General features: G+C 32.1%; 3 protein-coding genes across 3 annotated transcripts in view; 1 reads left to right on the top strand and 2 right to left on the bottom strand.

Moving 5' to 3' along the window:
- Positions 1-14943: 14943 nt before the first annotated feature.
- LOC115881251 (zinc finger protein PLAG1-like) lies at positions 14944-20744 on the bottom strand. Its single transcript, XM_030898668.1, has 2 exons — positions 20435-20744; positions 14944-17054 (listed from the first exon to the last, which is right to left on the bottom strand). Exon 2 carries the CDS (start codon positions 17026-17028, stop codon positions 15388-15390), a length of 1641 nt encoding a protein of 546 aa, XP_030754528.1. The 5' UTR covers positions 17029-17054; positions 20435-20744; the 3' UTR covers positions 14944-15387.
- Positions 20745-21015: 271 nt separating this feature from the next.
- On the top strand, positions 21016-42569 carry LOC115881244 (glycosylphosphatidylinositol anchor attachment 1 protein). The gene is made up of 8 exons (XM_030898662.1): positions 21016-21518; positions 21828-21987; positions 25228-25419; positions 25479-25681; positions 27803-28019; positions 29348-29458; positions 35422-35803; positions 42220-42569. Exons 1-8 carry the CDS (start codon positions 21159-21161, stop codon positions 42521-42523), a joined length of 1929 nt encoding a protein of 642 aa, XP_030754522.1. The 5' UTR covers positions 21016-21158; the 3' UTR covers positions 42524-42569.
- Positions 42570-60972: 18403 nt separating this feature from the next.
- LOC115881261 (KH domain-containing, RNA-binding, signal transduction-associated protein 2-like) overlaps positions 60973-65473 on the bottom strand; it is a 175163-nt gene continuing 170662 nt past the window's right edge. Inside the window, 3 exon segments of the mRNA XM_030898678.1 lie at positions 60973-61045; positions 64859-64956; positions 64958-65118. Coding sequence (XP_030754538.1) covers positions 60973-61045; positions 64859-64956; positions 64958-65118 — 332 coding nt within the window.

Genomic DNA, 65473 nt, shown 5'->3' with positions numbered 1-65473 from the left:
GGACTCGGGTTCAGAATCAATAACTAATCCTCAAAGTTACCTAACATTTCTTAAGAAGGGGATTAAAGAACTAAAAAAAAGCATTGTATTTTAAATATTAATTATCCGGATTTAATTATTTTAACTAATTATTTTACCACATCCTTAAATCGCGCATTAAATTAATTTAAAAATACGCGCCTCGATAGCCGGTAAATAGGCCCGTCGCGCATTCGTGTTCGCTAAAAACCGATCTGAATCCTGATACCTGTTGCGGCGTTGTGAAATGGTTGTTCACGGCTTGTTAAGTAGAGTCGGGCTGTGATTATACCGAGTTACTGCGGAATCGCTGTAAGACGCTATTCCAGTGTCTTTTTTAATAAATTTAAACATTTAGTTCACAATCAGTTTCAGACTGTTCAGTAAAGTGTATGTATAAGAAATAACTGGATGATCTCAAAACCTGACAAAATATTGTCAAGGTGATATGTAGTGACGGGATAACTCGAGCGAAAATTCGCTCGAGTACTCGATTATTGAAATAACCGACATCGCTCGATTATGAATGAGCGATGGACGTGACGAGTTACGAGCGATAAATCCGATTTTAATGTGACATACTCGATAAAAAGCAGAGCGAATTTTCTACATACATTACAGGTAGCAAATTTATACGACGCCGTATATATATTTATCCGTTGCGTATCTGAGGGACAAAATTTTACGACCTACATCGACAATGCTTTGAAATAAACTAATTCAAGCGATCAAGCGAATCGCTCGTCGCTTGCTACTTGCCATTCATCACCGAAAGAATATGTGCCCTGCGCACGCTACTTACTGCTTGGCGCTTGGCGTTAAGGAGTACTTACAACAAGCGACGGGCGAAAACCCGTATTTTTAAATACGAGCGATATTTCGCTCGAGCAATCGCTCGGTTATTGCAATCGCTTGAGACTCGAGTACTCGATTATTGAAATTAATCGGTTTTCCCCATCACTAGTGATATGCTTCTAATTGTATATTTGATTGATAATTTTTCAAAAGACCCTTAGAGAACCCGATATAATTTCTGAAAAATATATCTGTAGAATACCTGGAATTTGTATCTACTAAATTTATCGGTATTTCGCTCCCACTGAGTGGCTATAAATCAAGCAGCCTGTAAAATTTCGACGTTATATTACTTTTTAGCAAATTGCTGAAATTAGTAAAACGGCAACAAATAGTTTACTTAATTTTTAGAATAAACGTCTTTCAGTTTATATTAGAAAATAATAACACTTTTATTAATGCAATAATTACAACAATAAATTAAACACAAACAGAACGAAAATTTAATGAATGCGTTCGCATATAAAATTCAGATCATTAATTATAAATCGTTTTTTCTAATGTAATTTTGAAATTTATTAAGCAAGTTTATGCAAGCTACAGTCGCTGGCACATATTTATTAAACTATTTTAAAGTTTAATATACAGAGTGTCCCAGAAATAAGTGCAAGTGTTTTAAGAGGTGGTAGATCTGGATAAAAGAAACAGATTTTCTCTTTATCGTTTTTCAAATAAGTCCAAAATAACGTTATTTTACTTTGAAAATTTCCTAAAAAATTATTTTTTGTTAAAATTTTGAGAACCACCGGATCTTTTCTGGATTTTCTTTCTTGTAAATTTAATCTAATACCTATGTTGCCATATTATCAAGAAATTATATTTTTTAACTAAAAAGTAAAATAAATTCCACAAAATTTCGAATTTTAATTTTTTTTTCGTGAAAAAAACCTCATAGGCGTATTTCTGGGGTTGAACTATACAACCAGTTAAAATACTTGCACTTATTTCTGGGATACCCTGTATTTTGTTCTGGTGGACCGATTTTGGTGATCTTTTAAGCAATTTGTAGCTGAATTATTTGACTTTTTGGTATCTCTTTCGAAATTAAAAATGAAACCTCCCATCGGTTTCCACCAATTATACAAAGAAAATCATAATGTTGATATTTTGGTGCAGTTTGAAACACCCTGTGAAATATTTTAACGAAACAAGGAATCTAAAAATAATTTTATTACATCTCCAATCAAAATTAAGCTCTTGAGATTAACCAAAAAAACAAACTATCGAGAAAAGATGTATCTAGATGATAAAATAATTTATATACTCCTTGTTTTGTTATTATTATTATACACGCTTGCATATAAACTTTCTATTTTAAATATACAGGGTGTTTCAAAAAACATGTGCCATCTCTCGTGAGGGGATTTCTCACGTAAAAATAAGATTTATTTTTTATATCAACATATGTCTGATTCTGCTAAGTTTCGTATTTACAGTGGATTAAATTCTTCATTTTTTTCAACTTATTATAAATTTCTTCCAAATGCTTTTAGTGATTCGATTGAAATTCTGAGGGTAAAAGTAACTATAAGTATCTTAATGCTAAAAAAGTATCGAGATTCACCAGGGACGTGCATATTATGGTTTATCACTGGAATATTTTTCTAAAAAAAACATGTGTGCCACTGATTATTTTTCTTCCACTGAAAATTCCACTGAAAAATTGTACAGAATGGCGCACCTCATTCGCCTCGGTTGATTATACGAAAACGGAAAGATGTAGAAACAAAATATTTTATGGGTATATGTGGGGAGACAATGTGCACAATTGAAAATTATTTTGAAATATACAGGGTGTTTCAGAACTAAGATCCATACCAAAGTTATATTTTTTCTTATGGAACACCCAGTATTTTATTTCATTTTTGGATTCTTGGGTCCAAAAAAAGGCATTTATTATAAGGGTTAAATATGTTTAAAATCTTTGGTTTTTGAGATAGTTAAAGATTTTTAAATTTGCATGCTACAATAGAACAGATTATTAACACCCTGTACATTACTTTTCAGAATTAATTTTTATGCTTAAAGAGAGAAAGTTTTTAAGGTAGACAAATAAACTTTACAGAAAAATGTTATTGCTTCCTTAAATTTATACAGGAGTATCAAAAATTGCTGATCTATTTTAAGAATTTATTTTACATAAAAACTTCGTTATTTCAAATACAGCACCCTGTATTTTTTAAAATAAATCAAAGCATATTCAAATTCTCTTTCAAACTATATTAGGGTGTCCTATACCTATCTAGCTCAGATTTTAAAAAAGAGCAATTTTTCAATAAAATGGCAACCAAGACAGTTTACTTTTAATTAATTTACCTACAATAGTTTAATAAATAATATTTATTAAATATGTATTTATTATTCTATCAATAAAACCGAAAAAGTAGTTCTTTGGTTCATTTTACGATGACTTGTAGATATATGGATTTTCAGTGATAACCCATCCATTTGTCATTAATGCGTCACTGCAACCTTTCAAATTAATCGTTCTCTAAATTTATCATCTGCAGACATTTTATAGACTGCCATGAAATGGTAAGAGTATGTCAGTCGGACTGAAAACGAATCAATTTTTGCTGACTGGTTTGATTTATTGATTTTCCTTTAGACACTACTAGTTTTTATACATGAGAATAAGCAATACTTGAAGCAAATAAACTGTTTTTCTTTATTTAGAAAAACAAGAAAAAATAAGACTACCTGGAATAAAATATAAATTCAAAACCCCTAAATTTGTCTGCCATTGTTCTGACAATTCATGAAACGCTATGAACCTGAAAGAAAAAGAACATATAAAAGCATTTTTATAACGACACGTAGAATTACTTAATTTTATTATAATTTATTAAATTTATTATTTTTTTTTTAATATGTTAATGAATGTTTCTTAATATCTATCTAGTGAACAAGTTTAATTTTTGTAAATGGTAATCCATATTTTTTCTTCAGGACTTCTCCAGAGCCACAACAAAATACACCTAAAATGACCAGACAACTGGCTCCATTTTTTGTGCGATCTCCATAGCGATGTGCTTCACTGATGTGCTTCCAAATAAATAACGTCTTTTTTTATATTCACAAAGGTAAAGGAAACATAAGTCTACCTGGAATATAAAATATAAGTCCACACCCCAGCAAATTGGTCTGCCATTATTCTGTGAATTCATGAAACGCTATGAACCCGAAAGAAAAAGATGGGGCAATTCAAATGGGCTACAGCATTTGGAGACCATTGAACCTCTTTGCCTAAGTAGTGTCTCCCGAAGCTATAGCAGCAAAGGACAAGGAATAGCGCATTTCTGAGTAATGACAGGAATTATTTAAGATTGTGTTATCGATAGTCAGCTCAAGACATTTTCGTCAATTGTGACACAATGTCCAAAACGAGGTATAACGATTCGACAGAAAGTCGACAATTAATGAACTTTGTTGGTACTGGATAACCATTTGTCATTTAATACGTCACTGTATATAAAATTAAATCTGTATTGTTATCTGTAAAGTTATCATTTTAAGACATTTTATGAATAGACTGCCATGAAATGGCAAGAATATGTCAGTCGGGCTAAAAACGAATCAATTTTTGCTGACTGGTTTGATTTATTGATTTCTTTAGATACTCACTAGTTTTCCTTACATGAGAATAAGCAAATAAGAGATTTCCCGACAAATAAACTGTTTTTTTTTCTTTATTTAGAAAAACAAAGAAAAAATAAAACTACCTGGAATAAAAATATAAGTCCAAAACCCCCTAAATTTGTCTGCCATTGTTCTGACAATTCATGCAACGCTTTGAACCTGAAAAAAAAAGAGGCGAATAAAATAGGCTACAGCACTTGCAGACCATTGAACCTCTTTACGCCCAGTGGTGTTTTCAAAATTAGCCTGTTTAATGATAAAAACAAGAAATAACTTATTTGGTAAATACTTGGTGTTACATGTGGTTATTTTTTATTGTTTTTTTTTTTTTTTTTTTTTTTAGAATATATTAAAATACACCTAAAATGACAAGACAAACTTCAGCTCCATTTTTTGGCCACGATCTCGCGACGATGCTTCCTTCACTGGATGTGCTCAACAAATAACGTCTTTTTTATATTTACAAAGGTAAAGGAAAAATAAGACTACCTGGAATAAAAAATATAAGTCCAAAACCCAGCAAATTGGTCTGCCATTATTCTGTGAATTAATGAAACGCTATGAACCTGAAAGAAAAAGATGGGGCAATTCAAATGGGTTACAGCATTTGGAGACCATTGAACCTCTTTGCCTAAGTAGTGTCTTCCGTAGCTATAGCAGCAAAAGACAAGGAATAGCGCATTTCTGAGTAATGACAGGAATTATTTAAGATTGTGTTATCGATAGTCAGCTTAAGACATTTTCGTCAATTGTGACACAATGTCCAAAACTAGGTATAACGATTCGACAGAAAGTCGACAATTAATGCACTACCTGGAATAAAAATATAAGTCCAAAACGCCGCAAATTTGTCTGCCATTGTTCTGACAATTCATGCAACGCTATGAACCTGAAAGAAAAAGAAGAGGCAAATAAAATAGGCTACAGCACTTGCAGACCACTGAACCTCTTTGCCTCAGTAGTGTTTTCAGTAGCTATAGCAGTAAAAAACAAGAAATAGCGCATTTCTGAGTAATAGTTGGAATTATTTACAAGTTTTGTAAATGGTATTCAATATTTTTTTCTTCAGGACTTCTCCAGAGCCACAACAAAATACGCCTAAAATGACAAAACAACTTTCGATTTTCCATTTTTTCTTCCCTTAAAAACCAAGTGCAACAGTAATTTTTTTCATGCGATGTGCTTCACTGATGTGCTTTCCAATAAATAACGTCTTTTTATATTTAGAAATGTAAAATTCTAAATTGCAGACCATTGAACCTCTTTGCCTAAGTAGTGTCTCTCGCAGCTATAGCAGCAAAGGAAAAGGAATAGCGCATTTCTTAGTAATGACAGGAATTATTTAAGATCAACAAGACAATTGATTTTGCAACTGTCCTTCACCATGTTCAACAGTAATTCTTCTAATGCGATGTACTTCCCTACAAATAAACTGTTTTTTTGTTCTTTATTTATAAAGATAAAGAAAAAATAAGACTACCTGGAATAAAAGTCCAAAACCCCGCATATTTGTCTGTCATTGTTCTGTGAATTCATGAAACAATATGAACCTGAAAGAAAAAGAAGAGACAATTCAAATGGGCTACAGCAATTGCATACCATTCAACTTCTTTGCCTCAGTAGTGTATTCAGGAGCTATAGCACCAGAAGCCAAGAAGTAGTGTATTTCTGAGTAATATTGGAATTATTTTTATTTAAGATTGTGTTATCGATACTCTGCTCAAGACATTTTCGTCAATTGTGACACAATGTGCAAAACAAGGTATAACGATTCGACAGAGAGTCCACAATTAATGCACTTTGTTGATAACAATTGCACAATATTGATAACAATTTGTCATTTCATACCCTCACTGTAAATATAATAATTAAATCTGTATATATGTTCCTTGAAACAATTGATGAAAAGATTGCCATAAAATGGCAATAATATGTCAGTTGAACTGAAAACACAGAACCATTTTTTGCTGACTGGTTTGATTTATTGATCCACAATCTTACAATCAGTCTTCAAACAATAGATGAAAACTAACGAAATTAGAATACAAATAGTAAATAGTACCTTGATTCTGAAACAACAAAAAAGTAAACCAGATATATTTTTAATTAAGCCTGGAATTTAATTTTCCAAATATTGTCTTCAAATGAGAAGCAAATGAGTGTCTTCCGTCCTGATGATCCGGATAACCAACAAAATATAGAAATAATCACCCAAACATCTGTTATAGTTATAATTGTGCAAATAATAAATAACATAATTTTTGAAGATTCAATTTCTATAAAAGATAATCCATATTTTTTTCTTTAGAATATCTCCAGAGCCACAACAAAATACACCTAAAATGACAAATTACTTTTTTTTCTTACTTAAAAACCATGTCATTAAACCAGCAATAAGTCTTCTCATATGATATGCTTCCAAACGAACGTCTTTTTCATATCTAGAAAGGAAAGGAAAAATAAAACTACCCGGCATAAAAATATAAATAATACTCTATTTATATTTGTACAAAAATATAATATGTATATATTTAAATAACTGTAATTTAACGTACGTAACATTATAGTATACTAAAATAATGTATATTACAAATATAAAAACTATCTCTCTTAATAACTATGACTAGCTGATTGAACAGCAATGAACTGTTTGTAAATGAGGTAGATTAGTATCAAGAATAAAAAGGAAGATTTTTGGAAACGACCTTCTCCAAATGTCTTCCTTTTTCATCTGGGTTTAATAAATATTTCAATATTAAAACAAGTAAAATGTCTGACAATTATTGATTTCGTATTTTAAAATTAAAGCTATTTTTTTGGAAAAATAATTAAATAATTATTCTCTCTCGTGAGCTCCGTGGTATAATACAAACATTATAAAAGAACTAACTAGTAACGTGATAATCATTTTTTCTGTAAGATAATTAATTTGTAGAAATATGATTCACCCTGTATATTAATCAAAACATACACAGGGTGGTCCGAAATGTATTCCGGAAACTTCGGCAGCATATTCTACATATAAAAATAAGTAAAAAAATTGTATAAATTATGTCCTAAAATGCTTAGTTTCGGAGATACCTACAGGGTGTAGATGTTTCATTTTTATTTAGGTTTTTTCCAAATGATTCTGAAGTAATGTTAATATTTGGATGAAAATTGGCATGTGGGACTTTTTTAACATGAGAAATTTGATTTTGATGTTAATATGACTCCTACTTCTAAACAGGCTTCTGGTTTGAAGACTAATAACTTTTCGTAGGAGTCATATTGACATCAAAATCAAATTTCTTATGTCAAAAAACTTCCAGACATCAACTATTTTCATCCAAATAGTGACGTTAATTCACAAATTATTTGGAAAAAAACCCGAAATAAAAATGAAACTTCTACACCCGAAACTAGGCATTTTAGACATACATGTATACGAACTTTTTTACTTATTTTTATCTGCAGAATATGCTGCTGAACCCTGTATAATAATTTATACTCATAAAACTATAACTCCTCAAAACATCACCGAAACCAATAATAATTAACCTTACTGCATAAATTACACTTCATTTTACTTGCAATATTGAGATAAAGAAACTAACTTCCTGAATTTTCTTCTTTTTTCCCTATTTTGCCCACGTCTTAGCCTAAATGAGGTATATTTTTGTAGTAAAAAGAAGAAATTGAGAAGATAGTTTTAACACAGTTGTTATATTTTTGTTTTCCCGCTATTGTAAGGCACTTAAACTTACTGCAGCTTGAAGAAAAAAAAAACAAAATATACAATATAGAAAATAATCCAACAAAAAAAAATCTGTGTGTGAAACTTATATAAAATTCTAGAAGCACACGAAATAAAATTGAGAATGTATCAAGAATTTTTTTAGTGTCATTAGAATTATACCACAGCCCGTCTCTACTTAACAAGCCATGAACAAGGAAATCTGGCAACCCTGGTTTCAGATCGATCGATACACGTTTAGCCATATGAACGTTCATTGACCTGTTGCTCTGTTATGTTTTTGTAATAAATCCGCTTTTTGAAAGAAAATATTGTTTAGGTAAAGACTAAAGTTGTGAAAAGTCTTACTGTGTGAGATTTGTAAGTTACCGGGACAATTTTTTTCGGTAGACATATACGTGGGTGAAAAATTTGCCGGTTTATAAGCGAGGTTAAGTGCTTTCTTCAAAGAATGGCGGCAAATTCGGCGGCGAACGAACATTTTGTGGTGCTTTTTAAAACAATTTATTGAAAGTTAGTTGTTGTAATCAAAAATTACCATGCCAAGTCCTTGCTGTGTGCCTGGGTGCAAATCCAATTATAAAACTTGTCTTGATGCAGGAGAACCAGCGGTATCTGTTTTTACCTTTCCAAAGGATGAAAACCTTAAAACCCAATGGCTTAGGTTGTCCTAGGGAGGCATGGTCACCCTCAAAATATTCTGTGATTTGTGCTAAGCATTTTGTAGAAAGTGACATTATTAGGGAGGAGGATTATCGCTTGCCAGATGGATCAATGCAAAAGGTACCTTCTAAAACTAGACTAAAGTTAAATACAGTGCCTAGTATTTTTCCAAATTTGCCACATTACTCGTCAAAAACAGTCCTTGTTCCCCGAAAAAGTCCTTCTGAAAGAACCAAAAAAATGCAAGGTCGAAGTGAGCACAGAGATTTTGAACGTTCTGATCTAATTATAAACTTGTGTAAGTGACGATTTGACTTCAAATTTTAGAAATAGGATTATTTTAAATGAATCATGGAATATTAGGATTGTAAAAGACACTAAAGTTCTTTTTTTTACTTTATAATTTCCTTTGGAAGATTCACAAATAAACTGTGTAAATATTGGTAATCAGATTTCAGTAGGTTCGGACATGCAATTAATGATAATAATGAATTCTCTTTTAATGACCTAAAATGGGTGGTCTCAACTGGAAAATGTAGTCTAATTAGACAAATATAGGTTCGGACTCGGGTTCAGAATCAATAACTAATCCTCAAAGTTACCTAACATTTCTTAAGAAGGGGATTAAAGAACTAAAAAAAAGCATTGTATTTTAAATATTAATTATCCGGATTTAATTATTTTAACTAATTATTTTACCACATCCTTAAATCGCGCCTTAAATTAATTTAAAAATACGCGCCTCGATAGCCGGTAAATAGGCCCGTCGTGCATTCGCGTTCGCTAGAAACTGATCTGAATCTCTTGCCTGTTGCGGCGTTGTCAAATGGTTGATGACGGCTTGTTAAGTAGAGTCGGGCTGTGATTATACCGAGTTACTGCGGAATCGCTGTAAGACGCTATTCCAGTGTCTTTTTTAATAAATTTAAACATTTAGTTCACAATCAGTTTCAGACTGTTCAGTAAAGTGTATGTATAAGAAATAACTAGATGATCTCAAAACCTGACAAAATATTGTCAAGGTGATATGTAGTGACGGGATAACTCGAGCGAAAATTCGCTCGAGTACTCGATTATTGAAATAACCGACATCGCTCGATTATGAATGAGCGATGGACGTGACGAGTTACGAGCGACAAACGCAAGCGATCCTAGAATGAAATAAATTGAAATCCGATTTCAATGTGACATACTCGATAAAAAGCAGAGCGAATTTTCTACATACATTACATATATATTTATCCGTTGCGTATCTGAGGGACAAAATTTTACGACCTACATCGACAATACTTTGAAATAAACTAATTCAAGCGATCAAACGAATCGCTCGACGCTTGCTACTTGCCATTCATCACCGAAAGAATATGTGCCCTGCGCACGCAACTTACTGCTTGGCGCTTGGCGTTAAGGAGTACTTACAACAAGCGACGGGCGAAAACCCGTATTTTTAAATATGAGCGATATTTCGCTCGAGCAATCGCTCGGTTATTGCAATCGCTTGAGACTCGAGTACTCGATTATTGAAATTAATCGGTTTTTCCCATCACTAGTGATATGCTTCTAATTGTATATTTGATTGATAATTTTTCAAAAGACCCTTAGAGAACCCGATATAATTTCTGAAAAATATATCTGTAGAATACCTGGAATTTGTATCTACTAAATTTATCGGTATTTCGCTCCCCTGAGTGGCTATAAATCAAGCAGCCTGTAAAATTTCGACGTTATATTACTTTTTAGCAAATTGCTGAAATTAGTAAAACGGTAACAAATAGTTTACTTAATTTTTAGAATAAACGTCTTTCAGTTTATATTAGAAAATAATAACACTTTTATTAATGCAATAATTACAACAATAAATTAAACACAAACAAAACGAAAATTTAATGAATGCGTTCGCATATAAAATTCAGATCATTAATTATAAATCGTTTTTTCTAATGTAATTTTGAAATTTATTAAGCAGGTTTATGCAGCTACAGTCGCTGACATTAATATATTAAACTATTTTAAAGTTTAATATACAGTGTCCCAGAAATAAGTGCAAGTATTTTAAGAGGTGGTAGATCTCGATAAAAGAAACATATTTTCTCTTTACCGTTTTTCAAATAAGTCCAAAATAACGTTATTTTACTTTGAAAATTTCCTAAAAAATGATTTTTTGTTAAAATTTTGAGAACCACCGGATCTTTTCTGGATTTTCTTTCTTGTAAATTTAATCTAATACCTATGTTGCCATATTATCAAGAAATTATGTTTTTTAACTAAAAAGTAAAACAAATTCCACAAAATTTCGAATTTTAAATTTTTTTTTCGTGAAAAAAACCTCATAGGCGTGTTTCTGGGGTTGAACTATACTACCAGTTAAAATACTTGCACTTATTTCTGGGACACCCTGTATTTTGTTCTGGTGGACCGATTTTGGTGATCTTTTAAGCAATTTGTAGCTGAATTATTTGACTTTTTGGTATCTCTTTCGAAATTAAAAATGAAACCTCCCATCGGTTTCCACCAATTATACAAAGAAAATCATAATGTTGATATTTTGGTGAAGTTTGAAACACCCTGTGAAATATGTTAACGAAACAAGGAATCTAAAAATAATTTTATTACGTCTCCAATCAAAATTAAGCTCTTGAGATTAAACAAAAACACAAACTATCGAGAAAAGATATATGATAAAATAATTTATATACTCCTTGTTTTGTTATTATTATTATACACGCTTGCATAAACTTTCTATTTTAATTATACAGGGTGTTTCAAAAAACATGTGCCATCTCTCGTGAGGGGATTTCTCACGTAAAAATAAGATTTATTTTTTATATCAACATAGGTCTGATTCTGCTTAGTTTCGTATTTACAATGGATTAAATTCTTCATTTTTTTCAACTTATTATAAATTTCTTCCAAATGCTTTTAGTGATTCGAATAAAATTCTGAGGGTAAAAGTAACTATAAGTATTTTAATGCTAAAAAAGTATCGAGATTCACCAGGGACGTGCATATTATGGTTTATCACTGGAATATTTTTCTAAAAAAAAAAACATGTACGCCACTGATTATTCTTCTTCCACTGAAAATTCCACTGAAAAATTGTACAGAATGGCGCACCTCATTCGCCTCGGTTGATTATACGAAAACGGAAAGATGTAGAAACAAAATATTTTATGGGTATATCTAGGGAGGCAATGTGCACAATTGAAAATTATTTTGAAATATACAGGGTGTTTCAGAACTAAGATCCATACCAGTTATATTTTTTCTTATGGAACACCAAGTATTTTATTTCATTTTTGGATTCTTGGGTCCAAAAAAGGCATTTATTATAAGGGTTAAATATGTTTAAAATCTTTGGTTTTTGAGATTGTTAAAGATTTTTAAATTTGCATGCTACAATAGAACAGATGATTAACACCCTGTACATTACTTTTCAGAATTAATTTTTATGCTGAGTTTAAAGGTAGACAAATAAACTTTACAGAAAAATGTTATTGCTTCCTTAAATTTATACAGGGGTACCAAAAATTGCTGATCTATTTTAAGAATTTATTTTACATACAAAACTTCGTTATTTCAAATACAGCACCCTGTATTTTTTTGTTTCTATTCTCTTTCAAACTATATTAGGGTGTCCTATACCTATCTAGCTCAGATTTTAAAAAAGAGCAATTTTTCAATAAAATGGCAACCAAGACAGTTTACTTTTAATTAATTTACCTACAATAGTTTAATAAATAATATTTATTAAATATGTATTTAAGTATTATTCTATCAATAAAACCGAAAAAGTAGTTCTTTGGTTCATTTTACGATGACTTGTAGATATATGGATTTTCAGTGATAACCCATATGCACGTCACTGGTAAATCTGTCGACACTTTTTTAGCATTAACATATGTAGCACTTATAATAACTTTTATCCTGAAAAATTCATTCGTATCACTAAAAGCACCCGAAAAAAATTTATAATAAATCGAAAAAAAATGAAGACTAACCTCCTGTAGCTACGAAACAAAGCAGAATCGGCCCTCGTGTTCTTTGAAACACCTTTATTTTTATTAAAACACCTCTGTTGCAAATATGATTAAACCAAAACTGCGAACAGAAAAAAAATTAACAGAAAAACGGCGAACAAAAAAATAATAAACAGAAGACCGGTAAGGTTAGTGACATAACCTTTATAAGCCTCTGAAAGTTGACGTGAGCCTGCACTCCTACTTCCAAAACGCAGTTAAGTAGTTAAATAAAATATTATATTTACTATAGACAACTTTGCGACGGAACGACACATACTCCGTATCTCCAGTTTCAATACATCTCAGTGAACTTATACAGACAAAATATTATAAAGTGTCATTACAATTAAGACATAACAATAATTTTAATAATTTAAAATTAACAAGAATATATTGCTTTACTTCATTGTTATTTTTTTTTACTTTAATTTTTATACTTATAAATTATTTTTTCTTGTTTTTTTTGTCAAAATTAATTTATTCTCTTAAAATAAGGATACATAATATAAGATTCTTTATATATTATATTTTGCCAAGAATCTTAACCAGTGATTGTAACACACTGTCTCATAGTTTAATTTATAGCACCATTTCCCAAAATACATTTCATACTCTAGGTATCCTAAATTATTTAACGAACAAGTATTTTATTTAATAACACCCTGTATATACTTTTTTAAAACCTAGGTGTTACTTCATTTTTATACATATTTCCTCTGCATAAATTCACAATTTTTTGTGCTGACATTAGTTTTTCATCCAGTTTCTTTTTATAACAGGATTTCATAAAATATATTGCAATATTCCCCTTTTTTTCATTTACTCCAAATTTCAGAGTATAATCATATAAAGAATCAATCTTTATAGATAAATTTTATTAGAAACGCCATGATAATTTCTCTAACTAAAGTGTATTCGGAACCGAGAGTCAGTAAGTGACAAAAATGATTAGTTACACAACAAAAGATTATTAGATTTTATGTCAGTAACAAATTTTCAATTATATCGGTAAACAGGGTGGTCCGAACTGTATTTCGGGAAGTTCGGCAGCATATTCTGCAGATAAAAATAAATGAAAAAGTTCGTATAAATGTATGTCCTAAAGTGGGCTTAGTTTCGGAGATACAGGGTGTAGAAGTTTCATTTTTATTTCGATTTTTTCCAAATAATTTCTGAAGTAACGTCAATATTTGGACGAAAATTGATGTCTGGGAGTTTTTAACATGAGAAATTTGATTTTGATGTCAATATCCTATTTGTAGGGGAGTGCCACCTACATGGGTTTCAACTGTTTTGAAAAGTAATAACTTTTCTTCCGTACCTGTATAAAACTACTGAGTAAAAAAATATACATTTTCATGATTTTTTACGTAAAATCTTGGTAAAAATCGATACGAGCAACCGTTCTCAAGATATTTAGAATGGAAATAGTCAATACGTGTCATTATTGAAAAAAAATAAACATGTTGTGTAGATAGTCATTTGACTGAAATGATAAATTTGAGAACTTTTTATTTTTTTAAATTAATCATAAATTTTTCTTCGAAAAAATGACGATAAAACAGTTGAACTTTTGGCACAAAAAATTATTTAGTCAACATGTTTAATTTATGTCAATGATGACAGGTATTGATAATTTCGATTCCAAATATTTCGAGAACCATTACTCGTAACGATGTTTATCAAGAGACCTTTTTTACGTAAAAAACGTCGTACATGTATGTTTTTTTACTCAGTAGTTTTATACAGGTTCGGACGAAAATTTATTACTCTTCAAACCAGTTAAAAATATATAGGTGGCGCCCTCTACAAGTAGGAGTCATATTGACATCAAAATCAAATTTCTCATGTCAAAAAACTCCCAGGCACCAATTTTTATCCAAATATTGACGTTAGTTCAGAAATTATTTGAAACAAATCGAAATAAAAATGAAACTTCTACACCCTGTATTTCCGAAACTAAGCATTTTAGGACACAAATTTATACGAACTTTTTTACTTATTTTTATCTGCAGAATATGCTGCCAAAGTTTTCGGAATACAGTTCGAACCCCCTGTATTTTAACTAGGGATGGGCGATAATGGCTTTTACCTATCGATAAGTACCGCCATTCACCTATCGACATATTTTACTTATTGATATGTATGCCGATAATTATCGATATATCGAGAACTATTGATACTTATCGATATATCGGAAAAAATCCATCTCTAATTTTAACTGTGCTGGAACACATTTTTATTTAAAATATACCTGTTAAAGAGTCTAAGCTTACCGCAATTTGTTACTATAGTTTAATGATTTGTATATTTATTACAAATCCAATCAAAAGCCTGAATTTATTGTTACCGACTCTCGGTTTTCAACAGACTAGAACCACTTACTTTTTCATATCCTCTCCTTTTTTAGACTTGTATTTCGGTGTGTAATACAGAAAAATCCAAGTCAGCAAACTACTAAGGTGGCGGTGGAGGTTGAAACGTTTGACTGAACCCCGGCAACGGTAACTTGTTATCGTCAGCCTGCTCCAAAATACTAAACATCTCGGGATCCAAAATTTCTTCCTCTGGAACTATAATAGCCTCGTGGGATTCCCCTGGTTCCGGTTCAGACGGTTCCAAAAGAACCTGCGAACTACTTGAAGGCGGTTCGTCTCCGATCTGCTTCAGCATATCCGTGCAAAACTGTTTCAGTTCGCTGGGCGTAGACTGGGACGAAAGAAATAACTCATCCTCGTTTAGAGGCCTCAAACTTTCCTCTTCAAATATCGTTTTGACGCCTTCCAGTCCCAGGTCTTCCTCTTTAAACGAAACGCCCGAGCCTAATATCGAACCTTCAACTTGTTCCAATTTAACCTCCGAAGGTTTGACCCAACCTCCGCTAGTGCTAGGCATATCTTGCAGTGAAGAAAACGAGGCTTCGGAGTAGACTGTTTCGCTTATCGGGATATCCTGCGGAACGTCTGTGGTTATAGTTTCCGGTTTCGATACTTCAAGTTTGATTTGCGTTAAAGCTTCCTCGGAGTATTGCCGGTGATGTGACTTTTTGATGTGCCTAACTAAGTGATCTTTCCTGCCGAACCTCTGTGGACAGAACTGACAAAGAAAATCCCGCATTCCCGTATGGACCACCAGATGTCTCCTCACGTCCTTCTTCGTGAAGAACCTTCGTTCGCAGTAATCACACAGGTACTTTTTTTCGTTGGGGTTCTTAATCGTCCGACTCCCGGCGTGTATTTTCAAGTGATACAAAATGCCATCTTTGTTCTCGAAGTTTGCGTAACATATTTGACAGGTGAGGTTGCCTTCGTCCGCCGCGTGAACCGCCAAATGCTTCTTGTAACTGAGCATGGAGGTGTACTGTTTGTTGCAGTCAGGTTTGTTGCACTCGTACAGCTTCTTCGTCGGACTGTGAACTTTGATGTGGTTCTTCAAGTGATCTTTCCTGTGAAACGTCCTGTCACATACAGTACAACTAAAAGGTTTCTTATCGGAATGGATCAAAGCGTGCCGGACGAGCTTAAACTTCGAACTGAACGATTTCTTGCATAGTTCACATTTGAATTGAGGCGTTGAGTGCGATGTCGTGTGAGTTTGGTAGTGCTTGTCGAAATTTTCACCCGTCGCAAAGCTCTTGTGACAGATTGGGCAAGGATGGTTCCTTTTATGCCCAGCGCGCTCCTGCTTTTTCTTTTTTGCTCTTTCCGAACCGGTGCGGTCTTTGACAGTTTGCACACCTGAGGGGCCGGGTTGATCTAATGCCTGGAATGTAGTTGGTGGTGCGACAGGGTACAGCGTCGCGAAACTCTCGCTCGTACCCGTGTAGTACTTGGTTTGGGTGAAGTAGTCTTCGATGGAAGCTTGTTCTAAAGTCTGCTGGAAACTTTCCGGCTTGTTACTGAGGTGTGGTACCGGTTCGGCTGGACCCGTTAGAAGGTGGAAGTCCGGCAAGCGACTTAGGACACCCATTTCGGAAGGTTCGAATGTGGCGGATGTCGAAGGTTGTTCGGTAGATGGTACTGTGTCTGTTTCCGGTTCTAGGTTGTGCTCGGTTCCGACTATCTTTTCCAGAGTTCTTTTATCGCCTGGTGTTCCCATGGCGATACCAATAGGGCCAACATGATCTGGAACAAAGAGTAATAAGTATAATATTAACGTTAAAGGAGTCCTCTTTAATTAAATTTAGTATAAATTCACTGCCTATGAATTTTTGAACGTTTGAGACATATACTTAGCCAGGGTTGGGTAGGTAGAAAATTTTACATATTCTACCATATTTTTAACACGTAAAATATTAATTTTCTAAACCAACTAATTGTCTACATTTTCTACATGCCCATATATAAAAAATTAGTTATTTATGTACACTCAGATGCAAAAAAAAAATTTCGTCAAATTTAAAGTGTTTTATTTTTGTATTTTAGTCCTATTTACATGATTTTTTTAGCAAACTGTATATAAATATATTAACTTTAATTCTTAAACTCATTATTTGAAATAACTCCATCATATCATTATAAATTTTGAATAAGGGGTAGGCGACCGTAATAATATTTTGAAGATATATAAATTCCTCATTGAACACCGAAAAAATATACAGGGTGTTCCATTTAAAATAAAGAAGTAACTTGCTTTTAAAAGTGACTAATGTTCCATATTAATTTTGTCTCACACTGTATAACTTTTCGGGTCAAATTTCAATTTGGTTTAACATACAATGGTTAACTAAAATTTAGTTAGCTGTTAACGAAATTTAAAATTTACCCTTTATTTTCACAAAATGTGAAATATGTTAAAAGGTATATGCTTTTTAATAAAACTTACCTTTATTTCTTTCCTAGAATCCGAAAATCAATTAATATATAGAGTGTTCCATTAGAAAAAACACAACTTTGATGTGTAACTTTTTTTGGGGACACCCTGAATAATTCCATATATTTATATAAAATGCTTTCAGTTAACTTACATATGCTGCCAAAATTAAATTTCGATATAAAACTACTGTTCTCCTTGGAGCTTCCGCAGCGTATGAGAGGCGCCACCCTGGGCTCTGGTGCACAATAGGTCCCCACGCATTTAACACTTTTTTGGGATTTTTTTGCAAGATTATCTTAAACTGAATATTTTTAAGCATAAAAATTGTTGGATGAATGTGTTTTATCTTTAAAAAGCGGCAAAAAAACGTATTTTAGGTACAGGCGACGGACAGTAAATATGTTAAATTTTCTACACGGATTCAGTAAAAACATCACATATTAGTACTTTATTACCTTATATAGACGTGGAATGATCTAATTTAAGCACAAAAATGTAACGAATCTTCTTTGTAAGCATAAAATTAAGAAAATATATTTATTTACATCAGCTCAAGCTAGCAATTTTATGACTTTTTTCGATTGACAGTTAATCGATCATCGGTATGTCATCTATGGCCTTCGCATAGAATTTGCGACGTTGTCAATAAAATTACTTTATATGATTTTCTTCTGAAATAAAGTTGTTGTGGAGGGACTTAAAACGGTAAGTTATCACTTTAGTGCAACAAAAATTGAACTGTCTAGTAGCTTATTCGTTAGTGTGGATTATTTTAAAGCAATTTCTGAAATAAAATTTGCGGATTTTTCAGGTTCTACGAAAATATAAGTTTTTTTAATATATACTGTTTTTCGACGCGTAATCAATGAAGTTTTGTCATTAGGCTCAATTAGGTTAGCCTGGTTATTTGGAAGGTGGTAATGCATTGGTTAGCCTGGTTATTTGGAGGGTGTTAATGCAATGGTTAGCCTGGTTATTTGGAGGGTGGTAATGCATTGGTTAGCCTGGTTATTTGGAGGGTGTTAATGCATTGGTTAGCCTGGTTATTTGGGGGTGTTAATGCATTGGTTAGCCTGGTTATTTGGAGGGTGGTAATGCATTGGTTAGCATGGTTATTTGGAGGGTGTTAATGCATTGGTTAGCCTGGTTATTTGGGGGTGTTAATGCATTGGTTAGGTTAGGTTAGATAGGCTGGTTATTTGGAGGGTGTTAATGCATTGGTTAGCCTGGTTATTTGGGGGTGTTAATGCATTGGTTAGGTTAGGTTAGATATTCTGGTTATTTGGAGGGTGGTAATGCATTGGTTAGTCTGGTTATTTGGAGGGTGTTAATGCATTGGTTAGCCTGGTTATTTGGGGGTGTTAATGCATTGGTTAGGTTAGGTTGGTGGGGAGTGTTTGGAAGTACGCAGATCACATCCATTTCGGAATCTTACTGAACAAATCCGGGAAAAATATATTTTTAAACAATTGTGCTAAATACTGTGTAATGATTTTATTGTCAATTTATTTTTATAGTGTTTTTGTTTTGCCTCGTTTATTATATTTTTAATTTTTCGTGTTCTTAAAGTGCGTACTAAATGTAAAAAAAACGAATATAAAGTAGAACGTTTTCGTCGATTTTACACAGGGTGAGTATGGCAACACTGTGCATAACCTTGTATTTTACTGTCTTTATGAAGGTTATAATAGGGAGTTTTCGCATTGAAATGTAGTGAAAATTTGGAATTTTCAATTATTTTTTTTCGTAGAAAAAGCGGTTCATCCAACAATTTTTTTCTTTTAAACCATTCCATTAACTATGGGATCCACATTAAAAATTAAAAAAACCACGATTTCGTGGGGACCTGTTCTGCACAAGACCCGCCACCCTGTACATCGATACTAGTTTTATACCTTTTGTTATCATTTTTATCAATATTTTTATCTTCGAGCAGCTAAGTTAAGAAAAATATATGGCACGGCACTGTTTGGAGGCAAGAAGCAAGGTAAAAATTTGGTGTTGGGTGTTATTGGTCCTTGTATTCTTTAGTTATTGGTGTGCTCAATGAGAAAAGTTTGACAGTGATAGATGTCTTGCTACTTTAAGATTATTTTAAATCAATGTAAGATTGTAGATATTTTTTCTGCTTATCAAGAAATAGAGAATACAAAATGTCCTTTGTGTTGATATAGATCAGGTGACAAAAATTATTTACCTATGCACAGCAAATATCCAATATCGAATGTAAACTTTGTTTATATCTAACTTTAATGCAATATAATATTTGACAGCTGTAATCTAAACTTAATATAAATATTGACTGCATGCCAATTTTTCACAAATTAAGCAGTTTATTCTTTAGAAATATGTCACACATTTTTTATTAGAAGTGATCTTGGAAAAAAATAATTCAAACATTTTAACAAGAATTATGACATGTAGTAAATGTGCTTGAAGTTATGAAAAATGAAAGTGGTTAGCATTTAGATTCATGAATGGCAGAGAAGTCAACTCATTTTCTTCAATGAACCTAAATTCCTTTGAAAAGTGAATAAGGCATTTATTATTTAGAACCATGTCTACTGCAATCTTTAAAATTTTAAACAATTATTGACATTTAGGTCACAAAACACTTTAAAGTAAAAGGAACAGGTTGAATTAAAACAAAGCCTTAAAATTAAATATTATAAGTTGATAAAATACTTACAACAAGATTTAGTTTATGCTGTTAGGCCCAAATTGTGTATTCATATGTAGAAAAATCCTTGGTATTTGTTGAACAAGGGTAAAAAAAATGAAGAAACGTATAACAAGCAGGAACTAACAGATTTGAAGGGCACGTTATCAAGTTGCGTAGCTTCGATACGTTTGGGCAGTGTTACGATACAATATTTGATTTTTAAATATATATTTTTCCACTACACTTATCAATAATACTTCGTTATGTTGGAATATTCTGCTCTTTAACACAAACATATCTTTTTTAATATCACACCTCCATCTTTAAACCTCCAAACTTCGTCATCTGGCTGTCATCAGTGTCATCTGTCACTTATGTCCCTTTTGTGGATGAAAATTTTCATCTATGGTACAAACTAGGGATGTTCAAAATTAATGCTTTGAAAACATCGATATTAATTGCGTCAGCGATGGCTATGAAATGAAGATCGGGTACCGAAGATCGCTGTGTTTTTGTAAAATTATATGGGAAATGTCATCGATTATCATTTCTATGATGAGAATCATATATATTTGTGCCAAGGTCAATATTTTTAAAAGAAGAGAGCTGTCAGAATGAGACCTAACCAACCTAACCTCTCTAGAGTTTTGTTTTTATTAGTGATTGTTATCGGGATTGTTAGAGATATTAACGTAAAATTCAGTGAAATAATAATGTTTTTATGAATTTTGTGAATTAAATTGTACCTAAAATGGGTCTTCTAACAGACCCCCGTAGTGGACAGGGCAAACTAACAAAACTACTGATCAGATTTTATAAGAAGTTCTGTGTCCTTTTGTATGTGGGAGGAATTTTTTGGTTTTGTGCATTAGCTTCGCCTTCCCTTAATGCTAACACGTATTTCTCTGAAAATGCCTTACTCCCCGGCTTAGTTAAATCCATGTTCCAAGAAGACAAAGCAGCTATGAGATATTACGAAGAGTTAGTCGATGAAACAGACAAGTATGATAATTCCATTCCTTATCCGTGGCTCTTGGCAAAGTTTTCTCAAATTGGTTTAGATGCTTATACGCATAATTTTACTTTAAAGTCTCCTCTGAACCCAAAAGAGGTAAGTCCAAACTGGCATATCTTGTATCAAATTTTTTTTGTTTTTATTTTGACTTGTTCATCAGTCATGACTTTAGGAAATAAATTTATTATTATAAATAACGATTATTTTAATATTAGTATCACAATTACACACATTTAATAATTAGTATCACAACATAATAATTAAAAATTATTATGTTGTGATACTTTTGAAGATGTCAGAGGAAAAGCCATAAATATATATTATAATATAGTTCATCGCTTGAAACCAAATATGTTTTATTTTGCATAAACACTCCCAAAGAAAAATTTAACAATCTTGTTGCAGAAATACGTAGGAAAAAATGTTTATGGTATATTGAGAGCCCCAAGAGCTTCGAGTACTGAAGCATTGGTTTTAAGTGTACCTTATAGACCACCATCCAGTATATATCCACCAACTCTACCATCTATTGCTATAGCCTTAGCTTTTGCCAAATTTGCAGTTAGTAAGTAAGAATGCCATTAAGTAAATAAAAAAGTCTTAAACAAAAATGGTGTAAACCATACTATTTATGTATGTTTCTAGTTGCATTTTGCTAAGTAGTATGATTTTGTTATTAAAAAGTGATAATATAATTTAAACATACATTATATTGCAGTAGTTAACAGAGACTGTAATAGGTATTTTTCATTTATTTGTTTATTAAATTACAGAAATAATATAAAAATGTATTTAAAAAACACTCAGTACAGAGTAAATAGACAAAAAGGAATTAACCTAATTTTCCACATTGAAGAAATATTTTATACAGGGTGGCCCAGTGTTCAAAAAATGCTCCATATTAGGTTTTAATTTGAGATTTTTACTCCAAACTATTTTGTTAACTATGCAGACAATCATAACGAATATATTCAATTTTTTTTAAGTGTACAGGAATTTAACTAATCAGTAAAAAAAATAATGTGCATGATCTCATTAATAGTCTCATATCTCTTAAAATATACAGGGGTGCCCATTAGTGCGAGGAAGTCCAATATCGCAAGATCATTGATATTTCTATTTGAATAATAAAAGTATTTTTACAGGTTTACCTTACATTTGCCCATTTTTTTAGTTTTGTCAGAGAATTACTGTTTTGAGTAAAATCTCAAACAAATTTGATAACCTAAAAATTCAATCAGCTGATCTGTTTAAATGTAGGTCAAATGTTGACTATTTAAATATCTGATAGAGGACGCTGATTTTGAACTGTTTTAATACGCTCCATTAGTGTGACGTCATGTAGTGGAAGGTCAGTGTCGCAAAATTCAAAGAAAGCAAGAATATAATGGGATAATCTAATTTTTCTTAATTTTTTATTATATTACTCTGTTCAAAGGATATTTGTGTCTTTCTGAGTAAGTATATACGCGTTTACTATACGTATAATTACATAAAAGAATACATATAGGGATAAGTAATATGAGGTTATGTTAAAACAATAAAGAACACGAATTTCCATAGTATTATAGAATTTATTAACTATAAAATGGCACTGATACGGTTCAAAATTAAATGTACTTTCTTGGAAAAATACAATTATCCTTAAGAAAACAGTAATATAATAATAAACGAGAAAAAAATGGATTAATAGTGGGTTAATTCACGCTTCAGGAGCCATGAGAACCTGTCCAACAGCAGCAATGGAGGTCATTCTAGATCTAACACCACTGCACATTGTCATTGGTAGATGTGCCAATGCGACAATGATTAGAATGGTCACTAACGGAATTAGTACTGGGAGAATTGTCAGATCAGGGGCTTGGAACACCCTCAAAAAGGAAATACCACTCCTGCAACACCCAGTGGACGATATGCCAAGAACGTACAACTTTGACAAACATGTCAATGTAGTATTGAGCAATAAGAAGGATTGGAAGAGCGAAACGCTTGCTCAGCATTTAAAAGACCATACCATAACTTGGTATACTGATGCTTCCAAAACCAATACGGGAACAGGGATTGGAGTGTTTGGGCCGAGAGCTAATTACTCCGAACCAATGGGCACTTACCCTAGTATCCTACAGGCAGAAATCTACGCTATCGAGAGATGCGTACAACTTATCTTAGATAGGAACTATCGGAAACAAGAAATAGCCATCTTATCTGATAGTCAAGCAGCATTAAAGGCGATCAACTCAGTATCAATCAATTCGAAATTGGTCAAAGAATGCATAGAGAAGCTGAATAAATTAGCCAAAGAAAACAAAGTCCTCCTACACTGGGTGCCTGCTCACCAAGGGATAGAAGGCAATAAAAAAGCAAATAATCTAGCTAGGAAAGGAGCGAACACTCCACTAACTGGACCAGAACCGTTCTGCTTTCCAAGTGGTAACCAACTCAAGGCGGAACTCAAGAACTTGGAAGATTCCATCCGCAACCTGGAATGGAAATCTTGCAATGGTCTAAGACACTCGAAGAAGTTTCTGAGGGCTTATGATCAAGAAAAATCACAGATCTTCCTGGGTCTGAGTAAGAACAATCTTCGGATTGTCACGGGGTTTTTAACAGGACACTGTCAAACCAAACTTTTTATTTTTTTAAATTAATCATAAATTTTTCTTCGAAAAAATGACGATAAAACAGTTGAACTTTTGGCACAAAAAATTATTTAGTTAACATGTTTAATTTATGTCAATGATGACAGGTATTGATAATTTCGATTCCAAATATTTCGAGAACCATTACTCGTAGCGATGTTTATCAAGAGACCTTTTTTACGTAAAAAACGTCGTACATGTATGTTTTTTTACTCAGTAGTTTTATACAGGTTCAAAGAAAAAATTATGATAAAACAGTTTCTGTTGAACTTTTGGCACAAAAACATTTCAAACTGATGATTTCAGTCTAGTAACTATTTAGTCAACATGTTTAATTTATGTCAATGATGACAGGTATTGATCATTTCTATTCAAAATATCTTGAAAACCATTACTCCTAGCGATTTTTACGAAGAAACCTTTTATATGTAAAAAATGTCGTAAATGTATATGCCGAGGGGTGTCTCACTGTTGGAATTACATGTACATTTTCTTGGCAGTCGCTGGCAGTCATTGGCAGTCTTATGGCAGTCGCCTATAATAATTACATGGCAGTCATAGGCAGTCTTCTTCATAGTCATTGGCAGTCGCTTAGCAGTGGAAGGATATTTTGGCAGTACCTGTACATTTTTTACCCGAGTGAGACACCCCTCGGTATATGCTGTTAGATCTCTCGATTGGAAGCTATCGCGCGTTAAACGACAGGCCTAACGCAAGCTCACCTAGCCTAAGCCAATGCAGGTTTTTGCAATATTTTCTCCGTTACAAAATGTCGTAAATGTATATTTTTACTCAGTAGTTTTATACAGGTACGGACGTAAAGTTATTAATGTTCAAACCAGTTAAAAAATATCTAGGTGGCGCCCTCTACAAGTAGGAGTCATATTGGCATCAAAATCAACTTTCTCGTGTCAAAAAACTGTCCAGACACCAATTTTTATTCAAATATTGACGTTACTTCAGAAATTATTTGGAGAAAATCGAAATAAAAATGAAACTTCTATACCCTGTATCTTTTTAACTTATTTTTATCTGCAGGAAATGCTGCCGAAGTTTTCGGAAAACAGTTCGGACCACCCTGTATAATTAACTTAAAGACCCATTGTTTTTTATCGTTTTTAACGTATTATATTATATTGTCATAAAATTTCTTATTTTGACTCTAGGAGGGAAGTATTGGGCCAAAGACATAATATTTCTTGTTACTGATCATGAACAGTTGGGTGTACAAGCCTGGTTAGAGGCTTACTATGGGGTAACTTGTGGCAACGAAGGAACTTTAATACATGGCGATTTAAAAGGCCGGGCTGGTGCTATTCAAGCCGCCATAAATTTGGAACTACATAGTACCAAAATTGGTATGAAATTATTACGGTACCTAAATATATTACAACAATATTTTAATTGGCTGTTGTAGGAAATATTGACATTAAAATCGAAAGTCTGAATGGTCAGTTGCCTAACTTGGACCTAGTCAATTTAGCCAGTAAAATATGTGCCAAAGAGGGTGTTTATTATACTTTTAAAGGGAAGGGGATAAAGTACATTCGTAATATGTACAAAGAGTGGAAATATTATTTTAAGAATATGCTGTCAATGATTAGCACTCAGTCGACTGGGGTAAGTATCTTTATACAGGGTCCGGCAATAGTGCGTCGGGCATCTGTAGCTGCTAGAATTTAAAACATGTTTTTTTAAGTTCAAACCTAAAGCGTGTACTAGGACGTATTTCAGGAAAGTATCTTAACTTTTACAGGGTGGCTCAAAAAAGTGTTAGTTTATCAGGATGATTTTTTTTACTAGAACACCCTGTATATTATTGCATTTTTGGCTTCATTCCAGATATCTCCTAAGATATGAGTAAATATATTTCGATAGTTTCAGAAATATTAATAAATAAGTAAACAAAAATATATTTTTCAGCCTCTCTTAAAAAAAACATCCTGTATGATTTAAGATTACGATATTTACAGCAAAGTAAGTACAGACCATCTAAAGTAAACCCCTAATATTGTTTTGATTTCAAGACAGTTCTTGTATTTTTAATAATTTTTTATTAAAGGCTGGAAATTATATATATGTTTTATTTATTTATCAATATCTCTGAAACTATCAAAATATATTTACTCATATCTTAGGATTATATAAAGTGATCTGAAAGGAAGCCAAAAAATGCAATAATATACAGGGGGTTCCAGTTAAAAAAAATCATCTGGATCCGCTCACACGTTTTTGAGCCATCCTGTAGAAGTTAAAATATTTTTCTGAAATACATTCTAATAAATACTTTAGGTTCGCACTTAAAAAAAAATCCTAAATTTTTTATTCTAGTACCTACAGATGCCCGACTCACTTTTGCCGAACCCTGTATATTTTTCGAGATCCTATTGATGGGGGTTCAATTTGAATTACCTTGTATCTACATATCTTGAATTATATTTTCAAAAAGACCGACTTTTTTACATTTCATAGATAAAATATTTTTTTTTATCTTCTTTATATTTTTAATCAGTTTATTCTGTTTTACATTTTATCTACAGGGTGTTTCAAAAAACATGTGCCATCTCTCGTGGAAAGATTCTCCACGTAAAAATAAGATTTATTTTTCATATCAACGTAGGTCCGATTCTGCTTTGTTTCCTAGCTACAGGGTGTTAAAGTTTTAATATTTTTTCGATTTATTATAATAATTCGTGCAAGTACTTTTTTAGCGTTTCCAATGAAATTTTGAGGTTATAAATGAAGTGTTAAAAAAGTGTCGACATATTCACCAGGGACGTGCATATGGGTTATCACTGGAATATTTTTCGAAAAAAAAAAACACGTACGCCACTGACTTTTTTCTTTTGATAGCAACATTGTGTAGGCCGTTTAATGCCAGTTAAAAGTTGTATCTTGATATCCGTTTAATGCCAATTAAAAGTTTGTCGATTTCGGCCTCCTTTATGAGATAAACGCAATTTTATTAATTTGCCTTGATCCAAGTCTAATAGTAACTTAAAAAAAAATGGCGCCGGGAGGCACGTATAGTCGCCCATACTAAAATATGTTAATAAAAAGTTAGGCAGTTTTTTTAGTTTCAAAGTAAAGGAATTTTTCCAATTTTTTTTATCTCAAAAACTGCGACTTTGACTGATTTTGATGTTATTACAAATTTTGTTGCAAATATTATTCCTAATCTTAAATTGAAAACCGCGTTTCGCTAGCTACTGTAATTTTGCAGTTACGATTTTTTTAAATTTTAACCCACTCCCCCCTCCCATTTATTTTTATTTTAATTATATTAATTGTGATTAATAAAGTTGCGTTTATCTCATCAAGGGGGCCGAATTCGACAAAATACCTAGAAATAATTTTTAATTGGCATTAAACAGCCTACACAATTTTGATATTGAAAGAAAATAAGTCAGTGGCGCACGTTTTTTTTTTAGATATATTGCAGTGATAACTCATATGCACGTCGCTGATGAATTTATCGACACTTTGTTAGCATTAAAATATGTACCACTTATAGTAACTTTCACTCTCAAAATTTCATTTGAATCACTAAAAGTACTTGGAAGAAAATTATAATCAAAAGATTATTTAGATTTGAACACCCTATAGCTACGAAACAAAACAGAATCGGGCCTATGTTGATATGAAAAATAAATCTTATTTTTACGTGAGGAATCTCCCCACGATAGATGGCACATGTTTTTCGAAACACCCTGTATAATTGTTGAATCATTAATATAACAGATTCCAAATGGTAACCACGGCCTGTTCTTACGTTTTGGCATACAAGCCTTAACCTTGGAAGGATTTGAACAGTCAAAAAATGGAGCTAGAGTTGGATTCTTGACTATCGGCAGAGTAATTGAAGGGATATTTCGGAGCATGAATAATCTACTGGAAAGATTTCATCAGAGTTTCTTCTTTTATCTGTTACCGTCGCCGGATAGATATATTTCTATAGGTACAATTTATTTCGTTTTTCTGTTCAGATAAATCTTTTCCCCAAGTTCGATACGAACTGTATTCTGGAAACTTCGGCAGCATGTTCTGCGGATAAAATTAAGTTCGTATAAATGTATGTCCTAAAATGCTTAGTTTCGGAGATACAAGGTGAAGTTTCATTTTTAGTTCGATTTTTTTCAACTAATTTCTGAAGCAACGTCAATATTTGGATGAAAATTAGCGTATGAGAGTTTTTTGACATGAGAAATTTGATTTAGATGTCAAATTTTCATTGAAATATTGACGTTATAAAAATGAAACATCTACAACCTGTATCTCCGAAACTTTTAGATTTATACGAACTCTTTTACTTATTTTTATCTGCAGAATATGCTGCCGAAGTTTCCGGAATACGTTCGGACCACCCTGTATACAGGGTGGCGCCACTCATACCATGCGGGGTCTCCAAGGCGAACAACAATTTGTATTCAAATGAAATTTTGTGTTCATATGTAGGTTAATTAAAGCATCTTTTAAGAATATATTATAGAGTTCTATAGAGTGTCCCTAAAAAAGTCATACTTCACAGCTATGATGAAGGAGCGTCAGACGTATTACAGCCAGCTAGATTTTATCAAATAATAAATATCTACTTACACTGACATCATAAAAATGAAAATATCTAGGAAAGTCTTTGTCCTAGAGGTAGGCAACCCTAATAATATTTTGAATGGACATGAATTATTCACTGAATATCGGAGTAATATACTGGGTGTTCAATTTAAAAAAGTAACTTGCTTTTAAAAGTGACCAATGTTCAATATTAATTTTGTCCCGCTCTGTATAACTTTTCGGGTCAAGTTTTAATTTGATTAATGTACAATGGTTATTTTAACTACATATTAGGCTATACCGGGTAAATTGCAATTTAGGCAGCTTTTATTGAAATTTCAAAATTTTTTAGAAAATGTTAATTATGTCAAAAATCTTACATTTTACTAATATGCTTCTCTAACAAAACTCACCTTTATTTTGTTCCTAGAATCCGAAAATCGATTAATATATAGGATGTTTCATTACAAAAAATTCAACTAACTTTTTTTGGGGGCACTGTAAAATTATATAAATTAAAAAATAAATGGTCTAAATTAACCTACATCTACTCCGCCATTACGCCACCCTGTATATAATTTCCACTAGGAATTATTTATTTGTCATAATACAAAGAAGCCTTAATTTAACGCATTTTTTAAACATATCTGGTAAACTCTTAAAAAATTATTGAACTTGGTGATTTATCTAGTTTAAATATTTAGATTTATTTATTTTTTTAACTGGCAATTTTAGGATTGTACATGCCTGCAATATGTCTTATTGCGGCCGCTTTGATAATAAAAGCTTGTGCAAAATGGTGTCAGTTACATGAAACTAATCAGAAAGAAACTCAGCAGTCGGAAGGTAAGCTAACTTAAATTGATTATAACGAACTTAGGATAATAATTGGTTAAATTATAAAGTTTTTTTATCTCCAAAAAAGTCCTATGCGTATATCGCCACTGTAAGAAAATCTACAAAATAAAATAGTTATTTTTTGTAAACACTGCTGGCGTTAATTCAACGGAGACTAATTGTCAGCAGTGGTTTACCAATACACAAATTTGCCTACCGGACAAAAAAATCGTATTAATCAATAATAAATATGTAAAAAGTAAAAATAAATGTGTAAAAATATGTAAAAATTAAAAAAAAACGATTAAAAAAAAGTCACCATGACTAGGATTCGAACCTACCTTACTACGGTTCCAACGCTCCAACATAGCAGTGTAAAGTCCTAACGCTTTAACCACGCGGCCACCGAGGACTTGAAAGATTCTATGTAAAATTCTTACTTAAAAGATAATGTTTAGTGACAGTACTTTTTTATTTATAAACATTTATTTAATTCTGTTTTTAGTATTTGTTCTTATAGCGGCAACATAGATACATTATCTGTGAAAATTTCAACTGTCTAGCTATAAGGGTTCATAAGATAGACCTTCGTGACAGACGGGCGGACGGACGGACAGCGAAGTCTTAGTAATAGGGTTCCCGTTTTAACCCTTTGGGTACAGAACCCTAAAAACTATTTAAAATATCTAAATTCAACTATTCGAGAACACTTTAGTTTTTTAAAACAGATAACGTCTACAAAAACCGTTGACGTTGTTATCCCCAGATTACAGTGGCGAAATACCCATAAAACTTTTTTGGAGAGATGAATCTGCCAGAGGTATAGGCATTTTTAAACTATTTTATATTCACCACATTATTTGAGATTTAAGTGGAAATATTAGGTACTTGAGCACAAAACATTCCCCTTTAGAACTTCGTCTGTCATGTTAAGAAATGAAAGTAAATAATAAAGCGCCTCTCGTGTTTGTTCGCACACTAAAAATTCAATTAATGCCTGTATATACTTTTAATATATCTTTTAAATTTAAATTTTTTTAATTGTAGTAATATATTACATTTAAAAGGAATATATTACATAACAATTATGTCAATTACAGGATTACAAGCTTGTTTTCTAACATTTTTTAATAAAACAAATTATAAAATTTCAATATATGTATATTTGTCGTAGGTATGAAAAAAGTAAATTATAAAATGGACAAACGCTTACTTACATTGCAATAAAACTTCCACTTTTAGTTTTGCAATCCAAACGCAATATTTCTATTTCACAAATAAAAATATCCGACAACACTAAAATAACTGAAACTTCCGCGGCTGACAACGAAAACTGAAAAATATAACGGCACTTTTTGTTTTGGACCTTTGCATATCAACATTACGCGGTACCATTATGTTTTTGTTTTTGAAATAATATAAAATACCTAATTATAACTTGTAAATTTTAATATTTTAACATGATTTTAACTATTTCTGACAATAACTAACTTTTTGATATCAAGATGACATTTTAGACGGCAACTGACCTATGTCATAATATTTGAATTTTAAATGTGTATATAATATAATTTAAATTAATATAATGCAACTTTATACTAAGAAAACATTTATACATTCACAAAATACAACAAAATCTAATAATATAGTTTGAAAACAATGAATATTGAATTAAAATTAAAATTAAAAAAGTTAAGCGCGACCCCTTGTGTCAAAATTGGATGATTAAATTTTCACAATTTTTACACCATTTGTTGACCGATGGTGCCTCTAGTGTTTGTTCGGGCGGTTGGTCTTTTACTCCCGCTTATGACCATTAAAGAAAAAGTTCTAAAGGGGGATGTTTTGTGTACTTGAATAGAGAAATAGCATTTTTTTAGCGGACATTTTGCGAACTTGAAAATAATTTTCAGCGATTTCTCTTGGCCACCACGATTTCTCTTGGATTTACTTATTAGCATTTTTATCCTACTATTGAACGATGTGTAGTCTCTAAGATACAGCCGGCGTCCATTCTTTGTTGGACACCAGGTCCACACAAAAAGCCCTGAGACGTTTATTATTTTAAAATGATTTATTAATTATTAAATTCTAAATCCAGTAGCATTTAAAAAAATTGTTTTTTTTAGTTTTCTGTTTTTCCTAGATTTTTTCTGTAATGGAACCTTCACAAAAAACTTGTTGATTCTTGTGTAGTATAATCTTTGAATAAGCAGGTTAAGGAAGGAGTATAATACTATCCGTGTATTATTCATACATGGTAGACGGAGGTAGGGCCTAAGGATTTTTTTTTAGAGATAAGGATAGTTCGATTCCTATCTTCCTGCACTGTCAGTTTTTTTACGTCATCTACTGACCGAGTTGAAGTTGGCGCTAAAGATTTTAGACAGTGACAGTTATTTTTGCATTTGACGGACGAGCGCACAGTGCGCTGAAAGATAAATTTAGCGGGACATAAGCGTTTGGTTAGAAATAAGCCAAAAAATGTGTACTGATAAGAATAAATAGTAGACATTCCAATTGATACAAAAATGCATGAATATTCTTTGTATTTCGATACATTTTTATCAACCAAATTTGGTCGTTTTCTGCTCAGCAAGGCAGAGATCATACAAAAACAAAATATTTACAAGTGCTTATACATTTTATTAGAAAGCCAAATTATGTTGAAGATTGCCAAAGGTATGTACTTTTCTACTATACATATGTTATTTGTTAAAATCCTTCGTGCCTTTGTTCTACAGATATCAAACTTTCACTTTTTTTTTTCAAATATCGATATATTGAATGATGTAGATCTTTTGAGTTACCAATAGGTACCAACACAGGTAGTCACAGTCACAGGGAGTTCAAGCTTAACAGGTGAATGCCCAAAAGATTCATTTCAATCGGATAGTATAAAAATAAAACAACTCCATCAAAAGGCACTGAGTTTAAAAATTGTCTTAGATACTTACTATATATGAATTTACAATTACCGAGTGTTAAAATTAAAATTAAAATATCTATCTTATTTATTATTTTCAAAATAAAATATATTTTTTTAAAATAAATTATAGAGGGTGTCACAAGATTACAAATTAATTAAAAAAAACTGCTAAAGAGTTTTTTGATATCATAATTTTATGTATTTGGCAATAGTTTACAATACGGTTTTTGTGTGTCATGTACAAATAATATCATAGTTTTATTATCTTGTATTTATTTATTAATAAATTAAGTTGTTAATAAATAAATAAATTTAACCATATAGTTGCTATATATTAGACCATTTGCTACGTTCTTAGATTTTAAGTCCCAAACATTGCTCTTGAGATTTTGTCCCGCTAGAATAACCATCCGCCGCACTGTGGAGCGCTGGTCAGCGCGTGACGTAACATTTCACGGCGACTACGACATGCGACAGCGGCGATTTGACGCGATCGAACAGTCCTTTAGAATATATACAGTCCTTGGGTAGGGCCCTAGGGTTGACAATTTCTTGACAGTTCTGTTTGACGATTCATTTGACATATTTCAATTTGATTTGAGATTTCGTGGATTTGTCAGTCTTTACTGAGCTTATTTTATGTTATTTATTATTTATTCTACTACTGATAGTTGACTTTACTTTACTACTACTGACTTTCAAGCCAAAGAAACAAACTTTACTGAAAAATGTTATTGCTTCCTAAAATTTATACATGCTGATCTATTTTAAGGATTTATTTTATATAAAAACTTCGTTATTTCAAACGAAACATCCTATATTTTTTCAAAAAAAAAATCAAGGCAGATTCAAATGCTCTTTCGAACTATATTAGGGTTTACTACACCTATCTGGCTCAGATTTTGAATAAAAAGCGATTTTTCGATAAAATTGTAATCAAGATGGCTGGTGTCGCCATGGCAAATTTCTAGTGACACTTAGTAGCTATTTTCAAAATTGACATTAGTTTATGTACTTTATTTAAATTTATAACAGGTTATATTTGTTTAATGTGCTTACAATAAGGTTAATAAGTAAGTATTTATTATTTTATCAAGAAAAATAAAGTAGTATCTACTGGCGGAAGGAATGGATATGTTCCTAGTGATTTTATTTTGTGAGGACAATTGCTTGTTGGCTTGAAGGGTTTATGCACAAAGATATCCAAATAGGAATTTTCTTGACATTTCCTTTGAAAAACTCATTTTCCTATTTTGCAGAGCAAATAGTGTGGTATATGAAAAACCTATTAGGCAAAAACCTGTCGTTGGAAGTGAAGAAAATGAATTTGCCTTAATTGGCATCATTGTAATATAAATCAAAGAACTACTTCTTTATTTTTTTTTGGTAAAATAATAAATACTTACTTATTAAACTATTGTAGGTAAATTAAATAAAAATAAACTGTTATAAATTTAAATAAAGTCCATAAACTAATGTCGATTTTGAAAATAGCTACTAACTGTCACTAGCAAATTGCCATGACGACACCAGCCATCTTGATAGCCATTTTATTGAAAAATCGCTTTTTATTCAAAATCTGAGCCAGATAGGTATAGGAAACCTTAATATAGTTTGAAAGGGCATTTAAATCTGCTTCGACTTTTAGTCGTTAGAAGTTTATTTCTCTGGCTTCAAAGTAAGCATAAAGCCGGAGTCTCATGCATCCGAAATCCGATGACACGACGATCCGACGGTGCTTCTATTGGTCGAAATATTTTGACACCAATTTTTATCCGATATTTTTAACTAATCGTCCAACGTCGTAAGTAAGTAAGTAAGTAAAGTTAAATTTCGTTTAACTTTTGTACGATATCGTGTTTTTTAACCTCACTTTTTTTGAAAACATTGGTTTTTAAAATCAAGTTTAGTGGGAAGTGGGCAATTTCGGATATTGGCGGGGAAGTTATTTTTATAAGTATTTCTCCAATAATACATGGAATAATACATAATAATAATACATAGGAATGACAGGTCTAAATGTCAAAACTGTCAAATTTCGGAACGAACTTTCGGATGTATGTGACAGGCTATTTTTATTTTACACGATAACTTCAAATTTCGGATGTCGTACCATCGGATTTCGGATGCATGAGACTCCGGCTTAAGTATTAACTCTGAAAAGTAATGTACAGGGTGTTGACAAACTATTTTTATTATAGCATGCATATTTAAATATCTTTAAATATCTCAAGAACCAAAGCATTTAAATATATTAAACCCTTATAATAAATGCCTTATTTTATGTCCAACAATCCAAAAATGAAATAAAATACCGGGTGTTCCATAAGAAAAAATATAACTTTGTTATGGATCTTAGTCTTGACACACTCTGTACATTTCAAACTAATTTTAAATTATGCACATTGCCTCTCTACATATACCCATAAAAAAATTGTTTCTACATCTTTCCGTTTTCGTATAATCAACCGAGGCGAATGAGGTGCGTCACCCTGTATATTTTATAACAATTTTAATAACTACCAACATTTATTGACAACGTAAAATAAAACATTATTGTTCAAAATCGATTTGAACCGCACATGTTTTAGAACTCTCTATTTGGGGCCATCTGTTTTACACAAAACTACAAAAATTGTCGGGTCATATAAATGCCCTTTTTGGTTCAACTTTCTAGGGGCTTCAGGGCGACAAAAACACAGTCCTCTCTGAACATCGGCCTAAGTTGCCACGCATTAATTTTTGTATAATTAAGATCGCGCTAGAGACGCGTCTCTCTCTCTCTCTCTCTCTTCTCTTTCGTTCGTAGTAAAGTTTCGTAGAAAACTGCTACAATTATGTTTTTACACGTTTTGAATAAAATTAGAACAGCACTGATAAACCAGAATTTAAGTCGGCCATTTTTGATCCCCATCGCGTTTGAGTTTTTTGATATACTCCTTTCCTAATCTTTTTATTCAAAGAGTTTAATTTTAAATTGTGTTTAAAATAACCAGAGATTGAAATTTCTAGAATCATCCTAATTTAACATTTTTTTTTTCAGCTGTAGGTACCATAGTGGGCAATACAGTCCCAAACATAAACTACCTAGGAGTCATAATATTAAGTGTAACTATGCATTTAACTGGAGCTTTTCTAACTGCTTTGCCTGAGCTGGTTATACCACTAGCCAGCAATTTTGAGGTTAACGTAAGCCATACAGTGGTACTTTGTTTATTGGGAGTTATTTTGAGTACGTTATTTATACCGTTTGTATTGGGACGTTTGAGAAGATGCTCTGCGAGCATGGACTTCTTGTGCATCATTTCCTTGTTGGAGTTGGGAACAGCATTAATATGTCTAGCTATGAATAATTTCTCGTTAGGGATAATTTGTGGAATACTCAGTGTCCCGTTTGCTCTCTTAATCCGGCCTACCACTTGCAAGTAAGAAATTATTTTTTATCCTGTAATTTTTTTGAGATGATCTTTAGTGTTTTTTTTTCTGTAAATTGTTCTTTTAAAAGTGGAGATTGACTAGAACCTAGCACTGTAATGTAACGTTTGTCCGCTAGCTGCTACAAGTCAGTTTGAAAAAGACATAAATCTTAAGTCTTAACCCTAGATCATAATATATACTTACGTGGATAAGTAAGTCACTATGGAAACTGTCGCAAACATATCAACGACTTCCATTTATCTTCTTTTTTTGTTGCACACGCGGTACTTCTACTCTATCTATCCTTGTCGAGGACCTATCGTCCGCGCGCCAAATTTGAACATTCATTTTAAAAATTTAATTTGTAAAATGCTTATATTTGAACAATAAATTGAATGTTTACTGTCGCAAAAATTAAATTATATAAAAAATACATTTAGTCGCTCCGTACGAATATCAATATTCTCAGGAAATCTAACCAGAAAGTATGCGTGTGGCTTAATATAAATAAAAGAACAACTGAATACTTTACTTGCCTATGAAAAGATAATTCGGGAACCTTTATATTAGAACTTTCACACACTAAACACTTTCTAGTCATTTTTCCGAGCATTTAGAAAGTCCAACGAAAAAAATAGAAATATAGTTGCACAAACTTAAAATTAATTTCTCACTGAACACACTTGCATCCTTGGCTATATAAAAGCGATCGATAAAAGAGTAATTAATACAATTTTTAAAATAAAAAAAGCAAAAAACAAGCGTCGTTATACAATGGAAATAAGATTATGACAATATGATGACAATGAAAAGTTGGTTTCCATAACAATGTATAATTTGTACTTTCTAAACCGTATAAAATTGTGATTATTTTGGAAATATGTGCAACTTTTAATGCGCATGGGGGGGGCTAAAGTAAGGTCCTCGAGCAAGACAAACCTATTGAACGTTTTATAAGTGCAATAAAGAAGGTTTGAAAATGGCATGTCGTGATGTTGGCGACATATTTTTTAATGCTAAACTTATGGCGTTGATATATCCACGTAATAGTACGAGAGCTAGTAACGTCGGAAAAACAAGTATTTTAAGATGTCTGGCTCTTTGATATATCTTTTACTATGCTCTCTAGAACAGCATGCGGCCCGTCTGGCTGGCGGTAAACGTTGCGTTCCCTACTGCGCATTGAAAGAAGATCCTATATTTTTATTAGTCCTTTAAATTCTAGTATTGAATATAAATCGAACATGTCTCCATAGCGCAGTGCGTAGAGTTTCCGACCACGAACCGATGATTCAAAGTTCGAATCCAGGTCGGGGCAAACACTTTTTTATTTTATTTTCGTTTATATTCTGGTAGTAAAGTATTAAATATTTGTTTTTATTTAATTCACAGAATTATTTAATACTTTACTATCAGAATATAAACTAAAATAAAATAAAAAAGTTTTTGACCTGACCAGGATTCGAACTCTGAATCATCGGTTCGTGGTCGGAAACTCTACGCACTGCGCTATGGAGACATGTTCGATTTATATTCAATACTAGAATTTATAGGACTAAATAAAAAAATATAGGATCTTCTTCCGATGCGCAGTAGTGAACGCAACGGGTATCGGCAGCCAGACCGCATGCTGTTCCAGAGAGCATAGTAAAAGATATATCAAAGAGCCGGACGTCTTAAGATACTTTCTCGAAAACGTTGCTAGCTCTTAGATTATAAGTATATATGGCCTAGGATAACAACCAACACCAAATTGTTAAAATTAATTTAAATTTTTCTTAAACTAAATGCTCTTTAGTGCCCTTAACGCTACTAATGGTACCTACTTCTTTTGGTAAATGTTGCAGCACAAATAAAAGGCAGTATTTTTTCATTTTTTTTATACAAAAACGATTGGAATTTTTGATGGAAACATTTAACATTTTTTTTTAATATGGGGATTTTAAAACCAACTGATCTAGGGTCTTATCATTTCTAAAATCAAAATGAAATAAAAATCTTATGCCAATTTCAACATAAAGTCTAAATGAATTAAATCTTAAGTCTTTGACTTAAATAATTTTCTTTTGTGTTAAATAATTTTAAAAAGACTTAAATCAAAATAATTGTCGTTTTTATGTCTTAACTCTATATTTTTTATTGGCTGTACTTAAACTGCCGTTAAACGGTAGCTTAATAAAATGCCGTTAATAGGTATGACGTCGTTGATGTGACGCACTTGACGGCTTTATGAAATATAGGAATTTTATAAGGACTAACCAACGCTATCCACCCCACCAAATAACCAACTTAACCAACGCAACTAACCTCGACACTGATAAAAAAAATATAAAAAACAAATATAAATTAGTAAAAACCAACCAGCGTCACGAAATAACCAACTAACCAATGAATTAACACCCTCCAAATAACCACGCTAACCAACCCGCCAAATAACTAAACCAATCCAACCAAAAAAAGTGAAACCAATGCAATAAGATCACGCTATAAGTAAAAAAAAATATAAAAAAGTCATGGTCGGCGTGAGATTTGAACCACGGGCCATTCGCTCACGAAGCGATAGCCTCAGCCACGGAGCCACAGGTGCTCTTGCAAAATGCTTATAGCTAGGCATTACTTTCCGCCGACATGAACGACGTCACAATACCTATTAACGGCATTTTAGTGGGCTACCGTTTAACGGCTGTTTAAGTACATCGTTTTTTATTTAAATCATGATGACCTGCTAGTTTATTCAGCAAAATGATTACCGTCAAGACAGCCAAAATTCAATTGAAGTACCTATTTTTTAATGTTAATTTAAATTTTTTTATGTTACTGATTGATTTTTATATTCTTGATACCCCCCAATTAAACTTTTAGTTACGTACTCGAGGGTGCGATTTATAAATTCATTGTTGGCAACCATGGACATATTCAGCGCCGGTTTGACTAACTGGAATTTAAATTTCCCACTAGGGATTCAGGTGGTAGTTCTGCTGTAAAAAATGTCATGTTGCCACATTTATTTATTTATTTCCTGACATTGTCATTCGTTTTGACACATTGTCATTAGTTTTGTATTACGAGTTTTTGGTTTAAATATACAGGGTGTTTCAAAACAAATGCGAAAAACTTCAGGGGGTGATCCCTTGTTCAAAATAAAGGGTAGTTTGCTTCATATACGTTGGGTCAAAAGTCAACCATTAGGGAGATATCGCGGTACAAAGATGGTGGAAAAATAATGTTTTTATTTTTTATCTTGAAAACGGAAAGAGATAGACTAATGAAATTTTATGGAAGCATTACTGTTATGAAAACACACTTTCTGGTAAATTTTTCACTTTTTTAAAATGAGTGGAAGGGGTTGAAATAAACTACCCCTATCATTCTTGTTAACGAAATTTAAAGAAAAATCTTATCAAACACATGCAAAAAAAATAATTTGGATAGTTTAGTTTGTTTAGAAACTTTTTTATCTCTTGTATTTTTATGATAAAACTCACCGATTTGAAATTAAAAAATAAAATGTAAAGCATTACATGTCAGGACAAAAAACATTTTCTGATCAAGAATCTAGTGGGCTGCTGTAATTTTTTTAGGAAAAAATCTTGTCGGCCGCTGTTACTTTTTAGGATGTTCCTAATATTATTTTATTTGACATTACTCTACTGCAATACGTTATTATCTAGATGATTATTATTATCGTTATTATCACTAGATTCTTAATCTAAAAATGTTTTTTGTCCTGACATGTAATGCTTTACATTTTATTTTTTAATTTCAAATTGGTGAGTTTTATCAAAAAAATACAAGAGATAAAAAAGTTTCTAAACAAACTAAACTATCCAAATTAATTTTTTTGCATGTGTTTCAGAAGATTTTTCTTTAAATTTCGTTAACAAGAATGATAGGGGCAGTTTATTTCAACCCCTTCCACTCATTTTAAAAAAATGAAAAAATTACCAGAAAGTGTGTTTTCATAACAGTAATGGTTCCATAAAATTTCATTAGTCTATCTCTTTTCGTTTTCAAGATAAAAATAAAAACATTATTTTTCCGTCATCTTTGTACCGCGATATCTCCCTAATGGTTGACTTTTGACCCAACGTTTAAACTGCAAACTACCCTTTATTTTGAATAAGGAATAACCCCCTGAAGTTTTTCGCATTTGTTTTGAAACACCCTGTATAGTGTTGTGATACTTTAAGCTTAAAAATTTTTACTAGCAGACCTTGCTGGCGAGCATTGTTCTTTTTAGAACCTCTTTTAGTCCGAAGTGTATAAGATAGCCGTAAAAAATTCATCGCAAGTTTATTAGAATATTTTAAACGAAAAAGCAGCAGTAATGGCCCTCTATGTCCTTTAAGTGCTGTTAAGGAGATGTGTTTTGTTGATGTAAATAATAACTGTTTATATATTTATAATTAAATAATAACTGTTTATATATTTATAATTAATTTATTTTTGTTTTTTGAAATATTTTGATTAAAAGAAAATATGTAAAAGTGGGCAACGCTGTGCCGGTTCAGCTTAATCACGTGACAAAAAGTTTAATTGGTATAAACCTTTGAATAAGAAGATTAAGGAAGGAGCATAATGCTATCCATGTATTCATGCATGGTGGGCGGAAAAAGGACTCCTTGACAATTCTGTTTGACGATTCATTTGACACATTTAAATTTGATTTGAAATTTTGTGGATTTGTCAGTCTTTACTGAGCTTATTTTATGTTATTTATTAGTTATTCTACTACTGATAATTGTATAAAGGTAGTAAATCAAGAAGGAAATTGTGGCAGAACTTAAATTAACAGTAACACTATTGCGACTGTAACAATGACACTATTGTGACACTAATCTCGGTCAAAAAAAGAGTGAAATAATGGAATAACTTTTCGCTAGTGTACAGTAACAGTACAGAGAAGACCAGGCTACTAGTAACATAGCAAGTTGCCGGACGAATTTGCGTTTACCTGACTGCGTTCGTACTCGAGATTCACTGCCGGCTAGTCGGCTTGTCAGGCAGTAGGCAGTTGAAGTTGTACTTGGACGGGTCGGTCGTGACAGACTAGGAATACGACACGAGGAGTGCCGAGTATTTATTATTTTCATTTTAAGTGTTTACCTTTACTTAAGGAAACATTTAAAATAAAAATACTTAAATATTTATTATTTGAGTGTGTTTACAAGCCAAAACTAAAAATAAATAAATTCTCTAAACCCAAAACTCATTTCCAAAATTAAAAAATACATCAATAAAATTAAAAAAAATAAAATATTACTCAAGTAAAAAAAAGTTATAACAAGTGTTCAAAAAGACCACCTTCTTGTGCTAGACAGAAGTCTAGGCGGTCGTAAAATCCCCGTCTGACATTGGCTAACATATTAGGGCTAATAGTTTGGAAAGCCTCTCGTATTTTTACTTGAAGCTCATCCAGATTATTAGCCCTATTATGACCATACACTTTGTATTTTACCTCAGCAACTTGATTATTTGAAAATGGGGGATTTTGATCCGCGATAGCACAAATGAACACTTAAAGCAAGTGTTCATTTGTGCTATCGCGGATCTCCTGTTCTTCATTAATCAACACAATCAGGCTTTTTGTGTTTTTGTGGGGACACGCACCCTTGTGTTTCAAAATTAATAATAACTCTTGATATAGTAGGTAAAGATGGAATTGGCCTGTTTACAAAAGTTTGTGGAAAAATTGTTTGTATATATCTATTTTGGTAATACCATTTTACAATTGAATTTTCTCACGAACTTCGTAAACATCCATTATTTTACTTAAAAAATAAATTTTACACGAGAGCTGTCGCGAGAATTTATGTATTCGTTTTGGCTATTAAAACACGAATAAATACAAATTCTGAAACATGCTTATCACATATCTACCTATTTTTATTTTATCGCATTTTTTCGCCTGCTTTTTATCCGGCGGACGGGTATACGCTAATTCGTCCGGTTCTGCCTATGTTACTACTACGGTGGTCCGGTCTGTATAATATACATACGTGTAGTAAACCGATCATTTATGAAATTCACTTAAATTAACTAATTATATATTTTTTCTTGCATTTTTGCTTTTATTTACTACTTGTCAAAGATTAAATAAAACAATATTATAACTTATCTATTTTTATTAAAATTATATATTTTTATAACAATTTTAATTAACTACCAAAATTTATTCACAACGTCAAATGAAACAACAAATTATTGAGTCTACCCCACGTCATAGTTTTACACTTTTTAAATAAAATTACAACGGCACTAATAAACCGGAATTTAAGTCGGCCATATTTGAGTCCCATCGCGGTGGATCTAAGATTTTTGATATACTCCTTCCTTAGTCTTTTTATTCAAAGGTATACACTATAGCTTTATAGGAGACTTTAAAAAATTAATTCTGATTAACTAATGATGTAATTAATTGCAGGTATTACAGTGCTATCCAAAAATTATTTTGGTTAATTGTCCATCCGGCAACTATTCTTTTTATCGTCGTTCTCGTTAACACTAAATTGATGTTCAAGCAGGAGGATGCAAAAGAGGTGCTGTTCAGAGCCGTCGATGCTACCGAGCAATCGATTCTATACAGTATTACAGATTCTATGATTTATGGCAACTGGTTATACACCGTAGTAACCTCAATCTTTATTTCTAATTGGTTGTGTTTCTGGTGTGTAGCGTGTAGCAGTATACCAAAGCCTGTAGTGTCCAGTGAGAAGAAGAATGATTAGTTTGTAATACTTTTTAAGATTTATAAATATATGTTTTCTTTCTTTATATTTTGTGTTTTTTATTATGTATTATTGTACCAAACAAAGTGCAAAGTTCCCGATGTCGCTGATGTTGACGCAATGACGAATTCAGTGGCGCACATGTTTTTTTTGAAAAATATTCCACTGATAGCCCATATGCACGTCACTGATAAATATGTCGACACTTTTTTAGCATTAAAATATGTAGCACATATAGTAACTTTTACTTCAAAATTTCATTCAAATCACTAAATGTACTTGGAAGAAAATTATAATAAATCGAAAGATTATTAAGACTTTAATACCATGTAGTTACGAAACAAAGCAGAATCGAACCCATGTTGATATGAAAAATAAATCTTATTTTTACGTGAGGAATCTCCCCACGAGAGATGTCACATGTTTTTTGAAACACCCTGTATACTTGCTTTCTAGAACCGGCTCTTAAAAGAGGATAACAAGTTTATTTCCGTTAGTGATAACAATTCCTTATCACAGAAAAAGTTATCTAAAATTCCTATTTTGACACTTATACTTTATTTAAAAGAACGTTCATTAAAAACGGGAAAAAGTTTTATTCTTTCTAATTATTTTTCTTTGCTATATATGTTTATCTTACTTTAGCAAGTTAATTTACAATAGATGAGTATTTATGACGAGAATTAGCTTTAATGTTTTTGCCTTATATAATAATTCTAATAAACTATATAAAATCTAAGACGAATTTTTGTGACATCTCGAATAATTTGTTTTAAGTTTTACTTCGAAGCTACCTTTTAGAAAATTATACATCATAATATACATCACAAATATTCAAATATTACAAGATTTTGTAATACAGGGTGAGTCTTGAATAAGTGCAAATATTTACCATGGTTACGGCACTGAAAGGGATGCCAATACAGAACAAATCCCGTGGCTCTCAAAATTTTTTAAAAATACATTTCTTTAAAACTTTTCGAACTTGAATTACTCTGTTATTTAGGACTTATTTATAAAACGGTAGAGGGTAATATATGATCACCAGCCCTGAAAATATTTGCGCTTATTTAAAATTCACCCTGTATGTCAACTTATTTCGTTTTACTTGTATGACGATCATAATTTATCATGGTATGATCTACATGTTTTACATACATTTGTTAATTTTGATTTGCGGGCTGTTTTAAGAACTTTATTCAAATAAATGGTGTCTCGAACAAGGTCTACAGTCTACAGGGTGTTACACCAGTGCATGGGTTATCTATAGCTGATGTAATAAAACTTAAGAATTTCGTTTAAGTGCAGACTATTAATTAGACAGCCTTATGATCATTTACATGCAACTGGTTATACACCGTAGTAACCTCAATCTTTATTTCTAATTGGTTGGGTTTCTGGTGTGTAGCGTGTAGCAGTATACCAAAGCCTGTAGTGTCCAGTGAGAAGAAGAATGATTAGTTTGTAATGCTTTTTAAGATTTATAAATATATGTTTTCTTTTTTTTGTGTTTTTAATTATGTATTATTGTACCAAACCTTCCTCTCATCTTTTTTTTGCGTTAAAGCACTTCCAGTTCTTTGCAAAGTTCCCGATGTCGCTGATGTTGGCTTCCGCTGCTTACTCTAGTCCCTCCAAAAAACCTTGCCTTAAATTTTAAAACGTCGGTATTCCAGTGCCGGACAGTGACACGGCAGGTGCTCTATGGTTTCTTCTTTCTCTCCGCATTCTCTGCAGTAGTCGTCGTTGGAAATGTTCCATCTCACGAGGTTTGCCCCCGTGGGACAGCTTCCAGTGATGACACCTACAATTATGCGTACTAGGTTCTTTTTGTGCTCTAATAGGTTAGTATTTTTGCTATCTATCACTGGCCACAGTCTTCGAGCTGTAGCATAGTCCTCACGGTGTTAATTATGTACTTATATTTTCAATGATTTTAATATAATTCGAGTTTCAATTTAATGTAAACCTTTATGGGGTTGTTGATTTATACAGGGTGAGTCTTATATTTTTAGGGGTGTTTTTTTTGACCCTAGTAACACGTCTATGAGGTTTTTTTCGTAAAAAAATGTGGAATATCGTGCATTGTATTGTATTGTGTATATGTGGCAACAGTTACAGACAGTTATAACAGCTGGGGAAGCAATGCAAAGTATAAGAGTGTTTTTTACAAGGTTTTTATTTGTTTGTAGACTTAGTTATTACAGTTATTTTTTTAATATCCTTAGTTCTGTCAGTGTTACTAAGATTTATTAAAACCAAGGCTGTATCGTTACTTTTTAACGCTTTTTTAAATTTTAATATAGATTTCTAATTAGTGTCGATATAACATTACGACAATAGTCACCTAAGTCACTTCGTGATATTAAAAAACAACATCACAAAGAAATGATAGTTGAAAAAATTCGTAAAAAAAATGTGGAATATCGTGAATTGTATTGTATTGTGTATATGTTACGGTTAAAGTCCGGTGTCCGGTTAATGTCGACATTAACAGGTTAATGTTTGGGTTTGGTTATGTTTTTGGTTGTTTTGTTGTGTGTTGTTCTCGAGATTGACCGGGTAATGTCGACATTGAACTATAGCTTACATCGGACCTTAACCGTAACATATACAGGTTGTTAATTTGTTTATTACTCGCGGCAAGCGCTTTATGGTTGAAATATGGCAACCTCGGCCTGCTCGTCGATAGACGACGCCAAAGGGCGAGTCGGCAGAAAACCTTATAAGTGCATGCGTTCTCAATAGGCAGTGATGCCCATTCTTTTCCCCAATAAGTAACTATCCAGTTAACAATGTGTATATGTGCAAAAATTGCCTGTTCACCACAAAATTTCCTACAGTATAATATCTTAATCCCTGATTATTACTATGGTTACGGCTTTACTCTATAGTTACGAGACTAAAGGGTATGCAAATATATCTGATACCAATTTTTAGCTACATAATCGGGGGCGCGATTTTTAAATTCTTAGCTTAACTTATCAACCTCTAGAATAGCCTATTATGCCCTTTTTGAGTCACATCTTCGTTATGCCCTTCCATTCAGGGGTACTTGCTGCGCAACAAAATTTGATCGTATTTTCAGACTTCAAAAGAGAGCAGTTCGATATTTATTGGGACTGAACAGTAGAACTCACTGCCAGAATTTCTTTAAAAATTTCAAAATACTGACTCTTCCTTCTTTATTCATTTTTGAATTCGTTTGCTTAATCCGCAAGCACATATCTGCTATTCCCGAAAGGCCATCCCATAACTATCCACTTAGGAATGCGGAGCACGATCTTTATCTGCCAACCCCGAGCTCAGAACTAGTTAAAGGCTCAATACTGTACAATGCCAAAAAACTATACAATCATCTGCCTTTGAATATCAAGTCGGTTTCATTCTTTCCCGCATTTCGCAAAACTCTGAAATCATACTTACTGGAGGAGATTTAAAATTTTGATCATCTCACACACTGGTCAAAGGTCAAGTATTTAAAAAATTTAAAATTTTATAACTCTTGAAATTATATCTATTTACTGCTTACTATTCTGCAATTGTATTGTCCATATGTACTTTTTGTAATTATAATGACTTAAATTTTTTTGAATTGTATGATTTGTATTGTGTATTTTTTGTTGTGTGTATATATCTTTTTTTGTGCTTTTGTTTGTTTTGTGATTGCTTTGTCGATGAAGCTGTTTTGGCTTTTTGCAGAATAAAGCGTTGTTTGTTTCTTTTGTTGTCATTGTTGCCAACCACAGACATGTTCGGCCCCGGGCTGGGAATTCAGGTGGTAGCTGCTGTAAAAATATCAAGTTACCACATTTATTTATTTTCTAACATTGTCATTCGTTTTGACACTTCAGTTTTCTATTACGATTTTTTTGGTTTAAATGAATTGTGTTGTGATACTTTAAGCTTAAAAATATTTACTAGCTGACCTTGCAGTCGAACATTGTTCTTTTTAGCACCTCTTTTAGTGCGAAGTGTACAAGATAGCTTAATAGCGGTAAAAAAACTAATAGTAACTCTATTAGAATATTTTGAACCGGAAAGCGGTAGTAATGGCCCTTTATGTCCTTTATGTGCGACTAAGAAGGTGAGTTTTGTTGATGTAAATAATAATTGTTTATATATTTATAATTAATTTATTTTTGTTTCCTGAAATATTTTGATTACAAGAAAATATGTAAAAGTGGGCAACACTGTGCCGGTTAATCACGTGATATGAACTATACAGAAAAAATCCGGTGGCTCTTAAAATTTTTTAAGAATGAAACTTGAATTACTCGGTTATTTAGGACTTTAGGAAAGTAAGTGCTTCTTTTATCGAGATCTACTGTCTCTGAAAATATTTGCACTTTTTTAAGACTCACTCTGTATTAGAGGTAAAATAAAAAAAGTCGTTCAAAATTTTTTTTAAATATATTTATTTAACATTAAAAATGTATCATTATAACGATTTCTTACCACAGAAAAAAAAACATCTAAAATTCCTATTTTACACCATTATTTAAAAGAAAATGGGAATATATTATTTATTACTTAAAAGAGGATAAGAAGTTTAATTCCTTTAGTTATAACGATTTCTTGTCACAGAAAAAGTCATCTAAAATTCCTATTTTTACACTTACACTTTATTTAAAAGAAACTTAAAGAGATTTATTCATTAAAAAGGGGAAATAGTTTTATTCTTTCTACTTATTTTTCTAACAGTAGTTTACTGTTTTTAATATACACTTAGATGCAAAAAAACGCAACGGAAAATTTCTTGGTCTAGTATAAAATGTTTTATTTTTTTTATTTTTAGCTCTATTTCCGTGATTTTTTCGCAAACTGTATATAAATATATAAACTTTAATTCGTAAACTCAGTTTATTATAAGCTTTAGTATTGGACTTATTATACAGGGTTAATCGAAGAGTTATTTTTACCCTATCTTTAAAACACCCTGTGCGATAATCTCGTGAGCAAACTTTCCTAAAACATTGTTTTTCGGTCAAAACCATGTCTCCTTAATATTTTGTTTTTTGACTCATGACAACACATGCCTTGATTAATTTTTAAGAGCAAAATGAACTTGCAACAAACATTTTGAAATTTTTTCAATTACCCTTACTTTTTGATGTTATTCTTCATAATGACGAGGTGGCTTTAGTGATTATTGTTGTGTACGATTGAATATGGTTCTTAGTGTCGAAGAATGGGCAAAAGTCATTGATCTTGTTGAAAATGGCGAAAATTATGAATGTTCGCTTGGTTTGGTTTGCCGGGGAAGCAATGCAAAGTATAAGAGTGTTATTACAAGTTTTTTATTTGTTTGTAGACTTAGTTAGACAGTTATTTTTTTAATATCCTTAGTTCTGTCAGTGTTACTAATATTTATTAAAACCAAGGCTGTACCGTCACTTTTTAACGCTTTTTTAAATATTAATATAGAATTCTAATTAGTGTCGATATGACATTACGACAATAGTCACCTAAGTCACTTCGTGATATTAAGAAATAACATCATAAAGAAATGATAGTTGAAAAAATTGCAAATTGTTGGTGGCAAGTTCATTTGGCTCTTAAAAATTAACCAAGGCATGTGTTGCTATGAGTCAAAAAAGAAAACATGGAAACACAGTTCTGATCGAAGTTTAAAAAAAACTAAGTCTATGAATTGAATGATGAAAAAAAAATCATGAATATGGGACTAAAATTAAAAAAGTATAACATTTTAAACTTGAAAAAATTCTCCGTTGCGTTTTTTTTGTATCTGAGTGTATTTATCTTACTTAAGCAAATTAATTTACAATGGATGAGTATTTATGACGAGAATTAGCTTTAATATTTTTGCCTTATAATATAATATTTCTAATAAACTATATTTATAATCTTAACAGCTAAAATCTAAGACGAAATTTTTGTGACATCTTGAATACTTTGTTTTAGACTTTATTTGAAAGCTACCTATTAGAAAATTGTACATAATTTTTAAATATTACAAGATTTTGTAATATATAAATAAATAATAAATAAATAAATAAATGCCTTGTCAAAACATTTTTCAATTTGTAGACAAAGGTAAACTAACAAACAAAGTAAAAAAACAAGGTACACAAACAAACAAACAAAAGATAATACAAAACATTATAGATATAATGTCAACCTATTTAGACAATCATAATTCAGCGTGGTAGGATCTACACTTTTTAAATAAAGTTCTAAACTTTACTTGCAGGTTAAGTTGCAGTCATTTCTGGTGAAACAGGAAGTGGCCGATAGTAATTTAATCAATTTAGTCAATTATTATCATTATTATACAGGGTGGCGCACCTCATTCGTCTCGGTTGATTATACGAAAACAGAAAGATGTAGAAACAAAATATTTTATGGGCTTATGTGGGAAGGCAATGTGCATAATTTAAAATTGTTTTGAAATGTACAGGGTGTATCAGAACTAAGATCCATACCAAAGTTATATTTTTTCTTATGCAACACCGGGTATTTTATTTCATTTTTCAATTCTTGGACATAAAATAAATTATTATAAGAGTTTAATATGTTTAAAAGCTTTGGTTTTTGAGATATTTAAAGATATTTAAATATGCAGGCTGTAATAAAAAAATTTGTCAATACCTTGTACATTACTTTTCAGAATTAAGTCTCGTGCTGACTTTCAAGCCAGAGAAATAAATATTACTAAAAAAAATTATTGCTTCCTTAAATGTATACAGGCGTATCAAAAATTGCTGATCTTTTTTAAATATTTATTTTACATAAAAACTTCGTTATTTTAAATGCAACACTATGTATTTTTTTAAATAAGTCGAAGCAGAGTTAAATGCTCTTTCAAACTATATTAGGGTTTCCTATACCTATCTGGCTCAGATTTTGAATAAAAAACGATTTTTCAATAAAATTGTAATCAAGATGGCTGGTGTCGCCATGGCAATTTTCTAGTGACAGTATCTATTTTCAAAATCGACATTAGTTTATGGACTTTATTTAAATTTATATAACAGGTTATTTTTGTTTAATTTACCTACAATAGGATTAATTGCTATGTATTTATTATTTTATCAAGAAAAATGAAGCGGTATTTGCTGGCGGAAGTAATTTAATTAGTTACTAGTGATTTTATTTTGCGAGAACAATGACTTGGAGGGTTGGCCTGAGGGGTTTATGCTCAAAGATATCCAAATAGGAATTGTTTTGACAAGCGTTCCTTTGAAAAATTACTTTTCCTATTTCGCAGAGCTGATTGTGATATATGAAAAATCTATTAAGCAGAAACCTGTCGTTGGAAGTGAAGAAAATGAATTTGCCTTAATTAGTTCTTTTATAGAAAATTCAATATACAAGTCATCGTAATATAAATCAAAAAACTACTTCGTTATTTTTTCTTGGTAAAATAATAAATACTTACTTGGTAGGTACTACTGTAGGTAAATTAAATAAAAGTGAACTATTATAAATTTAAATAAAGTTTATAAACTATTGTCGATTTTGGAAATAGCTACTAACTGTCGCTAGCAAATCGCCATGGCGACACCATCGACACCATCGCCATTTAATTGAAAAGTCGTTTTTAATTCAAAATCTGGGCCAGATAGGTATAGGAAACCCCAGTATAGTTTAAAAGAGCATTTAAATCTGCGTCGACTTATTTAAAAAAAAATACATAGACATAGACTTATTTAAAAAAAATACACGGGTCGGAGATATGTTGATTTGGTGCTAGAACCAATCGTTAGTCTGTGGAGAGCTGCAATTGGGGATAATTTTAATTTCATGCGCGATAGTGCACCTCCCCATACCAGCAGAGTGACTAGAGAACGTATTGAAATGGAAGGCGTCATAGTTTTGGACTGGCCTGCCTATTTACCAGATCTAAACCCTATCGAACACTTGTGGGACTAGCTCAAAAGAAGGGTTAGGGCTCGTCGAAACAATCCAGGAAATCTCGCACAGCTTATTGACGCAGCATTAGCATAATGGGAAAACATACCCCAAGACAACGTGGATAATTTAACAAGAAACATGCCAGCGCGGATAGAAGCTTGCATAAGGGCTAGAGGTGGCAACAAAGAATATTAAACTTACCAATTTTCTTTTTGTTTAAGCTTTTTGGCCATTAAAAATTTAAATCTTAATTTCGTTTCAGAAACCAAAAAAATACCATTTTGTTTATTTTGGGAACTGATTATTTCTTTTATTGCTATATGGATTATTTTTCATTAAAGGTCATTGGTAAGGACTGAGTTTTATTCATAAACAGAAAATTTTCATACATTTCAAAAATTATGGGAAATAATAGGTGATTCCATATAAGTTTGGTTGTGTACATTTAAAATAACGAAGTTTTTGTGTAAAATAAATAATTAAGAGACCAGCAATTTTTGATACCCCTGTATACATTTAAGGAAGCAGTATTTTTTTATGTAATGTTTATTTATCTGGCTTCATAGTCAGCACAAGAATTAGCTCTGAAAATTAATGTACATGGTGTTGACAAATTTTTTTATTATAGCACGCATATTTAAATATCTTTAAATATCTCAAAAACCAAAGCATTTAAACATATTAAATCCTTATAATAAATGTCCTATTTTATGCGCAATAATCCATAAATGAAATAAAATACCGGGTATTCCATAAGAAAAAATATAACTTTGGTATTGATCTTAGTTCTAACACACCCTGTACATTAGAAAATAATTTCAAATTATGCACATTGCCTCTGTACATATTCCCGTAAAAAAAATTGTTTCTACATCTTTTCGTTTTCGTATAATCAGCCGAGGGGAATGAGCTGTGCCACCCTCTATACTAACACACCAAACTTTGTTTTTTATCTCATAAAATGAAAAAGTTTTAAACAAACATATTTTAATACAAATAGAGCAGAAAAATATTGATATGAATGACGGGCTAATAAGTAGCTCCCAATTTTAATCTTCAAATTAATTTTCCAATTGGTAATTATATTTGTTTTTTGCGTAGTAATCCAGTAATATTACGATTTAAACCCGACAAAATTCAGAAAGTTTTGAAAATTGGTAGGTATGTTGGGGATAGCATAAGGATTAAACCAAAAAGTTCCCACCCCTAAAGAGTGTGCGTCATCCCGCAGAACATCGTTTCTACCACCATTTTGAGTTTTTTTAGATAATCTCGGCAACGATGCAATTCTCGACAAAAATACCTATATAGAAAATTGTTCTTCATAAAATTCTCTATCAAAAAGATAATTACACTCTTTTTCTAAAGTTAATAATCAAGTGGCAAATAGGGCGCAAATATAAGGGTTGGTTATGACTAGCACTATCTGCAGTTCAATCTAATTTAAAGTTTAATGTTTAACGCTAACAAAAAGCAGTAACCACAAATTATACTTAGAATTTTAAAATACGTTCTTCTCTCACACTCCATGCATCGACATGCATCGAGCGTTGCGTCCGAGCACAGGGACGGATTGACAAAAAACGAGTGCCTTACTGTGCGCTGCTATTAATTGTGGAAATAATTAAAAAATTGTTCTTTGAGTCTTTTTAGATTTCCATCGGATGTAAATCGGCAAGCTGATAGTAATTATCAATTAACATTGAATTATATTTGTTTATTTTAGAAGCTGAGATATTATGTAATTAATTAAATGTTATTATTTTTTTTAGCATGTGGGCAGATTTTAAAAATAGTTTTTTAGATATACAGGTTGTCTCAAATATGCGCATGAAAATATTTTTTGGTCAGGGGATTTTCCATAAAATTTTCATTCCAATAATAATTTACGAGATAATTTATATAAATTGGTTTTTGAAACAATTTTAGAGTAAATATTTTGTACATCTAAAGTCTCCGCAAATTATTCATATTTTTTAATTGAAAGAATTTTATAAAATCGCTAATAAATTTAGTGGACTGTATTTTTTATGTTTTTTTTATTTGTTTTTTATTATAAGTGGTCGTGATATAACAATATTCAAAATATTATAGACAAAATATTGAGTTTATATTTGAGGGAAGAAAAGTGCCACACCTAGCTTTAAACCACCGTAAATATACAGGGTGGCCCATTAGTGCGAGGAAGTTCAATATCGTCGTCGTTGTCGAAGATGTGAAAAAAGTTTTATTCATATGTTTCAAGATTTATAAAGGGGTGTATCCTAAAATATTTTGTTATATACAGGGTGTCACAAAAAAAGTTAAAGTAAAGTTAGTTTGATTTTTTTTATTATTTTACATCATTCTATATACATTATTCTATATTGGGTATTTTTTATGGCGTCACCAAAATCGCAATAAAATGGTATATCTCAATTTTTTTAAATGCGACATTCTGTATATTATTTTTCTGTCAGATGCAGAATTAAAAAGTGAACATTTTTTATTAATTTAAAGTGTTTCTAATTTTTTACCGCTGCCGCAGATATTCGCAGTATTATATTACATATGGCTCTTTCAACAGTAAATTTTTTTCAAAGCCACCTAATATGATCTTTGTCTATCTTGTCTTGTCAAAAAATGTTCACCTTTTAATTCTACATCTAAAAGAAAAATAATATACAAGGTGTTGCATTTAAAAAAAAAATGAGATACAACATTTTTTAAATATTACGATTTTGGTGACGCCATGAAAATATCCTGCATACGATAAAGTAAATTTTTCTACACGAATTTATTCCGATATCCTTCATGTTTAAGAAAACATAGCAAAGTATTAATAAAGTTATATTCACTCTAGTTTTTTACCACTTTTCGTATATAATGTTTTTAACCAAAGTTTTAGTAAATAAGAAATAGAATGGCAACACCGCAGTGTGCTTTAAATAAAGACAGTGTACTATAGCATAATTTTATGCCGAATCCAGTTATCTACAGAAAATTAAACTTGCTTTAAATTAAAAAAAAGTCGTAGAAAATCTCTGAAATAGATAATAATATAAAAATATGTCATTATATATTTTTTCCGCATTTCTTCCCATCAGAAGATTTTCAGATACAGAAGAATTGTTACCTACACGAAATGTGAAAATATTCTGTTTTCAAGCGAGTTCACTCAATGATCATTTTTTTTATTTCATTTTATTGTGAACTCATATTTTCCTAAATACATATCTGTGAAACTATGGCGAGTGCCACGTCTATACTTTGCCTAGTTAATAGACCACGACTATACAGCTACGTCGTCGGCTACGGAGGCGAGAACAAGGTCATATAAAGTGGCAGAAAAAGAACAAAGGATTTGACAAGGAGTAAAACTACTAGTTTCCTTATACTATGATTTAGGGGTGGGAACTTTTCAGTTTATTAATACATATAATATCCTGATTATTTCCACCAATTTTGAAAACTTTATGAATTTTGTCGGATATATCGCAATTTGATTGCCATAATATTACTGAACTATAGTATTCGATTCATAAAATATTCGTCTTAATTCTAAACTTATCTTATTTTCGTTGTAAATTACAGAAGAGAGTAAGAAAAATCACTTAAATCTTTACATTCTAAATATACAATAATCCTTAATATTTCTGGCGCATTACTCTAAATATATATTGGTCCGTATATAATTGATAATGTTGATAATTGAATGATTTTTCTTTGAAACAAGTTATACTATCTTATAAAGTTTAACTTCATTTATACTTTTTTTTTGTATTAATTTTCTTTTGGTGCAGATAACTTAAATATAGTTTCTTTTATTTATATTTAAATTTACAGTTTTCTTTTCATTTGCGCTAATTTAACTTAGAAATACATCGATTTTGAGCAACATTTTTACATTTTAGCTCCTACTAGGCCCATTATATTTTACACAAAGCGGTTTTTACTTGCTTTTTAACATTTATTACATTTTAAGACAATTTTTTATAGTAAACAATAGTAGACATTTATATTCCTTTTTATTTATTATTTTTAACTACCTACCTTTAAAGTTTGGTTTTAGATTTTTTCATCGTAATAATAATGCCATACATTTATACATACAGGGTGTCCCACTTAAGATGGATACAAGCCATTATCTTTGTTGTTTGTTGAGCGATCTTTTTCATTTTTGGCAGGAGGCTGTATGGCTATAAGACCTACATTTTGCCCAGGGTAAGAAATGCGATACCTCATAGACGTACGTTTTAATGGGGTTTGATATTTTTCGAGTCAAGAGTAAACTACCCTTAGGACAGTATTTATTTCAGATCTGATAATTTATATTGAATCTTCCTTACCCAAGATACTTAAGTTCTAATTTTGATAAATATTGTTACAGGGTGTGTTATTAAAATAAGACATTTTTATTTTTATTATTTTTTTAAGTACTTACGACGCCACTGGATAAACAACTGGTTTATTATCAATAACCAATTATCAATTAATAATCGATTTAAGTTTTCAGATAGCTTCCATAATAATTAAGATACGATACAAAGAAACTAAATATTTTCAATTTATTTTGTTCACTTTAAAAAATTGTTTTTTAAGTTTGCTAATACAAATGAATAAAATGAGTTACAAAATAATTTATAAATCCAGTTTTCAAATAAATCTGAAATATGATTTTATTCGTTTTATTGAGGAATATTTAAAAAAATCCAAATAGTTATTTAAAACAATCACTATTAACTTTGAAAAATATGCTTTAAACAAAGATTTATAAAACTACATCAAACTAAAAGTGAACATCTTCGACCAAACTTAAATCGATTATTAATTGATAATTGGATATAATTGGTTATTGATAATAAACCAGTGGCGTTGTAAGTACTTAAAAAAATAATAAAAATAAAAATGTCTTATTTTAATGACACACCCTGTATCAATATTTAAATTAGAACTTAACTATCTTAGATAAGGAGGATTAAATATAATTTATCAGATTTGAAATAAATACTGTCCTAAGGGTAGTTTACTCTTGACTCGAAAAATATCAAACCCCATTAAAACGTACGTCTATGAGGTATCGCATTTCTTATCCTGGGCAAAATGTACGTCTTATAGCCATACAGCCTCCTGCCAAAAATGAAAAAGGTCGCTCAACAAACAATCAAGATATTGGCTTGTATCCATCTTAAGTTGGACACCCTGTATATATTGTGGTCCGAATTGTATTTGGGAAACTTCGGCAGTATATACTTCAGATGAAAATAAGTAAAAAAGTTCGTATAACTTAATGTCCTAGAATGCTTCGTTTCGGAGGTACAGGGTGTGTGTAGAAGTTTTATATTTAATTAGATTTTTCTCTTTCTTTATGTGGCACCCTCTACAAGTAGGAGTCATATTGACGTCGAAATCAAATTTCAAATTTTCTTCCTAATATCGGCTTTAGTTATGAAATTATTTGGAAAAAATCGAAATAAAAATGAAACTTGTACAGCTTGTATCTCCGAAAGAAAATATTTTAGGACATACATTGATACGAACTTTTTTACTTATTTTTATCTGCAGAATATACTGCCGAAGTTTCCCGAATACAATTTGGACCATCCTGTATATGCCCTTTTAAGATTTACAGAACCATATCTAATTACATTTATTTGATGATAGATGAAAGGTATATAATAAAAAAATATGCAGTAATTTCGATCATATGAGTTATTTCTTACTACAGTTTTTGGTGGAGTTCTTATATAGCAAAAAGATCAACGATTGAAAATTCTAAAAAGTCTGATACTGTGATATTTTTTTACAATAATTGTCTTCTCGACATTTCTTTATGGAGCTGAATCCTAGATCATCAAATCACTGGAAAGGTGCATGATAGACAGTTTTCAAATGTGGTCGTTCTACAGACGTATGCTGAGGATACCTTGAACAGCTGGAAGAACTAATCTTTCAAATAATAATTGAGCTTTTAACATTAGCACTCGACTGTTAGCTATCTGTCTGAAACGCATCCTCGAGCACTTTGGTCACTTTGCTCGGAGACCTTCCGACAACATAGCAACTGTTAAAATTGCCTTATATCTATCAAAAATAGTAGATAAAATGGTACTTTAACCGCAAGGGTAGATTAAATGATACTTTAACAGCGAAGATAGGTTAAAAACTTTATTTCTTCTCGTCCGTTTTTTAATTTCTTCCATTTTTGAAAATGTTTGTATTCCTTTTGATAAGTTATTCGGGGTTTAAATGGAAGTAGTTTGGATATGGCGTTTGTCGCCTCAGCCTGAATATCTGTTGGTAATTTACTTATTTCGTTTTGAGCCATTTCTGAGTCCAATTCAATCAGAAATCGACTCGAAAGAGAAATAAAATCATTAATAAAAAATATTGACTCAAAACTGACAACTAAAAAGACAGCTTTATTTATTTGTCAAATTACATAGAAACCAACTCCAACCCAGCACAATATTTTTTCTACTCGTAATAAATTCCTTGAAATAATAATTTCTGAATATTTTTTAAAACGTAACTCGCTATGGAAAAAAATATCATTTTATACATGACGATAAAATTGTATTATCGTCTCCCGAAATTAATTCAGTCGCGATTTCATCGCTCGTGAATTAATTTTTTCGGTCGACGATAAAATAACATTTTATCGTCTTGTATAAAAAATAACTAATAACTAGTGATGTCCAAATAAAAAGATGTAGAGATGCGTCCCCAACACGATTAATCGATCAAGTCGGACGAAAAACGGTTCTATCCCTACACTCAGCTACTTACTTACTGCCATTACTGGCTGACGAGTATTTGATATGCATCAGAAGATGGTTTTCTGTGACTGAAAAGCCCGATATGTGATGTTATCTCTCTTCCGCACTCCGGACATTCAAAAATTTCATTGCTTTGTTGCCTCTTTACTTTTTGGTTGTCGTTGTTAACTGGGTTTACAATTCTTCTCCATTGCGTTCTATTGTGCGCTGCTTCCTCCCACTGATTCTGCATGCTTATCCCCCTTAAGTTTTCGTGGAAAATATCCTTGTACCTTTTAAGTTGTCCACCCGATTTCCTCTTACCGTCTACAAGCTCACCGCACCGTAAAGTAGAGATTTTTGTAGGCGGTTTTCTTGCATCTCACATACGTGGCCAGCCCATCTTAAGCGGAATTTAGTAATCATGACTTCAGCCCTCTCTCAGCTAGATTTTCAATGACTGATACATTTGAGACATGGTGGTACCATTTGAATTTAACAGTTGTCTAAGGTGTCTCTGTTACAACCTGTGTAATGCGTTCATGTGCCGGCGCCGCGGCGCGGCGGTACGGCACCCAGGTTTCGCTTCCATATTACACACACTTCCATATGCACTCAACATACAGGGTGGCGCACCTCATTCGCCTCGCTCGATTATACGAAAACGGAAAGATGTAGAAACAAAATATTTTATGTGTATATGTGGGGGGCAATGTGCACAATTTAAAATTATTTTGAAATATACAGGGTGTTTTAGAACTAAGATCCATACTAAAGTTATATTTTTTCTTATGGAATAACCGGTATTTCTCTACCTTTAAACTCCAAGACAACAAGAATTAATTCTGAAAAGTAATGTAGAGGGTGTTAATAATCTACTCTGTTGTAGCATGCAAATTTAAATATCTTTAAATATCTCAAAAACTAAAGATTTTAAACTTATTTAACCCTTATAACAAATGCCTTTTTTGGCCCAAGAATCCAAAAATGAAATAAAATACCGGGTGTGTGTGTGTTCCATAAGAAAAAATATAACTTTGGTATGGATCTTAGTTCTGAAACACCCTGTATATTTCAAAATAATTTTAAATTGTGCACATTGCCCCCCACATATAGTCATAAAATATTTTGTTTCCACATCTTTCCGTTTTCGTATAATCAACCGAGGCGAATGAGGTGCGCCATCCTGTATAAAGCAAAAGACAATCTAATTCATTACTTCCTGTCGGTCCAACTTAAATTTCTAAACAATTCCGCAGCAGTTTTTAACATCAAAGATATACTTGAACTCATTTCAAAGAAGATCTTCCGTTTCACTATATAAAAAAGGGTTACACTCTTATCGACTTTCAAATGAGCCGCCGCGGCGTGTGTGATGCATTGTTCTCCGTGAAAATTCTTGGAAAAATATCCTTGTTTTTCGTTTTTATACGTATAACACAGGAAGCCAGTCTGAGTCTGTTTATCCATTAACCTTAGTATGGAGTATTACGAGAAAAACAATGTTTGGACGAGTAAAAACGGCGTCTGTTGGTTTTGATATTTTCCGAGTGCCTTTAGCAGGAAAACTGTGTTTTTTCGTTCAATATGTTTGTTTATAGTGTTTGTGTGGCGATATAAGGAGGTGATATTTTTGTGTAACATTATCAGGTTGAGAAAATAGCCTGTAGAAAATAATTTCTGATGTATTCAACCCGACAGTTGTATTATTCGCCATTAAAAGGTATTAAAGGTTCGCCATTAAAGGTTCACAACTTGAAAATGATTTATTTTTTCCAACAAAAGAATACGCATATTTGTCTTTCTCTACTAATAAACGAGAAACCCCATAAAACACACGAAAATGTAACACCCTGTACAGAAACGAATATACCTCACTCTATTTTAATAACTGCTTCCTATTAGCACGTTACACATTATTATAGTAACTAGTGATATGTCGGTATTTAAGTGACGCGATTTTGGAGCGGTATTTTTTTGTAACGTCGTGTCGCGCTCCACAACGAATCAGGAACCTGTTACTGAAGAACGACGATCATAATGACGACAAAATTATAAATTATTTATAACTTGCAAATAAATTATTTATAATCGCTCTTGAAGTTATATAGCTTGAACCGTAGTAACCGCATAGCGACGTGTTTAGCCACAGCCGTCACGATTTCGTCGGTCGCCAACAGTAGTAACTGGTATGTACGTAGCGTCGCGCTCTTAGAGCCGTAATTCCGCCTGTCGCGAACAGAAGTAACTGTTAACTGATTATCGACGCTCGACCTCGGCGGCGACTTACTTCGCTCCAGTTGTCGGTCGCGCTCCTAGAGCCGTAATCCGTAGTTCCGCCTGTCGACAGTGTCGCGAACAGAAGTAACTGGTACTTGCTGTAACTGGCTATCGACGCTCGAACTCGGCGACGACGTACTTCGTTCCAACAGTCGCTGGAGCGCTTCTAGGGTTCCGGTTTTGCCTGTCGCGATTGGGTCGGTTGCTATTGGCTTTGGTGCTCACGTCGCTACGTTACTTTCGAAATAGCGATTTTTGGTATGTACTAGGCATGGTATAAAATAGCGTTATTGTAAAAAGACCAAAAAAATACCAATAAATGCCTGTACATATTTTAAGTTAATCTGTTCGTTCTTAAATAATAAAAACTAGACGTCAGTTTGGGGTAGTAGGAATAGATCACATTTTTTTAAAATTTTATTTAATAGTTTAATTTCCAAAATTGAAACCTAACGTATCGCCACTGTTATAAATTCTTCTAGCCATCTGTATTGTTTACAAATTTGTCTATGAAATTGTTTATGAATTTACACGGGCACAGAGATAACGGCAGAGTTGGGAGCAGTGTTGCCAGAACTTATATCATTCTCTATAATAAATTTAAAAATACAATTTATATCATTACGAAAGTTTTATTTTTAAAATTTGCAGTTTGTGAAAAAAGGTGCTGGAAAAGTCAGTAAATCTCAGCAAAATGTATTTTGAGCTGGTAGAATGTAGAATGAGTGGGAGGGGGGTTAATCACTGCGACTTTACAGATCTATCGTGTCCCCATTTCTTGAGTTATCCCAGTCCCAGGACTTTCACAAAAGCCAGTATCTGGGACGGTTTTATAAAGGGTAATTCTCCATCTCCAATATCAGTTGTACCTAAGTTTATGGTACGAATGGTTGTATATATAACAGCTGGTAGAATTGTAAGAACCTGACAACACTAGTTGGGAGTAGGTAGGTACTAATGCCAGAAATACTGCATAAGCGAGGACCGCGACACTTTGGAAGTCGGAACATCAATGCCAACAATAGAAAACAATAAGCTCAACTACAAAGAGAGTATCTAAATATGTGAGGGAGACTACAACATAATTGGAAATCGTTGAATAAGTTTGAAATATTAGTTTTAAGTTGTAAATAGTGTCAAATAGTTTTTTAGTGTTGTTCTTTTGTGTTAATATACTGCGTTAGTTGAATTAGAGTTTTGATTAGAATCCCCAGAAGAACCCAGCAAGAACGTAACGCTATATTAAATTTAATTTATAAGAACTCCACCAATTTTACTTTAACAATTACACTTTCATTTTCACCAAACTAAGTATATATTGCTATCAAAAACGTTTTTTATTCATCCTCTCGTTTCATTTCGCAAACAAAACACCACCGCATAAATTCGTGCATCAATCCAGACAGAAAAACACAACCGCACGACCGTAGGTGGCTCCAACTGCCGGTGGCCGTTGCAGATAATCCACTTCCCCGTGCGGACGATCCTCGACTGCCCATATGCAGCGTAGCGTTAGCGGCCGCGGCCACTTCCTGTGATAAATATTCCGTATAATTAAATCAGGTTGAGGTTGACTCCGCCAGCCATGTAATCTTCACGTAGAAGCGGAACCAGCGTGGGCGGGCGCCTGGAAAATTACCAAAAAAAAGAAGAAGAGTTAATAAAACATGGACGAAACATGCGAAATAGAGAGAAGAGATATAGAGTTTTTAGAGCGGTTGTTTTTGAAGTTATTAGTTTTCTGGATTTGGTTAATACGGTGTACAATTTTGTGATTTATTTCATTTTAGAAATATACAATCACCGGCAGGAAAAACGGGCACCTTAAAATTGCCCTCTATACAGAGTGTCCCAGAAATAAGTGCAAATATTTTAAGGGGTGGTAGATCTGGTCAAAAGAAACATATTTTCTCTTTACCATTTTTAAAATAAATTGAAAATAACCGAATATTTAACTTTGAAAATTTAAAAAAATAATAGCAACATTTTGATATCCGCCGGCAGATTTCGCCAACTACCGTCCAATTACCCGGATCAAGTCCGGATCTCAGGTAATTCGACGCCCTGTGTTGCCATATGGACAAGAAAGTATATACTTTTTTTAAGATATTTTTTTTAAGATTGTGATATTATTACAGAAAATAAATAAAAAAACTTACCTAACATTAAATAAAGATACTTATGACAAATCGATATAATTATGACGTTCTCTTTTTTGATACACACTTTAATAAAATACACTTCACTGTGCTGCTTTACTTGTACATGCTATTATAATATCTGCTAAAATAACAGTCCCCATTTCTAACACATCTTTTCATATACGCTTTATTACAATTTGAACCACTGATTTACAAAACACCTTGAAAAGCGCACATTACTTTGAATACCTTTCTGAATGAATAAATGTTGAGAATTATTGTCTCTTATCGCCACTTTACGAACTACTTTCAATCTAAGAAAATACATGTTTCACTGAACAATTTTAAATACGTATTTTGTTTTTTCGCTATTTTTTCGATGTATTTCGACAATGCCATCGACAGCCCAACCGTGTGCCAAGAGTGCCGCGTGTCAACTGGTTCTTTGAGGCGCTGCGCCGCCGTGGGGGGCTTGCGTCATGCGACGATATTAAGCGACGTTGCCGTAGTTACACAATTTCAAATTCAAGACATTCGAAGCAATCAAATTCGTATTAAATTTTAAAAATAAAACAGAGAAACATGAAAGGAAACAAACAAAACAAAAACGCATTGATTATTCGTCGGACTGTTTTCGATAAATTGAATTCTGAATTACGATTCTGTTTTATTTTTAAAATTTAATACGAATTTGATTGGTTCGAATGTCTTGAATTTGAAATTGTTGTAACTACGGCAACATCGGTTAATATCGTCGCATGACGTAAGATCGCTACGGCGGCGCGGTGTCTCAAAGAACCACGTTGACACGCAAGTACTACGTTGACAATCAAAGAACCACGTTGATACCCAAAGTTGACACGCGGAACTCTTGACCCACGGTTGCGCTGTCGATGTCATTATCGAAATCCATCGAAAAAAATAGCGAAAAAACAAAATACGTATTTAAAATTGTTGAGTGAAACATGTATTATGATGAATCATTTTATTAAATTTATTCCAAAATAAAGTTATTTTGCAGCATAACAAAGATTTTCGTAAACGTCATAAATGTAATGTTTTTTTTTCTAGAATTATTAGTAATGAGCACTGATAAAAGATTAAATTTAACATTGCTAATTTTTTGTGTAGAAATTTGTCTGTCAATTTATAAATATAGAACTATGTAGAATGTGGATAACATAGGAGGTTACAACACTGCAATGTTTAGATACACCGTAGAGAAATCTTAGGTGAATAAACAAGTGGCACTAAAAAGTTTTTAAAGATTTTCCGGAAAATGTCAAGAAAAATTTTAAATTTTCAACAATTTTTTTTCGCAAAAAACCTCGTAGGCGTGTTTCTAGGACCGAAATATACTTCCAGTTAAAATACTTGCACTTATTTCTGAGACACCCTGTATTTAACAAAATATTTTTTTTACATTTAAGAAAGCTGGTTCTTTAATATATCTGTTGCTATGCTCTCCTGTGCTTTCCTGACCAAAGTACGGACCGTTTAATTTATTCTGTGCCCTGTGTCCCATGAATGCTGACAAATCTTAGATTTGTGAGAATCTCCCTTTCTTAAATAATCTTTATGTTCGTTAATTGTAACATTTAAGGGTCTAGATGTTTCACCAATGTAAAATTTATCGCATTCACAGGGTATTTGGTATATTACATTTTTTGTTTGTTGTTCTGTATTTATTGGTTTTGTATGTGATAAAATGGATCTAAGTGTATTTTGTGTTTTGAAAGATGTTCGTATGTTATATTGTTTTCCTATCCTTATTTTTTCCGAAACGCCTCGTATGTATGGAATTGTAAGTTGTATATATTGTGTATTGTTATTATTGTGTCTATGACTTGGGGTTTGTATTTCGTTTAATGTTTTGTCAATAAAATATGGTGGATAGTCGTTTTTTATTAATGTATTTTTTATGCATTCATTTTCAGCATTCATGGGACACAGGGCTCAGAATAAATTTTAATAACGCCAAAATTATAATGAAAGAAGCGATAGCCTCTAAAAGAAAAATAAAAGAGGCTTTTTTAATTCAATCTAATAAAAATAAATGTATTGCTCATGCATCTGTAGATGTTAGTAATGTATGGCAATCGGCTTTTTTGATTCAAAAGAACATAACATAAATAAACATAACATACGTAAAATTTAAAAATAATCATACAGAAAGTTTGGGTTTTGATTTTACCTTATTAAGTAATTGTTATCAGGTAGTAATTGTTAATTTTGAAGTTTAACTTAATATAATGTCATTTTAACAGAACGTCAACGATTTCTTGTAGACGTATCTGTTTTAAAAAGTAAAGTGTTCTCGAATAGTTCAATTTAAATATTTTAAATAGTTTTTTTCTTGATTCTTTATATTTTTTTGCTTCCGACGACGGAAAGAGAAAACTTTCCGAAACGTTAAGCATTTTTTTTTCTTTGTTAGGCAAATTTTTATTACTGTAAACACAACTTCTGACAAGCAGCGTCCGTTTAGGTTTACCGCAGAAGTGTTTACAAAAAATAACTATTTTATTTTGTAGATTTTTTTGCAGTGCAGTGGCGAAATACCCATAAAGGATTTTTTTGGATATAATATAAATACTGTCTTATTACACGCTCCTTCCCCGTCATTTAAACTAACTACAATAGATAATATGGCTCCCCTCACCTAAAAAGTTCTCGAAAAGATTTTCACAACCTTTTCTGAGAATTGTTTTTTAGTAACGCCTCTTGTTGAACCTAAATTGAGTATTACTACCCTTTCTGATTGTAATTTAGTTGTTTAATTTCCAACTAAGCTCACCGTAAGATGTTTGTGATTAAGTAATTGTGATAAAAATAATTCTTAACTATCTTTAAACAAACATTTTTTAACCTTTTGAATTTGTTTGTGATTGTATTTGATAACCTGACCTCTGTATGACTATATCAGAATTGTTTAACTATTCTGATTGTAATTTGATTATATTAGCTTTCTGGGCCTGAGGATGGGAATTAAATGAATCCCGAAACATGTCGCCCCAATTTTAAATCAAATTAAATTTTGAAATAAACATTCTAAAAGATTGTGAGTTTTTTGAATCCCCTACCCCTCGTCAGAGGTTTGACATTGATATGTACTTACACTGGGTTGGAGAACGTTTAGTAAATTGAATTAAGTTAGCAGATAAAAAGCTAGCGGTCTCTGTGTGACTCATTTTGACTTAAGCGAATTTTGTATCTTATTGAATTTCAAATTTAAAGGCTCCACACTACCTTCACCTATATAATCTTAAATATTTTCTTTTCATTCACCTGTTACTTACTCTGTCGTCGTTCCGGCGAACGGACTGGCCAGCTGCTTGGCCTGCGCCGCCCTGGCCTTGGCCAGCAGGCTCATGACCGTCCGCTTGGTGGGCGTCATAGGCCGTCCTGGGGCCCGCGGTCAGCAGCGGCCTCTTGCGGCCAGCGGCAGAGGCCACCATCAGGCTCTGGGGAATCATCTCGTCGGAGCCGTTCAAACTGGGCGACGACATCTGGTTGGAGCCGTTGGTGGAGAGGATGCCGAGTTGTTCGGATGCTGGCGCGGATGAAGCGGAGGTTTCTGGAAGACGCAAGTTTTTTGTGATAAAAATAATGACAATATTCTGGTATTTTTATTTTTGGTGGTCCAGTTTTGCAATTTGATACAGTTGTTTGGTTGGTTATAGGCCAGTAACAGACTTTGGAGTTTTTAGATTTGTATTTTGTCTATGTCTTGATTAATAGGTATACACTCAGATGCAAAAAAAAACATGGAAAATTTGTTGGTCAAGTTGAAAGTGTTATATCTGTTAATAGTGCAAAATATCACAATATTTTGCACTATTAACAGTTTCATCAACTATAGACAGAGGTGTAGCACCACGCTGAGATGCTCCCCAAACCATTATTTTAGTGGG

The sequence above is a fragment of the Sitophilus oryzae genome, unplaced genomic scaffold (genome assembly GCF_002938485.1).
Source record: "Sitophilus oryzae breed Bouriz unplaced genomic scaffold, Soryzae_2.0 scaffold_170_pilon_pilon, whole genome shotgun sequence".
Classification (NCBI taxonomy): domain Eukaryota; kingdom Metazoa; phylum Arthropoda; class Insecta; order Coleoptera; family Curculionidae; genus Sitophilus; species Sitophilus oryzae.
Note: the sequence above shows the minus strand (reverse complement) of the source record. Positions and strands in the feature narration are given on the sequence as shown.

Excerpts from the sequence above, each read along its gene's own strand:
- LOC115881251 (XM_030898668.1), bottom strand. The coding sequence starts at position 17,028 with ATGGGAACACCAGGCGATAAAAGAACTCTGGAAAAGATAGTCGGAACC.
- LOC115881244 (XM_030898662.1), top strand. The coding sequence starts at position 21,159 with ATGGGTCTTCTAACAGACCCCCGTAGTGGACAGGGCAAACTAACAAAA. Across the intron at positions 29,459-35,421 it reads AGAAACTCAGCAGTCGGAAG|CTGTAGGTACCATAGTGGGC; the intron begins GTAAGCTAACTT and ends TTTTTTTTTCAG. Across the intron at positions 35,804-42,219 it reads ATCCGGCCTACCACTTGCAA|GTATTACAGTGCTATCCAAA; the intron begins GTAAGAAATTAT and ends AATTAATTGCAG.